At 36.7% G+C, this 72,089-nt stretch overlaps 2 protein-coding genes across 2 annotated transcripts; both read left to right on the plus strand.

Annotated features, from left to right (window-relative positions):
* The first annotated feature begins 5,554 nt into the window (after positions 1-5,554).
* LOC110634886 (glucan endo-1,3-beta-glucosidase 6) lies at positions 5,555-10,635 on the plus strand. Its single transcript, XM_021784032.2, has 2 exons — positions 5,555-6,694; positions 9,385-10,635. Exons 1-2 carry the CDS (start codon positions 6,363-6,365, stop codon positions 10,499-10,501), a joined length of 1,449 nt encoding a protein of 482 aa, XP_021639724.1. The 5' UTR covers positions 5,555-6,362; the 3' UTR covers positions 10,502-10,635.
* A 14,297-nt stretch (positions 10,636-24,932) lies between these two features.
* Positions 24,933-27,574, plus strand: LOC131176619 (uncharacterized). Its single transcript, XM_058141682.1, has 3 exons — positions 24,933-26,144; positions 26,442-26,531; positions 26,813-27,574. Exons 1-3 carry the CDS (start codon positions 24,933-24,935, stop codon positions 27,572-27,574), a joined length of 2,064 nt encoding a protein of 687 aa, XP_057997665.1.
* The last annotated feature ends 44,515 nt before the right edge of the window (positions 27,575-72,089 follow it).

Raw genomic sequence — 72,089 nt, forward strand, 5'->3', positions numbered from 1 at the left:
CACAGTTTAAAAATTACTTTAAAACCATTACTCTGATACCGCTAAACATATCACACCCTACCCCTCAGTAAGATGTAACATGGTCCCGTAGTATATCTAATGAATTACCGTACTTCGCCTACCGGTAACCCATTAAATATACTACAAGGGATTTTAAAACAATTTTCTTACTTTTTGAAGGTGGTGAGCACTTTTGATAGGAATTAAAAACTTTTATTTGAAGATAAACCACATATCAAATTTTCAATTAACTTAAAATTTTCGTAAATTTTATAAAAATTTCAGCAGAGTGCTATCTGTATTTTGAGAAAACCAAACTTAAAACCTGCAAAGAAATACACTCCCAATGTTTTTAAAATAACTACAACTCCAATACACTCATTTTCATATCCTCATTCATCACAATCAATTCAATTCACTTATCAAGCCAAACTCATCATAAAAGAAACCATCCATAATTTTTAGTTTCCAGAAGAAAGTAAATAATACATTCATTAAGGTACTAAAATTATTGTTACAACTAAATTTGCATTTCCATTACATTTCCAAAATAACATTTCAAAAATTTTATACATCTGCTCAAATAATTTACACACATATATTTACATGTATAATCAAAATTTAATATATAAGGGTATACATATAATATACCCGAGGCTAGTCACAAGCAGTCTATAAGGTGCAGCTGCAGGAATCTCACTCAACTGCTCTATCTCTACTCTCACTTGCGACAGCATACAAAGTTATCGCTAGAGTGATGAACTCAATGGTACACAACTATAATTTAAAATGTAATAATACATTGATAATAATTATACCAAAAATTTTGGAATCTCGAAACTTAACCAATTTCTAAATATCAAAATTTTCATTGCCAATAATAATAGTCACTTGTTAAATCCTTGATCAAAATTTCAATTTGTCAAATCGTAACTGAATAATAAAAATAATTCTTACAATTATGGAAATAAACAATTATTTTAACAAAATTATTTGTGTATAATCTGATATGAACCTGCCTAACTTCACCTCAAAAGCTAGCTCACAAGGAGAGGTTTGCAAACCCATATATATAACACCCAAGACCTCTCTGCAGAACTGATGTGGGACTCATCATTCCTGACCCCTTTAGACTAAACGTCCTCGTGAAGCAACCGGTGTCATGACTCGTTCACCCCGACTTCTCCCAAAGAACCTAAGGGAACCTTTATACATGGCCCACCGACTACAAAGTGAGGATCTGATACCAAATGATATGAACCTGCCTAACTCCACCTCAAAAGTTAGCTCACAAGGGGAGGTTTGCAAACCCATATATATAACACCCAAAACCTCCCAGCAGAACCGATGTGGGATGCATCACAATCTCATTTAAAATCATAATTTCTTATCAATCAAAATCCATTCTTCATCTCACTAACTATGCAAGACTACTCCGAAAGGGCCATCGTCGGGGGCGATTCTAACTCCCTATGATCGGGGAGATCAAACCGCGATTCTAACTCCCTATGGTTGGGGAGGTCGAATCATCGTGCACAGTACTCAACACACTAATGAAACTTTCGATGGGCCAATAACAAATACTTAGATCTAACCTCTAATAAGAGGAGAATCTAAGCCTGTGCACATACCATGGTATTCAAAATAAAACAAAGCTAACTCCATTGTCTCATTAACAAATGATATAGAGACGGGTAATAATCTAGTCAAGCATCTATAGTGAGATATAAAACCATATCATGCATTTCTTTGTCCTTTTTGTGGGCATAAATCACAACACAATATTAATTCAAGATCAATTCCAATATTCAATAATTTTTTTATGCTCATCACAGTCCAAAACAAAATTTTATATTTTATTCATGCAAATTGCCCGTCACAATTCAAAACATAATTTTTCTAGTCCAAAACAATAGTCAATAATTGTTGAAATAATATTTCACAAAACTAAACTCATGTTTGCTATACAAATTTCAATAATTATTGAAATAAATCCTATAATTGATAAACATAGTGCATAAGGAAAAATAAAATCATTTAATTACATAAAATATTCAAAACAAATTTAATTAAAAACTAATTGCGCACAAACCTCTTTTGTCGATTCAATTTACTTAAACTTTCGTTTCTCCTTCGAAGCTCCATTTTCAACTGAAATACATAAATTTAAAGTGCTTCAGTATTCATTTCTAATACTTAAATTTCAACAATTTCTTTGCAGACTTATCCTACTTATTACGGTTTATAAATTTCGGGTCTTTCATATTTTTATGTATAGTGGCACTATTTATGATACTATTCAAGTCAAAATGTTGACTTTTCTATACTTACTAGGTTTATTAGTTCTAATTGCACCCATATACTACATTTTGGGTGTCAATTTTATTGGCATTGATTGCCAATTCAATTCCCAAGTCTCCTAAGAGAAATTATAATTTTTCAATTTTGGTCCCTTGTATTCTACTGTTCCATTGGTCTGATTTTTTTGAGAATTTGGCTAAGTGTTTTCCATCAAAGTTGTTCCTTATTGTCTTAGCTTTAATTCTCTTTTTGAATTACTCCATTTAGAGTTTTGTAGCCCAAGTTATGCCTATTTTTCTAAGACTGGCCGGATTGGTCCAAACTCAGAATTCTGGGCACTTTCTTGCTATTGGCAGTTTTGGTGTGTTAATTGCAAGTAAGTTTTTAGATAGGTTATGGTCAAAATTTAGATTTGTTTTATCCATAAAAGTTGTAGTGCTATGTCTCAGCTTTCCATCGGTATAAGATTCAGATCATTTGGACCTTCCTAGACCAAGTCATGGTCATTTAAGTTACTACTGTTCATTTGGTCATTTTTGTACAGGACAGTGTGCCTAATTCTGGATTTGGCCTAATTGTTTACTAAGTTATGGTCATTTTTCTGGGCATTTTTCCTAAATGAAAAATGGTCCATTTTGTGTCTAGTTTCATTCCCAATTGACCTCACATCAATTAGGTTGGTAAATTTTCAGTTTTGGTCCCTGAAAGGGACCTAGGTCAAGCTGCTAGAATCTATACACTAACCAATCCGAATTACAATTTGGTTCTAACAATTCACACACACCACAAATGGTCACAATTGACCATTTCTCAACTCAAGTAAAGTCATTTGCATCCATTGACCATTTTTTATAATTTTTCTTTCAAACCCTAAGTCAAGAACCCTAATTTTTCCAAGTGTTTCAATTTATGCAATTAAGTTATCTAAACATTCTCTACACACTTAATTAGGCTTACATACATAATTAATTGAACTAAAATATTTCAATATCTCATAATCCCATGGCTGCTGAAAATTCACACCTCCCATACATCCATGATTTTCATGGTTCTTTGCATAATTTTATCACATTTAAACTTAAATTCATAAATTTAATAAGAATCTAAACTTGAAGTTGCACTTACCTCAATTTGTGAATTTCCAAAGCTTCTATTTCTCAAATTTCCTTTTCTTTTTTTCACTTTAATCTTCAAATCAAAGCTCAAGGGTAATTTTTCCTTAAGGGAGTTGTGGAATTAATGGGGATTTTAGGGTTGTGAAAGCTTAATATAAGTTTTCATGGTGGAAGAAGAAAATGAGAGAGATGAGAGAGAGATGAAGACGGCAAGAAGAAGAAGGAAGGAAGAAAAAAATGAATTTCTTTTCTTTAAAATTTTGATTGGCTCCTTTTTATGTTAAATTATCTCCCAATTTTCAAATTTTAGAAATCAAACTTTTTAATTTTTTGATTTTTCACTTCTTTTTTATTTCTTTTTCATTTACCTTTTCGATTTAAATCTACATTTTAAAATTTTCATTTCTCAGATTTTATTGGACAGTTAGGTCGTGAGTCACCTCTAGGGGTGAATTGACCAATTTGCCCCTCGTCGGTCTGATCCGATTTGTAAGTTATTCGATATTTCTTCCAGATCTCTGACCTAATTATTTGACCTGCTTAAAAATTCCTTTTCGCGATTTTCTCTTTTCTACTGTGTTCGCAATAGTCCTAAGAACTGCAGCGTCACATTTTCTAGTTTGAAATTTGAGTTAAGATTGACCTCGCAGTCATTTTCCGGAAAGGTCACCCATTGCTGAAACTCCCGACTCAATTAAATTTTCATGCTTTGTTTTTCTTCTTTATACTTAACTATTTGGCAATTACTAATTATTTGCGTTCATGGCTAATCTAGTTGTCTTAGATGTGATTCTAATCTCCTTAATTGTCCGGACTGATACCGATCACCGAAATAGTAAAATATATCAGGCTATGTAAATAGGGGTGTTACAAAGGAACATATATTTTGTATCTTTAACATGTCCAATGGTGCGAAGTATGTGACATAGTATATGGAATGTATGCAAGTCCATTATGAGTTGTTCAATGCAACTCAAATCACTATGAAGAAAATTAGTAATAGCTTTAAGTCCTTTATCAATAGTCATTTTTGAACTATTGATTGGCCACTCAAGTTATTTCATATAATACCAAAAAAATTTATAGTCTTACGCATGTGATTGAAAAAGAAATCGTACCTAATTTATAGTCTTACTTATGTGATTGAAAAAAAAAATCGTACCTTCTTGTTGTTGTAAGAGATGAAGAGTTTTTTGAGATGAAAGAACAAAAAAATAAAACAAGTTGAGAAGAAATAGGAAATGGATATATAAATAGGATAAATTTTGACAACTGTTCTTGAACTTATTTAGTTGTAACATTACAGTCCCTTAACTTAAAAATGTAACATAAAACCCCTTCACCTTTTAAATTTTACACAGTAAAATCTCTCTAACCTCCAATTATCAGTTTTTCAGTTAGATGCTGACCTGGACAGTTTCAGCATGGAGTTTAGTCAGTATTTCTCTTTTCTCTCTAAAGTCATGTGTAAATTAAATTATTTTTTTCTTTATAGACAAAATAATTTTTTATGCGTAAAGAGAATAATTTAACACTTTACATAAGAGAGAAGAGAGAAATATTGACTAAGCGTCATACAAGAACTATTTATATTAGTTTCTAACTGAAAAATCAGTAATTGAAAGTTAGAAGAATTTTACTATGTAAAATTTAAAAGTTTAAGGGATTCTATGTTACATTTTAAAGTTAAATAACTGTAATATTATAACTATATAAATTTAAAAATAATTATTAAAATTTTATCCTATATAAATAATATGTTTAACTTTTATTAATTTACTCATTCTAAAATTAATATTTAATTTTTTAAAAAAATTAAATATTAATAAAATTAAAAAATAATTTATTTATTTTAAAATATTTAAATAATATTAAAAATTAAAAAATTAATTATTAATTTTTATTAACACCGTATCAAATACACCCTAAGATTTAATAGAACACATATTGATTTGGTTGCGATTGGTTGAGATTGACGACGTCAGATACCCGTTAAGGAGAGGAAGGAGCAGACACTGCTACTAGCGTGACACTGCTGCTAGCGTGACAACTGACAAAGTCTTACTGCAATTTTATTTTTATCGAAAACTGTGCTACTGCATAGTTTAAGGGTCTCTTTCTTTGTAATTATTATTATTTGCTTGTGTAGGCTTAAGTGCCAAGAGCGCCTTTTTATGTTGGATTGGATTGGCATGTCTTTCGTTGGATAGATTCTTGAGCTTATTTATTACTCCATTTTTATTTTTATTTTATTTTTATCAGATAGTTATTACTCCACTTTTCTCTCTGATTCTTAACTTCTTTCATTACATCACTTCCTCACTTTAGCTTTCTCTCTCTTTCTTCCTCTCATCTCTTTGTATTTCTGCTTGCCATTGGCATGTATGTCTCTAGTTTTATAATATAAGAAATTTCTTATATATTATATTTAATTCTCTTTTCCACCTCTATTTTCAGGAATCCTATCTGGGATTTTGTTCTAATATTGAGCTCTGCAGCTGTGATTTCTTTACTTTATTCAATAATCCTGTTTTCCTTTTTATTTTCTCAGTTTCCGTAATCAGGTTTGACATGGGTTTGCTTCCTTTGCAATTTCTGATGTGAAAATTTAGCTCTAAGTCTCAGTTGCTTTCTTCTTCTGCTAGTTCTTGGATCAGCTCATCTCTCTTTTTTAGTTGCTTCAACTCTTCCTATTTTCATAGTTAGATTTGAGTTCCCAATTCCTGCTCTTTGGTATTAGGGATTCCCTACATTTGGTTTTAGAGCAAAAAAAAAAGGGGGAAAAAAAAACAAAAAGAAAGAAAGATTCCCTTTTTAATTTCTTGTTCCGTGTCTCTTAAATCTGTGGTCTAAAACCCATCCATACAAGTCCTGGTTTAAGATTCCAGTAAGTTTCAGTGGGATATATTGTGTAGAAGCTGGCTGGCAGATTTGAAGAAGATAAATATGGGATTGTTCTGTGTGGTTTTTGCATTAATATCATTACTTTCAGTCGTGAGTACAGTGAGTGGAATAGGTGCCAACTGGGGCACACAAGCAACCCACCCACTGCCCCCAGATACTGTGGTGAGGCTACTGAGGGACAATGGAATCCAAAAAGTTAAGCTTTTTGATGCAGATTATGATACACTGAGAGCACTTGGTAAATCTAATATTGAGGTCATGGTGGGAATCCCAAATGACATGCTTTTATCTCTGGCTACCAGTATGAAGGCTGCTGAGAAATGGGTTTCCAAAAACGTCTCCACACATATCTCCACTAATAATGTCAATATCAGGTCAGCTTTGCTCTTTTTTCTTTGGATCCTTCGATATAAAATAGGAAAGGACAAAAATATTTGATTTGATTTAATTAAATATAGTGTTTGTTAAGTGAGGCATTGCTGTACTTTGAGACTTATTGTGGTCATTAACAGTCAATTCCAACTCTCTTAGAGTAGTATGTTTAACTGCTTGAATGCAATTTATGATAATATCATTTTGACACCAGTAAATTGATTCTTGCTGTGAAGGTGACAATATGTTTTCATGTTATATACAAAACCATATGGCGGTAATCTTTGTTTTGCAAACATATTTGTAGGAGGATTTGATGTATTTTTTTGGGATCCATTTTTCTGGAAGTAGTCCTACCTTGGTTTTGGGATTGTCATGAACTGCAGCATTTTTTTTAATGTTGTTTTGACAAATATATATATATATATATATATATATATATATATATATATATTCTTTTATTTATAAATTTTTACAAAATTTTTATAACAGTAAAAAGGTAAAAAAATGAAATAATTTATTTAATATTATTAGAATTCATTTTTCCTATTTTTAGTTTATCACTCTAATTTCACTAGCTTTATAACATCTATTTTATTTTTTATATTTTTTCTTAAATTATTAAATTATGTTTTTTTAGATTTTTTTTATTTATCTATTTCAATAATAAAATAAATAATATAATATAATAAATTAATAATTATATTTTTATTTTAATAGGAAAATAAATTACAAAACATATCCTTATCGGTCGTTTTACATCTCAACGGCAACAGTTGTGCATAGTTTACCAAATAAACATAAATCTGCTAAAATCAATTATCAGCTATCGGTTATTAGCTAACTGTAACAGCTATCATTTCTCGGTTATATCTAATAGTTAAACCAAATAGGCTTTATGTTACATAAAGAAAAACCTGTCTAGATCACCCATTGATGGGCCAACCCACCCAGGCCATATATTTTGTATTGTTAAAATATAGTAATTAAATTTAAAAAAGGATTAACTGCTTGGACGGGGGAGTTGAACTTCTATACATGCTGTGGGGACATTTTCGCTATGATAAGAATGAAGTTTTTCGAGGAAAAACATGGGTACAAAGATGACTTGTTTGTGAGAAAAGTATTTTAGAGAGGTTAAAGTTTTTTAATTTTTCAAAACTTCCAAACTTCACCTTTTAACACGCCAAATTGGTAGATTGAGATACCTTACCTTCCAATGCCTTATCTTTAATTACCTTGCCTCATCTTTAGAAAATCTCCTTATACTCCCCAAAACAGAGTGTTTAGTGGAGCAAAACTTCCTTTTGGAAGTTACACTATCGCCAATAATGGCCAAAGTGTGGCCAATGGGTATATGTGCCAAAAAACTGAAAAGTCAGGCAAGTTTTTTTGGCCTAAGTGCAATACACAGTAGCTTGCAATTTGAGAGTGCTTCATTCTTGGGCTAGAGAAATCAAAACTTGGGTTCCACGCAGCAGCGAAAATTGAGGTAATTTCCTAGCAGCAAAGGGTGCTAAGTGTGCTTCAATTGGTACACAATTGGGTGAGCATTGTCCAAGCAAGGTCCTCTCTCTCTCTCTTGAATTAAGCCCTTGGATTAATTTATTGTAGAATTTTGCAATCCAGGTGCACTTAGGGCACGGTACAACAACAATAACTGTGTCTTAAATCTAAACTAGTTGGGGTTAGCTATAAAGATTTCAAACTAGGGTATGGTAAACACATGAAAATGCATTATGGTTCAGGGTTTAATCCCCAATAGTTACCAACTTTTCAATCTTTAAGCATCATCAAGATGTACTTTTATGAGGTTCAATTTGTGATGATAGGGCTAATTATTGACTTCAGTTCATACTTTGAAAGCTTCCTGACAAATGGGATTTTCCCTTTCATCTCTCAAGATTATCTATTGTCTAGCTTATCTACAAACAAAAATCTCATGGAATTATATGTTGTAGTTCTTACCTATTGTTGAATTCTTGATCTCCCCATAATTCCCCTTGCACTGATCAATTTCTTTCCTTCTATTGGAAATCACAGGCTAAAAGTCTTTCAGATTTGCATTCCAAGTTGTTCACCTCAGTTTACTCATCATCAGGCATACAACCTTTCACACTGTGAAATTTTGATCGTTCCTGACTTTACATCATTAAATTTTCAGCCATGTACATATTTTTAGCTAGTTTTTTGAACCTAGTAATAATAATGCTTATTAATAGCTCAATGTAGCACAATAGAGATCATTAATTGGCATCTTTCTTTATGTGCTTTGACCCTGCATAAAATAATATAAAAATTTACGTACTTTTCAATTATCTTTCTAGAATTCATGACTAATAATAGTCTTCATTGAGTAGTAGAATGACGGGCCTTTCTGGACAGGATTGTTTGAAAGTGTACGAACACATTTTGGCATCTTGACTTATTTATCTGTACATAGGCAAGAAGCATATATCCCAACTTTAAACTGCACATATTTTGTCTTGTTTTTAATAGAAGGGTGAGAAAACTTCAACTTCTAAATGTTTAAGAGAAAAGAGAACAGGTTCACTTGTAGCTCTTGCTGCATTCTTACTCATGCTGGATTGACTAATAAGCATATACAGGATTCTGCAATATAGTTCTTTTGTATGACTAGTGCTTTTGCATTATTTATTGGTGTAACTTGACACAATTTGTCTTTGGACAGATATGTTGCAGTTGGAAATGAACCTTTCTTGGAAACATACAATGGAAGCTTTCTTAAAACAACTTTCCCAGCACTCCAGAATGTCCAGTCTGCCCTTGTAAAGGCTGGGCTGAGCAACCAAGTAAGGGTGACTGTTCCCCTGAATGCTGATGTCTATGCGAGTTCAACTGGCCTTCCATCTGGTGGTGACTTTCGAGCTGATATCCATGATCTCATGATTACCATTGTTAAGTTCTTGAGTGACAGTGGTTCCCCCTTTACTGTGAATATCTATCCTTTCATAAGCCTTTATTCTGATTCAAACTTTCCAGTGGAGTATGCTTTCTTTGATGGCAATGCGACTCCTTTGAATGATGGTGGGACATCCTACTACAACATGTTTGATGCTAATTACGATACTCTTGTGTATGCCTTGCAAAAGAATGGATTTGCTAACTTGCCTATCATTGTTGGAGAGATTGGGTGGCCTACTGATGGAGATAGGAATGCTAACATATTTTATGCTCAGCGATTCAACCAAGGTTTTATGTCACATATTTCAGGCGGGAAAGGAACCCCAATGAGGCCTGGACCTATTGATGCATATTTATTTAGTTTGATTGATGAGGATGCTAAGAGCATTGATCCGGGGAACTTCGAACGTCACTGGGGGATATTTACATATGATGGCAGAGCCAAGTACTCCCTTAACCTTGGTACCACAAATTCAGGAGTTTTAATTGAAGCGAAAAATGTCCATTACCTGGAGCGCAAGTGGTGTGTGATGAAGTCATCAGCAAAGATTGATGACCCAAATGTAGCACCTAGTGTGAGCTATGCTTGCGGACTTGCTGACTGTACCAGCCTTGGTTATGGGACTTCCTGTGGAGGTCTGGATGCTAGGGGAAACATTTCATATGCATTGAACAGTTACTATCAGATTCAGAATCAACTTGACAGTGCATGCAAGTTTGAAAACATTTCAACAATCACCAAAAATGATCCATCAACTGGAACTTGCAGATTTGAGATAATGATTGAGCCGTATTATGGAGGTGCAGAACATACAGTAGGATGCTCTCGAAAGGCATTGGGTTTGGCTGCGGGTCTTATTCTGCTTTTGATATCAATTTTATAAATTTCAAGGCTCCTAATTTTGAGAGGTACGATTTTTCATCAAACATGGTGAAATGATAGCTAAGAAAATTTCGGAAATAATGTGAATGTGGTTGAAATTTTTTTAGCAATCCAGAAACCAGGTTATATTTTTCATTTTTCTCTTTTACACGTGCGGTTTTGGTTTACTATTGCAACCCATATTGTTGGTAATGGTAATGTTTTTCGTGCATATATAAACGGAGGCGTAAAACAGGTATTGAGCTTGAGTAGTGTTGGAATATGGCTTGTGGGAACAAATCCTGCATCTATAATATATGAAAAAAAAATTGGTTTAGGATATTTTGATTAAGTGGAGCTCAGTTTCAAGTCCAATTCAACATGAAAGCCTGTCTGTTTATTGGTCAACACTCGTGGACCAATGATTCTCAACAATGGATGTTTTATCCAACTTGCACTTTCTTCCAAACAACACTGTTTTACTTGAACCCAGAGCCAATGGCAATTCGTCAAATTCTATCCCCTATCTTAATGGGGTGGGAAAGACTGGCGGTAGAAATTGAAACAAAAAATAAGCACACTAAGACGTAGTAAAACATTATCCTTGAGAACTATTTTGCTCACTGAAAAAAATGAGAAATCGGGAAACTCTTTCCAGGATTTAACAGGTTCTCCTGGTATTTTAACTTGAAGAAACAGAACAAGCAGCAATAGTTTTTAGGGCAGCCCGATAGGAGGTTTTTATTTTTTAATGAGCAGAAAGCGGAGGTATAAAGCAAAAAGTGCAATAAATATATAGCTAGCAGTAGTAAAATTGAGCTGGGGAAAACTAAGCAGCAAATATTGGTCAAGAATAGAAAAATCCGTTTTGCAGTATAGAAAAATAAGTTCACATCGATTAAAAAAAATTAATAAAATAAGTTCAGCAACGTTAATCAAACAATCAAAAAAATTGTTGACAAACGTAAGGAAAAATAATTGGTCTCCAGGCAACGCTTAAAAATTAAAAATTTTGAATGTAATTAATTAAAAATAATTTTAACAAAGTAAAAAATTTTGTTTGCACTAAACTATTTTCCTGTGCGCATCGAAAACCAATTGATTTACACTAGAATTTTTGGCCAAATTATGTGTGCGTGAGCCTAAGGGAGAGCATTTGATCAATTCTGTTTCGAAGCAAATTGAAATTGACAAAATCGAAAAACTTATGTAAAAAATGCCAACTGAAACAAATTAAGGGAAGAGTCAAATTGAATCGAAACAATTCCAATTGATAAAACTCTAGACAAGCCAATAATCCTACAAGTGATGGAGACAAAATTAGGTCTTCAAGTTCCTGCAGCTTCCAATGACCATAATTTAATATCAATAACCCTAATTTCACCAAACCCTAAATACTCATCTTCCAATTTCAATAAATTCAATCAAATTGAACTACCTGATTCATGCATACATCTCCAACAACACTAGAAAATCATGTTTAATCAAGCCAAACCACCAAAACCGTATCATGCATAATTTTCATGCTTTCCCATGTAATTTCCCCACAATCAAACTTAATTCAATGAATATGTAACTAATTAAAGCTCTTTTTCAATAATACTTGATGAGTCCTTAGGGCCACATCTTCTAATAGTAGGTAGAGGATTAGAGGGATGCTAGGGACGAGTGGTGACAAAATTAACTGATTGCTCAGGTGCTGCTTTATCTTTTCAAATGCTTCTTGACATTGCTCATTCCACACCACTTATTAATTCCTTCTTAGCAGCTTGAAAATTGGTTCACAGGTAATTGTGAGCTTAGCTATAAACCTATTAATGTACTGTAATTTCCTTAAAAAACCTTTAACCTCTTTTCCTGCTCTCAGGGTTGGCATCTCTTGGATTGCCTTCACCTTATCTGGATCAATCTCAATCCCTTGCTTGTTGATCATATGCCCTTACAATTTGCCTAAAGTGACCCTAAACACACAGTCATGAAACAACATAGTGGCCATTCTCTGATAAGTGCACCAGTATTTTTTAGCCCAAAAGGCATGACCTTATAACAATATGTCCCCCATTTTGTGATAAAAGCTGTCTTTACTTTGTCTATCAAATCCATGAGGATCTGATTATATCCCAAAATACCATCCATGAAGGAGTACATGGCCATGTAAGCAGCGCTATCAACAAGCACATTGATGTGAGGCAATGGGAAATCATCCTTAGGAGTAGCCTTGTTTAGGTCCCTATAATCTACACACATCCAAACTTGCCCATCCTTTTTGGAGACTAGCACAATGTTGTTTAATCACTCGGGATACTCAATTACTTCAATGAAACCAGCTTCAATAAGCTTTTTCACTTCTTGAGCTATCTTTTCTTTCCATTCTGGCATACGTTGACGCTTCTTTTGTTTTACCGGCCTCATGTTAAGGTCTGTAGGGATCTTATGTTGTACAATATCTCGATCAATTTTCGGCATATCTTTATAAGACTAGGCAAATGCTTCTTAGTACTTTATTAATAAGGCTATAAATTTATCTCTTTCTTTTTGGGTTAAATCTTCAGCTAACTTAATGTCTTTAGATAAGTCCAAACAAAAATTAATCTATCAAAAGACTAAAAACTCCTAACAAAAAGCAAATTTAATACAGCAGAAAATAAGGGCATTTAAGTCCAAAAGAGAGGTGGTTATAACAACAAGGAATATTCTTTCAAAAAGGTGCCAACAGATGCATGTACATGGGTTGGATCTAGTGCATGCATGTTCACAGCTTAATGCTCCACATGACACTTGGTCACTTCCAAGCTTAATTTTCACCAAATTTAATACTTTATAATTTTCTTCATGCCATTCCAGCTTATAATCCTTGCTCCTTAAGATTTCATAAATTAAATTCTGAAGTGATTTAGCTCTAGCTCTAGCTCTAGTAATTGGACCTTGGATGAAATCCTTGCGCCGTCAACTGATAATAACCCGATCTCAAATCAATCTTGGAGAACACAATTGCATCTTCCAAGTGATCATACAAATCATCTATCCGTGGCAGAGGATATCTATTCTTTATAGTCACCTTATTCAACTGTCTATAGTCGATGCACAAAAGGAGAGTACCATCCTTCTTCTTGACAACTAATACTGGTGCTTTTCAAGGTGACACACTAGGGCAGATGAAACCCTTAACTAGCAACTCTTGTAATTGTACCTTCAACTCTTTCAACTTAATAGGTGCCATTCTATATGGAGTAATAGAGTGATGAGAATCAAGCTACATCCACGCCAAAGGATTTCATCCAAGGTCCATTTACTAGAGCTAGAGCTAAATCACTTCAGAATTTAATTTGTGAAATCTTAAGGAGCAAGGATTATAAGCTGGAATGGCATGAAGAAAATTATAAAGGATTAAATTTGGTGAAAATTAAGCTTGGAAGTGACCAGGTGTCATGTGGAGCATTAGGTTACATAGAATAACCTGTGGACATGCATGCACCAGATCCAACCCATGTACATGCATCTGCTAGCACCTTTTTGAAGGAATATTCCTTGATGTTATAACCACCTCTCTTTTTGGACTTAAATGCCCTTATTTTCTGCTGTATTAAATTTGCTTTTTGTTGGGAGTTTTTAGTCTTTTGATAGATTAATTTTTGTTTGGACTTAAAGCTCCTTACAGCTATGATGCGTCCCACATCGGTTCTGCAGGGAGGTCTTGGGTGTTATATTTATGGGTTTGCAAACCTCCCCTTGTGAGCTAGCTTTTAAGGTGGTGATGAGGAACCGGTTGCACCAATTCCACACCAAGGGCCAATAACTAGAGCAATGGCTAAGAAGCTTCAAGGCTTGGTGCATAAGCACATCACCAAGTCCAACCTCTTGCAAGTATTCGGTTTGGACTTGGAAGAGGGAAGCCAACCTTGCTGTACATTCCTTTGCATATTTGAGGAGCCAAGAGACCAAGTGGCATCCGTCCAAGTTGGCATACATGTTGCAGCCACCTCAGCAAATCCATCCTAGTTGGCATCCAATGTGGCGTCCATGTGGAGTGCCTAGGTGGCAGCACAATTGGCAGCCCATCTCCACCAACTTTTTGAAGATGTTTTTGTCCATTTTGCAAAGATTGAAAGCCATAACTTTGTCCAAGAGCTCCAGCCATGCTTCAACTATTTATAGGAAAAGCAAAGTTACTACTTTCAACTTCAAGACAAAACATCTCTTTTTAGATTGTCTCTCATTTGTAGGCTGCCAAATCTGACTTTTCTATTAATGTTTGAACTTTGTATCTATTTTTGGAGAGATTGGTGTATTAACCAAGACTTGCACATGTCCCATGGTTGTTGAAATGTCTTGGCAGAATACACCAACCCATATTAGCCTTCTTTTGTTTCATTTAGAGAACAGAATTCATATGGTAATTTTTTGAGCAAAATTGCTAGAGCTTTGCTTCAAAGTTCTTCTTAGAACTCTCTCCATTTTTCTTAGCAAATTCTTGCCTTGATTTGTTAAGTTTTATTATATGTTCAAGGTTGTGTATCAGCATAGGTGAATTGGTCTTGTTCTTGGCTGTCTTTCTTGGGAATTATATTTTCAGTTCTCCATCTTCAAGGTGAAGGGTTGAAGGTTCAAGGGAGTTTCTTGGCTTGTTTTGAAGACGGTCCTTTGGTCTTTCTTCTTAGTGGAATCAGCTACTAAGGGTAGAGACCGTATCATTTGGTATCAGAGCCTCACTCTGTATGGGTCGGTGGGCTTTGTACAAAGGTTCCCTGACGTTCTTCGGGAGAAGTCGGGGTGAGCGAGTCATGACCCTGGTAGCTTCACGAGGACGTTCAGTCTAAAAGGGTCGGGAATGATGAGTCCCACATCGGTTCTGCAGGGAGGTCTTGGGTGTTATATATATGGTGATGAGCACTCCTAGGATGCCAAGAAACACAACATCTAAATATTGGAACCAAGATCTTTAATCATCCAAACAAGGCAGAATTTCAGATTGAAAACCCAAGTGTCAATACACAAATAGTAACAAGCTAAAGCATATTGATCATCAAAATAAGACTAGCAAGGGGTTCATGCTGCTAGAATCCAAGTTCTTTCAAGAAACATGGAAGAAACATAGAAGAAACTCACAAGCTTCAGCAATGGAGTCCTCTCCCTAATACTCACACTTAAACTAGAAAAATGAAGGCTGCCCATACAATCTGAATATCTTGGGTTATATATAGCATCTCTAAAACCCTAAAAGTGTGCCAACATGGCTAAAAAGACAAAAATAAAAGGCTCCTCAATCAGATGGGGCGTTTCCATAGGGGGGGGACCATTTGGGACCACTTGCTTTATGGCGACCCTTTATGTAGTGGGGACCATAAGTTGGCGAGAACACTTTAGGTGGTAGCGACCTTCTTTTAATGTAGTGGGGACCAACAAAAGGTATCGACACATGGCAAATCCAAATAAGCGTAAGCTCCTCCAATCCACTTGGCCAAATGGTCTTGTGCCAAGTCATGCCGATGTGGCGAAGTCACGATGTGGCGCCACTTGTCAAGTCTCCCATGCCAACTTGTGTGAGAATGATCCACCTAGATTCCAACAATATGCAAGAAAGTCCAACATGGCAATTTTGATCCCCCTTGTGCTCACAATGCTCCAACACCAATGCTTGCAGCTCTCTAGCTCTGGCTCTGGTGATGGGTCCTCTAAATAATGGCATAGGCACTGGTGCTTCTTCATCATCCCCTCCTCCTTTGAAAGAATTCGTCCTCGAATTTGGTCCAAAGATCAATGCAAGGAAAGATCAAGAATGTTAAAAGAATTGCTAACACCATACTCACCGTAAATCAATCTTGTATGCAGTGTTGTTGATCCTGTCTACCACTTTGACTGGGCCATCACACCTTGGCTGTAATTTCGACTTTCTTAGGTTTGGAAACCGCTCTTTCCTTAAATGCACCCAAACAAAGTCACCTGGTTCAAACACAAGAGGCTTTCGGCCTTTATTAGCATGAGTAGCATATTGTGCATTTTTCTTTTCAATTTGTAACCTAGCTTGCTCATGCAATTTCCTAACCAAATCTGCTTTCTTTTTACCATCAAGACTATTAATATGATCAAGTAAAGGCAACAAGTCTAATGGTGTCAATGGATTAAAACCATACACAATCTGAAATGGTGAAAATCCGGTGAAGAATGCACTACTCTGTTATAAGCAAACTCAACAAAAGGAATGCAATCTTCCCAAGATTTCAAATTTTGTTTAACCATCACACATAATAAAGTAGTTAAGCTTCTATTCACTACTTCTGTTTGTCCATCGATGCAGGGATGACAAGTAGTTGAGAACAACAGTTTAGTACCTAACTTACCCCACAACACCCTCCAAAAGTGACTTAGGAACTTAACATCTCTATCACTCACTATAGTCCTAGGTATACCATGTAACCTGGCTATCTCCTTAAAGAACAAATTGGCTATGTATGTGGCATCATCTGTTTTGTGACACGGTATGAAGTGTGCCATCTTAGAAAATCTATCAACAACCACAAATATAGAATCATGACCTCTCCTAGACCTAGGCAAACCCAAAATAAAATCCATAGAAATATCAGTCCAAGGTTCCTTAGGACCAGGCAAAGTGTGTAAAGACCATTTGGCATTACTCTAGACTTTGCTTTCTTACATTCAACACACCTAGAACACATTCGATCAACATCTTTCCTCATATGTGGCCAAAAGAAGTGTTCTTGCAATATGTTTAAAGTCTTAGCAACACCAAAATGTCCCATCAAACCACCACTATGTGACTCCAAAACAAGCAAGTCTCGCATAGAGCATTTAGGCACACACAATTTATTCTCCTTAAACAAGTATCCATCATGCCTATAAAATTTCTGAAATGCACTTTTCTCACAAGCAGCATATACATTACAAAAATCTGCATCATCAACATACAATTCTTTCATGAACTCAAAACCAAGCAATTTAGCATCAAGTGTAGACAAAAGTGCATGTCTCCTAGAAAGTGCATCAGCTACAACATTCTCTTTTCCTTGCTTGTATTTAATCACATATGGAAATGACTCCAAAAATTCAATCCACTTAGCATGCCTTCTACTCAACTTATTTTGACTCTTAATATGCTTCAATGATTCATGATCTGAATGTATGACAAACTCTTTAGGCCACAAATAATGTTGCCAAGTTTCCAAGGCCCTAACTAATGCATACATCTCCTTATCATAAGTAGAGTAATTCAAGGCAGCTCCATGCAATTTCTCACTAAAATATGCTATTGGTCGTTTCTCTTGCATGAGAACTGCACCAATTCCTACACCACTTGCATCACATTCAATCTCAAAAGTCTTATCAAAATCAAGCAAACTCAATAAGGGTGCGAAACACAATCTATCTTTAAGTTCAGAAAAGGCATGTTCATGTTTCATTTTCCACTCAAATGCAACATTCTTTTTCACCAATTCATTCAAAGGAGCAATAATTATACTAAAGTTAGGCACAAATTGCCTATAGAAACTAGCCAATCCAAGGAAACTTCTAACCTCAAACACATTCTTAGGAATTTGCCAATCTCTAATGGCTTTGATTTTCTCATCATTAACCTGTACACCTTTACTACTCATAATAAAACCAAGAAAAACAACTTTATCCAAGCAAAATGAACACTTTTTTGCATTCTCATACAATTTCTCATTTCTCAACACATTAAAAATAAGTCTCAAGTGATCCAAATACTCGTCTATGTTACTACTGTAAATCAAAATGTCATCAAAATACACAACAACAAATTTTCCAATGAAATTCCTCAACACATGATTCATCAAACGCATAAAAGTGCTAGGAGCATTTGTGAGCCCAAATGGCATCACCATCCATTCATACAACCCATATTTAGTTTTGAAAGCAGTTTTCCACTCATCACCAATTTTCATTCTTATTTGGTGGTAACCACTTTTCAAATCTATCTTAGAAAACACACTTGCACCATGCAACTCATCAAGCATATCATCAAGGCGAGGGATTGGGTGTCTATACTTTCTGATGATTTTATTGATGGCTCTACAATCCACACACATGCGATAACTCCCATCCTTCTTAGGCACTAGCAACACAGGTACAGCACATGGGCTCATGCTCTCCCTAACATAGCCCTTCTCCATAAGCTCCTCCACTTGCCTTTGTAACTCCTTTGTTTCTTTAGGATTTGTTCTGTATGCTGGTCTATTCGGTATTTGTGCTCCAGGTACTAAGTCAATCTGGTGCTCAATCCCTCTGATAGGTGGCACTCCTGGAGGCAACTCATCCGGGAAGACATCTTCATATTCCTGTATAAGAGACAATGCATCACTAGGCAAATGTGAATTAAGGTCAGTAACACATAAATTAACCTCCTTGTACATAAGTACACAAAGAGGTCTTCCTGAATGTAAAGCCTCTCTAACTTCTCTTTCCTTCACATACAAACTCATTCTTTTCTCTCCACTCTCCTTTTGCCCCGAGCTTTCCTTTTTCTCATTTGTTCTCATTTTCTTTTCTTTTGTTTCTCTTTTCTCTTTCTTTTCACTCTCATCCAGCTCGGCCTCTCTAAGTTTTTCTCTCCAAGTTTCTTTCTTTTCTTTAATGGATCTAAGAATCCTCATTTGATCTTCATGCACTTGACCTGGTGTCATAGGAAGCAATGAGTATGTTCGACCTTCCTTAGTGACCGTGTACCTGTTCTTCCTACCATCATGCACAACACTTCTATCATACTGCCATGGACGGCCCAACAAAAGATGCGTAGCAACCATAGGCACAACATCACAAAGTACCTCATCATTATACTTGCCAATGGTGAATGGCACAACCACCTGTTTTGTAACCCTCAACTTCCCACAATCATTCAACCATTGCAAGCCATATGGCTTTGGATGTGTGGTAGTAGGCAAACCCAACTTGTCCACCAAGAGTGAACTAGCCACATTACAACAGCTCCCACCATCTACAATCACACTACACAACTTGTCATTCACCAAGCACCTAGTATGGAAGATGTTCTCCCTTTGCATTTCATCACCACACTCCATACTCACTTGTGCACTTAGTGTGCGCATGGTGACAAGGATATTGCCATCCATAGGTGGCTGATCTCCCTCATCGTAGCAATCATCCTCATGCTCATCAACATTATGAGATTCTTCCTCCCTTTCCTCTTCACTTTCTAACTCTCCATTTTCCCTAACAACCATCACTCTTTTATTTGGACATTGTGAGGCATAATGTCCATTTCCCAAACACTTAAAACACTTCAATTCTCTAGTCCTTGTAGGAACTCCCTTGTTCTTCTCCTCTACTTTCTCCTTTCCTTTCCACTCTTCTTTCTTGAATTTGGGAACTTCTTTCTCCACCCTTGAAGGAGCAGACCAATTCGACTTCCAATTACTCCTAGGAGCCGAATGGTTGGCTGGTGCATATCTAGCCACATTCTTCCTTTTTAGTTGCTTCTCCACTTTAAGTGCCATTTGTAGCATATCCTCCACCTCCACACAAGGTTGCAGCTCCACAATATTAGCAATTTCAGGATTTAACCCATTCAAAAAGCGAACCATTGTAGCTTCCCGATCCTCCTCAACATCAGCTCTAATCAAAGCTATCTCCATGGCCTTGTAGTATTCTTCGACACTTTTAGTACCTTGAGTGAGTTTTTGTAACCTTTGAAGCAGCTATCTGTGGTAGTAGTAAGGTGGCACAAACCTGTTTCTTAAGATTCCCTTCATTTCGTCCCATGTCTCCACGGTTCGTTGCCCATTTCTCCTCCTCCTACTCAACAACTGATCCCACCATACAATTGCATACTCTTTGAATTCTACAGCTGCTAACTTCACTTTCTTCTCTTTAGAATAATGGTGGCACTCAAAAATCAACTCCACCTGTCTCTCCCACTCCAAATAAACATATGGATTATCCTTCCCATGAAAAGGTGGAATTTGCATTTTTATACTAGCTAAATTCCCATCAACTCTCTCATCATTCCCATCTCTATCCCAATGATCACCGAACCTAAAATTTCTGCCACCCCTTCTTCCCCTAGGCCCTCTACCCCTAGGTGGTCTATACCCTCTTCCACCATAATGGTAGTTGCCATAGTCATAAGCTTCATCATACTCATCATCATTCCATTCAGCTTCTTCATACGCTTCATTCCTATGTTCTGCCCGAAATCTACCTTCATTTCTATTCTGATTTCCCACATTTGCTCCCCCATCATTCCTCCTATTTCTATCTTCTCTGTCCCTTCTCATCTCTTCCACAAACCTGGTCATCTCATTTCTCATTCCCCTCAATACATCCAATTCATCTCTAAAGTCAGTCATTTGCACATTCATCCTTTCAAAGCTTTGTGCTACAGATTCTTTAAAAATCCGATCATCAGGAAACTCCCTTTTTTCTTCATTACCTCCACTACTACCACTTGTCTCTTGTAATTGAGACATGATTTGGCTGCAAGAAAACGAAGTTAGTAGAAATGGCTCACCCTCTCAAGTGTTTAGCTCAAGTGTTTTCGCACAAATTTCAGGCTCTTACCCTCTTTTGGCACTCACACACTCTTGCCTTTTACCACTCAAGAGTTTGCTTCCCTTGTTCCTTTGGGAACTAAAATTCACAAACAAGCACAAATACTTGCTAATTTTATCAAAATAATCAACAAACGAAACTGGAAGAAACGAAATTGCAATAACCAGAGAGTGTGACACTAGAGCCAAAGAAATGGAAGACGCCAAAGTAGAACGAAATGGTATGATTTTTGAAAACTGTATGAGAGACAACCCAACAGAATGATATCAAACTCAAACTTCCAATTTCATAGCCAACTTTGCACAAATACCAGCAGTTCACACAATTAACCAAAAATATGCAACAATTTTGGTTCACCACACAAACGAATATATTTTAATCTGAAATTTGGTAGACATAGGCATCCCAATACTGACTAACTACTGGTCAAATTTCAGGAGTTTCTGGATGGGTTTACAAGGTGAACAAAATTTGACTAGGTCTGCCGCAAAATTTTGGTTCGGTAGGCAAACAATGTCACAACACCCTGAAAATTGACACGAAAGCTACTGAAATGGAGTATAGTCAGCCTGTAAAGTTTGGGAGTTTTCTGGGTTGGTTTGGTGTGTTAACTAAATTTGATCGGGTTTGCCGCAAAATTTGGTTCGATATGCAAACAGTGAAATTTTCACATCAAATATGGCATGTGAGGTGTCTAGTAATACCCAAAGATATTGGTAGATTATCAGGCTCAAATTCAATGTTTAACTTCACAATTCACAATTTCATCACTTATGTCAGCTTGCCAATTTTTCAGCACAACACAACTCAGCTTACAATCCAATCTCCCTTTTTTTTTTTTTTTTTTCCTTTTATACTGATGCAAAGGATAAAAATTGCATAATCAACTACCGATACCACTCAAGTACTTTGGCAATCCAAATCAAGGTCTACCCAATTTAACATACTCAGACTTGATATCATATAACTCAAGAGGCAAATAGCTAGTGTCAAAGATAGGTTTCAGCTTGATTAACTCTAATCCTACAGACAAACTCAAGGAAAACAAGATGAACAAGAGATTTAATCTAAGATTAAGCAAAATCCTACACTAAAAATAACACTGCCAAGTTTCAGCCAGCAAGAGTTCAAACAAAAAAAAAAAAAAGAAGAAAAATCAGTACCCTACAATGCAAATTTGATTTGGCTACAAAGAACAAGGTACTAGATGAAGAAACTAATAGATATCTAAAGGTCCTACAATGGCTAACTATTATAGATAACCAAACAGAAAAGAAAAGTAGTTTTAATGGATAAATACCTTGTTAGATGCCAAGGCTCTGATACCAAAATGATGAGCACTCCTAGGATGCCAAGAAACACAACATCTAAATATTGGAACCAAGATCTTTAATCATCCAAACAAGGCAGAATTTCAGATTGAAAACCCAAGTGTCAATACACAAATAGTAACAAGCTAAAGCATATTGATCATCAAAATAAGACTAGCAAGGGGTTCATACTGCTAGAATCCAAGTTCTTTCAAGAAACATGAAAGAAACATAGAAGAAACTCACAAGCTTCAGCAATGGAGTCCTCTCCCTAATACTCACACTTAAACTAGAAAAATGAAGGCTGCCCATACAATCTGAATATCTTGGGTTATATATAGCATCTCTAAAACCCTAAAAGTGTGCCAACATGGCTAAAAAGACAAAAATAAAAGGCTCCTCACTCAGATGGGCGTTTCCATAGGGGACCATTTGGGACCACTTGCTTTATGCGGCACTTTATGTAGTGGCGACCATAAGTTGGCAGCAACACTTTAGGTGGTAGCAGCCTTTTTTTAATGTAGTGGGGACCAACAAAAGGTATCAGCACATGGCAAATCCAAATAAGCGTAAGAAGCTCCTCCAATCCACTTGGCCAAATGGTCTTGTGCCAAGTCATGCTGATGTGGCGAAGTCACGCTGATGTGGCACCACTTGTCAAGTCTCCCATGCCAACTTGTGTGAGAATGATCCACCTAGATTCCAACAATATGCAAGAAAGTCCAACATGGCAATTTTGATCCCCCTTGTGCTCACAATGCTCCAACACCAATGCTTGCAGCTCTCTAGCTCTGGCTCTGGTGATGGGTCCTCTAAATAATGGCATAGGCACTGGTGCTTCTTCATCATATGGGTTTGCAAACCTCCCCTTGTGAGCTAGCTTTCTAGGTGGAGTTAGGCAGGTTCATATCATTTGGTATCAGAGCTTAGGCTCTCTTTAAAACAGGTTGGTCGTCCATTTTGTTGTGTTCTTGTTTTCTCCTTTCTCCTTTTTTATCTTCCTTGTGTTTCAGCCTTGAAGGTTGTTCAAGTCCTTGTGTTTTCTGGTGTTTGTAAGAAAATCTGAACATATTCAGGGCTTAGTAGTGAGTTTACACTCAATACTACTAATCTTAGGGTATATTAGAGGCTTTCTTGCATCTGTCCTTGTTTCCCTAGTTTTGTCACATTTGTGTTGTTTCCTACCTTAAGTCTTTTCCTCACAACCTGGTTATTTGCATCTTTGTGTCTTGTGAAGTGTGTTGTTGAAGTGTTTAGTGTTGGATGTATCTGTTGTGTGGTTACATGATAAAAAAAAAAGAACAAAAAGAAAGAAGAAAAAAAAAAAAGGTGCTAAAGTGTATGTTTGAGTGTGCTAATATTGTAAGTTCAATATTTGTATTTAGTGGCTGTTTTGGGGGAGGTACAACCAAACCAACCCAGAAAATTCTAAAACTTCATTGGGGTGCTTTGTAGACGAAATTAAGCATAGAAATCAAATTTGGTGCAAATATTCTACCGTTTACTTGGTGAACCAAATTTAGCACCTATTAGGCCAATTTGGAGTCCAAAACTTCAAGGTGCTTTCTGGAACCTCTAGACTTGATTTTTCCTACTAAAACTATCTCTTCTTGCTGCTCTTAAAACAGTTTTACAAAATTCCAACTTTGCCTTTTTCGGGGAGAGGCAAAAGTAGCAAGCTAATTTCGACTCCTATTTCACTTCATTGCTCTAGAGCTTGGTGTCTTCATTTCTTGCTTCAAGTGTCATAACAAACACTTATTCCACACGTTTTGCTTGAGTTTGTGCTTGAACATGTATTAAATCTTGATTTAAACTTGCTGGAATTGCATTAGTTCTGACAAGAACTTGGTAAGCAAGCTTGAGTGGAAAAAGGCATCTAGTGGCAAGTACTCCAAGAGGGCAAAAGCCTATAAACTGAGTACAAACACTTGAGTGACCAAACATTGAGTAAAATTGTGAGGTTGTTTTCTGTTTTACTAACTTTTTGTGCAGCTGTTAAAAATGTCACAAGAACAAACTAGTGGACTTAATATGGATAATCCTTTTCACCAACAAGCACTTGTTCAACATTTGGAAAGAATTGGTAGACAATTGAGCAACCTAGCTGACCGAATTGAAAGAATTGAGCAGAATAGTGGGAATGATAGACAAAACACAAATGAGGGGCAGAATAGGGCTATGGGATCTAGAGTGAACAATGCACCACCTGCAGATGATTGGGGGGATGAAAATGATGATGATTCTGATGAAGAGGATGACCAGCACTCTGCTGCACATGATGACCACTGTAGACCGAGAGGGATGAGAGGTAATAGGGGTGGAAGAGGTGGAGGCAGAAACTTGAGAAGAGGTAATATGGAGGAAGCAAGAGGGAGAGGAAGAGTGGATGGTAACATTAGTGGGATCAAAATGAAAATTCCACCATTCCAAGGCAAAGCCAATCCGGATGCAAATTTGGAGTGGGAGAGCTAGGTGGATCTCATTTTTGATTGTCACAATTATAGTGAGGAAAAGAAGGTAAAGCTTGCAGTAGTTGAGTTTACAGATTATGCCATAGTTTGGTGGGATCAATTGCTCACTAAAAGAAGGAGAAATGGGATGAGGGGTGTTGAAACTTGGGATGAGATGAAGCAAATCATGAGGGACAGATTTGTACCTCAACATTACTATAGGGAGTTGCACCAAAGGTTGCAAGGGCTGGTGCAAGGAAACAAAAGTGTGGAAGAATATTTCAAGGAGATGGAGATGGCTATGATAAGAGCCAATGTAGAGGAGGATAGGGAAGCCACTATGGTTAGGTTCCTAAAGGGGCTGAATTTTGATATTGCCAACATAGTGGAGCTACAACACTATGTAGAGCTTGATGACATGTTAAATATGGCAATCAAGATAGAAAAACAACTAAAGAAGAAGAAAGCATTCAAGATGGGTGTAGGTATGAATTCGAGCAACAATGCTCCATGGAAACCGAATTGGAAGAAGGGTGAAACTTATGATTCCAAGGCTGTTTCTAAGGAAAAGAAAGAGGAGACTAGGGGTGGAGAAAAGCCTAGTGTGACTGAGAAAGGCAAGGGACAGAATACCTCTACTGGAAGAACTAGGGATATCCAATGTTTTAGGTGCCTAGGGAAGGGACATTATGCATCTCAATGTCCTAACAAGAGGGTGATGGTGATGAGGCAGAATGGGGAGATCGAATCAGAAGATGATGATGTTGATGATGATGATGCTAGTGAGAGTATGCCTCCTTTGGAGGAAGCTAGTGATGTAGAGCATGCCGTCGGAGGTAATATTCTGGTGGTTAGGCGTGCACTAAGTGCACAAGCAAAGGAAGAAGAGGGAGATGCACTACAAAGGGAAAATATTTTCCACACTAGATGCTTGGTGAATGGTAAAACTTGTAGCATGATTGTAGATAGTGGTAGTTGTGTGAATGTTGCCAGCACACTCATGGTTGCGAAGCTTGGCATGCGCACCATGAAGCATCCTAGACCATACAAGTTGCAATGGCTGAATGAATGTGGGGAAATTAAGGTGAACAAGCAAGTGATGTTGGCTTTTTCTATTGGAAGGTATAAGGATGAGGTGTTGTGTGATGTGGTGCCAATGCATGCTGGACATATTTTGCTAGGGAGACCATGGCAATATGATAGGAAGGTAGTGCATGATGGATTTAGGAATAGGTACTCCTTTGATCATGATGGACGAAGGGTTACTTTAGCAGCATTATCACCCGCACAATCTTTTGAAGATCAATTAAGGATAAAACAAACCATGAATGAGCAACAACAAAGAGAGGCCGAGCTAAGAGTGCAAAAAGAGAAAGAAAGAAAAGAAAGAGAGGAAAAAGTAAGAGGGAAAAATGAGGAAGAGAAAGAGAAGAGAGAAAATTCCAAAAGAGCGAAACCAAAAGGAAAGGGCTCGGGGCAAAAGGAGAGTTGTGAGAAGAGTGGAGAGAATAAAGTCAGTTTGCTAGCAAAAGCCAAGGATGTGAGGACTGCATATTTTTCTAGTATGCCAATGGCTTTGCTAATTTGTAAGGGAGCTTACAACAATGTTTCTAACCTTAACCAATCCATTCCTAGTTGTGCTTTGCCCTTGTTGCAGGAGTTTGAGGATGTCTTCCCTGAAGAAATACCTAATGGGCTACCACCCATTAGAGGCATAGAGCACCAAATAGTTTTTGTGCCTGGAGCTGTAATCCCAAATAGGCCATCCTATAGGACCAATCCGAAAGAGGCTAAGGAACTTCAAAGACAGTGGAGGAGCTTCTAGCAAAAGGCCATGTTAGGGAGAGCATGAGCCCATGTGCCGTACCTGTTCTTTTGGTGCCAAAAAAAGATGGGAGCATGCGCATGTGTGTGGATTGTAGAGCAATCAACAAAATCACTGTAAAGTATAGACATCCCATACCTAGACTTGATGATATGCTTGATGAGTTGCATGGTGCATGCATATTTTCTAAAATTGACTTAAAGAGTGGTTATCACCAAATTCGCATGAAATTAGGAGATGAATGGAAAACTACCTTTAAGACTCAATATGGACTATATGAATGGTTAGTCATGCCATTTGGTTTGACCAATGCACCTAGTACATTTATGAGGCTTATGAACCATGTGTTGCGTGCTTTCCTAGGAAAATTTGTTATAGTGTATTTTGATGATATCCTAGTATATAGCCAAAATATGCATGATCATTTGCTGCACTTGAGACAAGTCTTTGAAGTGTTGAGAAAAGAGCACTTGTATGCCAATCTTAAGAAATGCACTTTCTGTATGGACAAAGTTATTTTCTTAGGATTTGTGGTGAGTGGCAAGGGAATTGAGGTTGATGAGGACAAGGTAAGAGCCATTAGAGAGTGGCCTACACCTAAGTCGGTGAGTGATGTGAGGAGCTTCCATGGGTTGGTTAGTTTTTATAGGAGATTTGTAAAGGACTTCAGTACCATAGCCTCACCCTTGAATGAAGTTGTAAAAAAGAATGTGGGCTTCAAGTGGGGGGAAGAACAAGAGCATGCATTTAATTCACTCAAGGAGAAATTGTGTTCTGCACCTTTACTTGCTTTACCTGATTTTTCTAAAACTTTTGAGATTGAATGTGATGCCACTGGAGTGGGTATTGGAGCTGTTTTAAAGCAGGAAAGGAGACCAATTGCCTACTTCAGTGAGAAGCTAAGTGGGGCTACATTGAACTACTCCACTTATGACAAAGATGTATGCTCTGGTGCGTGCATTTGAGACTTGGCAACACTACTTGTGGCCGAAGGAGTTTGTCATTCATAGTGACCATGAGTCACTCAAGTACTTAAAGGGGCAGAACAAGCTCAACAAGCGCCATGCCAAGTGGAGTGAATTCATTGAAGGTTTCCCATATGTGATTCAATACAAGCAAGGCAAAGAGAATGTGGTGGCTGATGCACTTTCAAGGAGGTACACTTTACTTTCCATGCTTGATGCTAGACTTTTAGGCTTCGAACATGTGAAAGAAATGTATGCTAATGATGATGACTTTGGGAAAGTGTTTGCCTTTTGTGAACATGCTGCATATGATAAATTCTATAGGCATAATGGTTTCTTGTTTAGGGAAAATAAATTATGTGTGCCTAAATGCTCAATTAAAGAGTTGCTTGTTAAAGAATCACAAGCTGGTGGTTTAATGGGACATTTTGGGGTTGCAAATACCTTAGAAATTTTAAAGGAACATTTTTATTGGCCACACATGAAGAGGGATGTAGAGAAAGTGTGTGCTAGATGTGTGACTTGCGTGAAGGCAAAGTCCAAAGTAAGGCCGCATGGTTTATACATGCCATTGAGTGTTCCTAGTGAACCTTGGGTAGATTTATCCATGGATTTCATTTTGGGTTTACCTAGGACAAAGAAAGGCCATGATAGTATTTTTGTTGTTGCTGATCGTTTTTCCAAAATGGCTCTGATGAGAATCAAGCTACATCCACAACAAAGGATTTCATCCAAGGTCCAATTACTAGGGCTAGAGCTAAATCACTTCAGAATTTAATTTGTGAAATCATAAGGAGCAAGGATTATAAGCTATAATGGCATGAAGAAAAATGTAAATGATTAAATTTGGTGAAAATTATGCTTAGAAGTGACCAGGTGTCATGTGGAGCATTAGATTACATGGAATAACCTGTGGACATGCATGCACCAGATCCAACCCATGCACATGTATCTGCTGTCACCTTTTTTCAAGGAATATTCCATCTGTTATAACCACTTCTCTTTTGGACTTAAATGCCCTTATTTGCAGCTGCATTAAATTTACTTTTTGTAAGGAGTTTTTAGTCTTTTGATAGATTAATTTTTGTTTGGACTTAAAGCTCCCTACAGCTATTACAAAAGTAGGGATATTTTTGTCTTTAGCTTTGAAGCCAAGAGGCTATAAATACAAGTGTAATGAGAGAGTGGAGGACACACTTGAATATTAATGAGAGATTGTTTATGCTCCTCTAGTGAGTAAATTGGCTGTTGCCTTTGTTCTTGTGAAGCTCATTAACTTGCTGAGATTCTATCTTGCAAGGTTTAATGTGCATAATATTCTTGGTTTATTCATTCTCCATATGAATTAGGTCAAGAATCCCATTTCTGATTTTGTCTTTGAATTACACAACAATCTTATTGTGCTGGTTCAAAGATTCAAATTCATACATCTTGATTTGGTGCTATCCATATTGTTCATTTAATTCTTGAATGTGGGTTTTCAAGTTACCAATTACTTGAAGGTTCACATCAGTTTTGGTATCAGAGCAAAGGGACGTCCAAACAAGGTAGATTCTCTATTTGCTTTTTATTCTTTGTGTTTCTTACCTTCTTCATATTTGCTGTTTGGCTCTTGGGGTTTAGTTGGACCTGTTTGTTTAAAAATTTGTTTTGTTGGGTTTGTCTTAGGGTTTTGGGTTAATCAAGCTAAAGCGATTATTCTAGCCATCCATTTTGCTTCATTCATTTTGATATTAAGCATGAGAGATTATCTGGTTCATTGAGTTCGACTTACCAATTTGGCCTGAAACTGTACCAGCATTATTTGGGTGTGTTTAAGACGTTGGGTGTAAATTTTGGGGGTTGTTTGATATCGTTTGCCTACTGAACCAAAATTTTGCGGCAGACCCGATCAAATTATGTTCACATAGCAAATAGACCCAGAAATTCTTGAAAATTTACAAGGTCTTTATACCCCATATCAGTAGTTCCCATATTAAATTTCAGCTTAAAATTCATCCATTTGTGTGGGGAACCAAAATTTTGCGGCAGACCCGATCAAATTAAGTTCACATAGCAAATCATCCCTGAAATTTCTGAAAATTTACAGGCCATTTGTGCCACATTTGAGCTATTCTCAAATTAAATTTCAGCTCAAAATTTAATCGTTTGTGTGGGGAACCAAAATTTTGCGGCAGACACGATTATATTTGATTTACATAGTAAGTCTGTCAAGAAAAGCGTGAAATTCTTGCAGCAATTAGTCAGTATTGGGTTGCATTTGCCTACTCAATTTCAGATCAAAATACACTCATTTGCTTGGTGATCCTAAATTTATGCAATTCTTGGTGTATTGTGTGAACTGCTGGTAATTGTGATAAGTTGGTGGCAAACTTGGATATTTAAGCTTAATATCTCTACTTTAGGTTGTCTCTTTTCCAGCTTACTACTCTTTTATTTTGGTGTCTTCTTTCTTGATTCCTATTGCATTACATTTCCATACTTGAGCTTTTCTTTTCTTGACTTCTTGAATCACATTATTATTTTCTTGATTACTCGTTTTGATCCGTCACGTTCAAGAATTTTATTGTGTGTTAAATTTTTGTGGGTACAGTCTTGGTTTGAGTTACTTGAGTTTGATAAGAACTTGTGGACATAGCCAAGAGAGGTAAAAGGCACAGAGTGGTGAGTTCATAAGAGGGAAAAAGCCTTGTTGAGTTAAACACGAGTGGAGTGTCCTCTGTTGAGTGTAAACACGTAAGGGAGTGAGTGAGGTGTTTTCTTTGCACTAACCATTTTCTTGCAGGTCTGAAAACATGTCTAGAAGGGGTGATGGTAGTGAGGGGGAAGGTGAAAATCCATTCTACATGCAGGCTGTCAGACAACAATTTGACAGAATGAATGTTGTGTGCAGTGAAATCATAGATAGGTTGGAAAGATTGGAGCAAAGAGATAGGCAAAATGAGAGAAGGCCAAATAGGAGGGATCTTGTACCTCCAGTAGTTGAATCTGATGAAGTTGCGGTTGATAACTATGATTTTGAGGTTGAATGACCTAGGAGGGGTAGATATGAGAGAAGAGCTGAAGATAGGAGGAATGGGGATAGGAGGATAGGAAGAGAGGAAAGAGAGAGGAATAGGGTAGATGACAATATCAAAAGTATTAAAATGAGCATCCCTTCTTTCCAAGGGAAAAATGATCCGGATGTGTATCTTGAATGGGAAAGGAAGGTAGAAGCTGTGTTTGATTGTCATCACTATTCAGAGGAAAAGAAAGTAAAGTTAGCAGCAGTAGAATTTACTGATTATGCTTTGGTATGGTGGGATCAAGTGTTGATTAGTAGAAGGAGAAATTATGAGCAATCAATTGCAACCTGGGGTGAGATGAAAACTATAATGAGGAAGAGATTTGTTCCTAGTCATTACTATAGAGAGCTACATCAGAGGTTACAAAAATTGACTCAAGGTTCTAAAAGTGTTGAAGATTATCATAAAGAAATGGAAATTGCTATGATTAGAGCAAATGTGGAGGAGGATAGAGAAGCCACCATGGCTAGATTCTTGAATGGGCTAAACAAGGAGATTGCTCATATTGTTGAGTTACATCACTATGTTGAGTTGGAGGATATGATCCACATGGCTATGAAGGTAGAAAGGCAACTTAAAAGCAAGTCAAAATTTGGAGGAAATGCAGGTACTTCTTCATCTTGGAAGTCTAACTGGAAGAAGGAGGATAGGGAAAAGGCTTTTAGCAACTATAAGAAAAATGAGGATAAGGATAAGGAAAAGAAGGCGGAGAAGAAATTTGTAGAAAGTAAAGGAAAGGAGGTTGCAACTACTACCCGAAGTAGAGACGTGAAGTGTTTTAGGTGTTTGGGCAGTGGACACATAGCTTCTCAATGCCCTAACAAGAGAGTCATGGTCATGAGAGAAAATGGTGAGATAGAAACAGAGGAGGAAATTGTGAGTGATTCCACATCTTCAGGGGAGGAGGATGCAGAGGTAGAATATGTTGCTGAAGGAAGTGCTCTAGTGATTGTGAGAGCATTAAATACTCAAGTAAAGGAGGATGTTGGTGATGAATTGCAAAGAGAAACAATTTTTCATACAAAGTGTCTTATCCAAGACAAAGCTTGTAGTGTCATCATTGATGGGGGAAGTTGTGCCAATGTTGCTAGTACTATTTTGGTGCAGAGATTAAGGTTGAGGACTTCGAAACACCCTAGACCCTATAAATTGCAGTGGTTGAATGAATGTGGTGAGGTGAAAGTAACAAAACGAGTATTGATTTCCTTTGCAATAGGAAAGTATCAAGATGAGGTTATGTGTGACGTGGTTCCAATGCAAGCTGGCCATTTATTACTTGGCCGCCATGGCAATTTGATAGAAAGGTGATCCACGATGGGTATAAAAATAGGTATTCTTTTAAAATGAATGGAAGGAAAATCATTTTGGCACCTATGACACCAAAACAGATTTATGAAGACCAAACAAGGCTTAAGCAAGCAATGGGTGAGGAAAAATCAAGAGTGGCCCAAAAGAGAGCAGAGAAGAAAAGAAGGAGTAAAAAGAAATTGAGTGAAAATTTTGTGAGTGAGCAAGACAAGGGTGGCTGTGAGGAAAGAAAAGAGAGTAAAGAAAACATTCCAAGAGTGCTTGAAAAAGGTGAATCTTCGGCGCAAAAGGAGAGCTGTGCGGAAAGAGGGGAGAGAAAATTAAGCTTGTATGCTAAAGGAAGAGATGTGAGGAATGCCATGTTTGCCAACAAGCAAATGTTATTAATTGTGTTTAAGGACTCTTGTTTATCCACATCTGACCTTGACCCCAATTTGCCTAGTGTTGTTGTCTCCCTTTTGCAGGAATATGAGGATGTACTACCTGAGGAGATGCCAGCTGGACTACCACCTATTCGAGGATTGAGCACCAGATTGATTTTGTACTGGAGCGATTATTCCCAACCGTCCAGCCTATAGAATGAAACCTGAAGAAACCAAAGAATTACAAAGGCAAGTTGAGGAATTGCTAGCTAAGGGATATGTGAGAGAAAGTATGAGCCCTTGTGCTGTACCCGTCCTTTTGGTACCAAAGAAAGATGGCACATAGCGCATGTGTGTGGATTGTAGGGCAGTAAACAAAATCACTGTAAAGTATCGCTATCCTATACCTAGATTGGATGATATATTGGATGAACTTTGTGGTGCTTGTGTTTTTACCAAAATTGACTTGAAAAGCGGATATCATCAAATTCGCATGAAAGTAGGTGATGAATGGAAGACTGCATTTAAAACAAAACATGGACTATATGAGTGGTTAGTGATGCCTTTTGGGCTAACTAATGCTCCTAGCACTTTTATGAGATTGATGAATCATGTGTTGCGTGCTTTTATTGGAAAATTTGTTGTTGTTTATTTTGATGATATATTGGTTTACAGTAGAGGCATGAATGAACATATGCATCATTTAACGGCTGTATTCGATGTGTTAAGAAAGGAAAAATTATATGCTAACTTGAAGAAATGTTCATTTTGCATGGAAAAGGTTGTCGTTTTAGGATTTGTGATTAGTGCTAATGGTGTTGAAGTTGATGATGAAAAAATTAGAGCTATTAGAGACTGGCCCATTCCAAAGACTGCATCTGAAGTACGTAGTTTTCATGGACTAGCTAGTTTCTATAGAAGATTTATTAAGAATTTCAGTACCATTGCAGCACCATTGAATGATCTTGTCAAAAAGAATGTTAATTTTGTTTGGGAACAGAAACAAGATGATGCTTTTCACAAAATTAAAGAGATGTTATGTTCCGCTCCTGTGTTGGCTTTACCTGATTTTTCTAAAACTTTTGAGATTGAGTGTGACGCATCAGGAATAGGTATTGGAGCCGTTTTAATGCAAGAAAAGAGACCAATAGCATACTTTAGTGAGAAGCAAAATGGAGCAGCTTTAAACTATTCTACATATGACAAGGAGTTGTATGCATTGGTACGTGCCTTGGAAACATGGCAACATTACCTTTGGCCAAAGCAATTTGTCATCCACACAGATCATGAGTCATTGAAGCATATCAAGGGGCAAAATAAGTTCAGTAGGCGTCATGCAAAATGGGTTGAGTTCCTTGAGACCTTCACATATGTGATTCAATACAAACATGGGAAAGAAAATGTGGTGGCTGATGCCTTATCTCGAAGGTATAACCTTCTTGCCCTTCTTGATGCAAAGTTATTAGGATTCGAATATGTGAAAGAATTATATGCTGAAGATGATGACTTTGCTAGAGTGTATGCAGCTTGTGAAAAGAATGCTTTTGAGAAGTTTTATAGGCATGATGGATATTTGTTTAGAGAAAATAGATTGTGCGTGCCTAAGAGTTCCATGCGTGAATTACTTGTGAATGAGTCTCATGCTGGTGGATTAATGGGTCATTTTGGTGTTGCCAAAACTTTAGATGTATTGAAGGAACATTTTTACTGGCCGAATATGAAAAGAGATGTTGAAAGAGTATGTGCTAGGTGCATTGTGTGTGCTAAGGCTAAATCTAGAGTTTTGCCACAAGGTTTGTATGCACCTTTGCCTACCCCTAGTGATCCTTGGGTTCATTTGTCTATGGATTTTGTGTTGGGATTACCAAGGTCTAAACAAGGCCATGATTCAATTTTTGTTGTTGTTGACAGGTTTTCAAAAATGGCACATTTTATTCCATGCCATAAAACTGATGATGCTACAAATGTTGCAAATTTATTTTTTAGAGATATTGTTAGGTTGCATGGCATACCTAAGAGTTTAGTTAGTGATAGGGATGTTAAATTCCTTAGTCACTTTTGGAAGGTTTTGTGGGGAAAATTGGGCACCAAGTTGTTATTTTCCACCACTTGTCACCCACAAACCGATGGTCAAACTGAAGTAGTAAATAGGACACTAACTACTCTTTTGCGTGCTGTGGTTAAGCAAAATTTGAAGTCATGGGAAGATTGCATTCCACTTGTTGAATTTGCATACAATAGAAATGTGCATTCTTCTACTAGCTATTCTCCATTTGAAATTGTGTATGGTTTCAATCCTTCAACTCCTTTGGATCTTTTACCTTTGCCTGTGAACGAGCTTGCTAGTTTAGATGGAAAAAGAAAAGCAGAATTGGTGAAGAAAATCCATGAACAAGCCAAGCTTCAAATTGAAAAGAACAATGAAAAATATGCTAGTCAAGCCAATAAAGGAAGGAAGAAAGTCACATTTCAACCTGGAGATTGGGTATGGGTTCACTTGCGCAAAGAAAGGTTTCCCTCTCGAAGGAAATCAAAATTACAACCAAGATGTGATGGACCTTTCCAAGTGCTGACCAAAATTAATGATAACGCTTACAAAATAAACCTGCCCGGTGAGTATAATGTCAGTGCCACCTTCAATGTTGCTGATTTATCTCCTTGTGTTGATGCAGGAACAGATTCGAGGACGAATCCTTTTGAAGCGGAGGGGAATGATGAGAATCAAGCTACATCCACAACAAAGGATTTCATCCAAGGTCCAATTACTAGGGCTAGAGCTAAATCACTTCAGAATTTAATTTGTGAAATCATAAGGAGCAAGGATTATAAGCTGGAATGGCATGAAGAAAAATGTAAAGGATTAAATTTGGTGAAAATTATGCTTAGAAGTGACCAGGTGTCATGTGGAGCATTAGATTACATGGAATAACCTGTGGACATGCATGCACCAGATCCAACCCATGCACATGTATCTGCTGGCACCTTTTTTCAAGGAATATTCCATCTGTTATAACCACTTCTCTTTTGGACTTAAATGCCCTTATTTGCTGCTGCATTAAATTTACTTTTTGTAAGGAGTTTTTAGTCTTTTGATAGATTAATTTTTGTTTGGACTTAAAGCTCCCTACAGCTGTTACAAAAGTAGGGATATTTTTGTGATAAGCACCCAAATGAACATTGCCTAAGGATGCAGACCTCTAATGGAACCCAAGGATCATCAACACCAAAACAAGTTTTCTTTGAACAAAATAAGATGCAATCTCTATGGAAAAAGAAGCACCATAATATATATTTCAAAGAGGAACAGATCAAGTGTCAACACAATAACCCAACTTGTGGGAGATTACATTGATCATCAAGTAAAATAGGCAAGTGATCAAGTTGCCTAAGTTCTAGTTCTTCCAGAAACTAGCAAGAAGGAAGACTCAAACTCTCCCCAAGGGAGGCTCTCATGTACAGCAGCAATGAAAAACTGAAGGAAGAAGATGGTATTCTCTTCCTTATAAACCTAGGGTTACAGAAACATAAGCTAAATTTGTTTAGACAAAAGTTACAAATAATTGTGCTATGTTGGCTATCCTAACAAGAATAGAAAGTGCATTAATTATAAAGACAAAAGATGGCAGCAGCATTTATTGCAAAAGGGCAAAAGGTGGCAGCAATTAATCCCTCTTTGTGGCAGAATATTGGGGCCCACTTGGTCAAAAAGTAGCTCTCTTTAATTCAAATGAACCAATGAGCTCCCTCCACGTGGCATGAACCCTACAAGCACCTAGGTGGCTGCCAAGTGGACTCCAGGGTGGCATGAGGCATGTCCAAAGTGGCTTGTGACGTGGTAGATGACGTGGCAATGGAATCTGACGTGGCTGGTGACGTGGCAATGGAAGCTCCAACTTGGCACATGGTGATCCACTTATATTCTTGGAGCAAGCAAGCTAGGTCTTCCTTATGCAGCTCCCCTCCTAAGCCGAAAATCCTTTTATGGTCCATGAGCATGCTTTGAAGTTGCTTAGCTCTCGCCCTAGTGATTGCCCCTTTGAAGGGTGGTGGTGCTCCTTGATGATCCTCATCATTTTGTCTTTAGCTTTGAAGCCAAGAGGCTATAAATACAAGTGTAATGAGAGAGTGGAGGACACACTTGAATATTAATGAGAGATTGTTTCTGCTCCTCTAGTGAGTAAATTGGCTGTTGCCTTTGTTCTTGTGAAGCTCATTAACTTGCTGAGATTCTATCTTGCAAGGTTTAATGTGCATAATATTCTTGGTTTATTCATTCTCCATATGAATTAGGTCAAGAATCCCATTTCTGATATTTTCTTTGAATTACACAACAATCTGATTGTGCTGGTTCAAAGATTCAAATTCATACATCTTGATTTGGTGCTTTCCATATTGTTCATTTAATTCTTGAATGTGGGTTTTCAAGTTACCAATTACTTGAAGGTTCACATCAGTTTCCAAAACTGAGCTGTAGGGAGCTTTAAGTCCAAACAAAAATTAATCTATCAAAAGACTAAAAACTCCTTATAAAAAGTAAATTTAATGCAGCAGCAAATAAGGGCATTTAAGTCCAAAAGAGAAGTGGTTATAACAGATGGAATATTCCTTGAAAAAAGGTGCCAGCAGATACATGTGCATGGGTTGGATCTGGTGCATGCATGTCCACAGGTTATTCCATGTAATCTAATGCTCCACATGACACCTGGTCACTTCTAAGCATAATTTTCACCAAATTTAATCCTTTACATTTTTCTTCATGCCATTCCAGCTTATAATCCTTGCTCCTTATGATTTCACAAATTAAATTCTGAAGTGATTTAGCTCTAGCCCTAGTAATTGGACCTTGGATGAAATCCTTTGTTGTGGATGTAGCTTGATTCTCATCAGGCTCATTTCATACCATGTCACAAGACTGATGATGCATCTTACATTGCTTCTTTGTTCTTTAGGGAGATAGTTAGATTGCATGGCATTCCTAGAACAATTGTTAGTGATAGGGATGTGAAATTTCTAAGCCATTTTTGGAAAGTCCTGTGGGGAAAATTAGGAACCAAACTTTGTTTCTCCACCACTTGCCATCCACAAACGGATGGGCAAACAGAAGTTGTCAATAGAACCGTGGGCACTCTTCTACGTGGAATGATTAAACAAAACTTGAAAGCTTGGGAGGAGTGCATACCATTCATAGAATTTGCATACAACAGGTCTATGCATTCATCTACTGGTTATTCACCATTTGAACTTGTATATGGTTTTAACCCACTAACTCCTTTAGATTTGTTGCCTTTGCCTACTAATGAGCTTGCTAGTTTAGATGGCAAAAGGAAAGCTGAAATGGTGAAACAAATGCATCAAAAAGCAAAGCAACAAATGGAGAAAGTGAATGAGAGAAGGGCAGCCCAAGCTAACAAGGGGAGAAAGAAGATGGTGTTCCAACCTGGTGATCTTGTATGGGTTCACTTGAGAAAGGAGAGGTTTCCTACACAAAGGAAATCAAAACTTCGGCCTAGGAGTGATGGGCCTTTTGAAGTGCTAGAGAGAATTAATGACAATGCATACAAGATAAACCTTCCAGGTGAGTATGGTGTAAGTGCTACATTTAATGTGACTGATCTTGCTCCTTTCTATGCATATGATGACAATTCGAGGACGAATTCTTTCGAAGAGGGAGAGGATGATGAGGAACCGGTTGCACCAATTCCACACCAAGGGCCAATAACTAGAGCAATGGCTAAGAAGCTTCAAAGCTTGGTGCATAAGCACATCACCAAGTCCAACCTCTTGTAAGTATTCAGTTTGGACTTGGAAGAGGGAAGCCAACCTTGTTGTACATTCCTTTGCATATTTGAGGAGCCAAGAGACCAAGTGACATCCGTCTAAGTTGGCATACATGCGGCAGCCACCTCAGCAAGTCCATCCTAGTTGGCGTCCAATGTGGCATCTAGGTGGAGTGCCTAGGTGGCAGCACAATTGGCAGCCTATCTCCACCAACTTTTTGAAGATGCTTTTGACCATTTTGCAAAGATTGGAAGCCATAACTTTGTCCAAGAGCTCCAACCATAAGCAAAGTTACTACTTTCAGCTTCAAGACAAAACATCTATTTTCAGATTGTCTCTCATTTGTAGCCTGCCAAATCTGACATTTCTATTAATGTTTGAACTTTGTATTTATTTTTGGGAGAGATTGGTGTATTAACCATGACTTGCACATGTCCCATGGCTATTGAAATGTCTTGGCAGAATACACCAACCCATATTAGCCTTCTTTTGTTTCATTTAGAGAACAGAATTCATATGGTAATTTTTTGAGCAAAATTGCTGGAGCTTTGCTTCAAAGTTCTTCTTAGAACTCTCTCCATTTTTCTTAGCAAATTCTTGCCTTGATTTGTTAAGTTTTATTATATGTTCAAGGTTGTTCATCAGCATAGGTGAATTGGTCTTGTTCTTGGCTGTCTTTCTTGGGAATTATATTTTCAGTTCTCCATCTTCAAGGTGAAGGGTTGAAGGTTCAAGGGAGTTTCTTGGCTTGTTTTGAAGATGGTCCTTTGGTCTTTCTTCTTAGTGGAATCAACTACTAAGGGTAGAGACCGTATCAAGTGGAGTTAAGCAGGTTCATATTTCCCGACCCCTTTAGACTGAACGTCCTCGTGAAGCAATCAGGGTCATGACTCGTTCACCCCGACTTCTCCAGAAGAACGTCAGGGAACATTTGTACATAGCCCACCCACCCATACAGAGTGAGGCTCTGATACCAAATGATATGAACCTGCCTAACTCCACCTTAAAAGCTAGATCACAAGGGGAGGTTTGCAAACCCATATATATAACACCCAATACCTCACTGCAGAACCAATGTGGGACGCATCATTAAATGATATGAACCTGCCTAACTCCACCTCAAAAGCTAGCTCACAAGGGGAGGTTTGCAAACCCATATATATAACACCCAAGACCTCCCTGCAGAACCGATGTGGGACGCATCATTCCCGACCCCTTTAGACTGAACGTCCTCGTGAAGCAACCGGGGTCATGACTCGTTCACCCCGACTTCTCCCGAAGAACGTCAGGGAACCTTTGTACATGGCCCACCGACCCATACAGAGTGAGGCTCTGATACCAAATGATATGAACCTGCCTAACTCCACCTCAAAAGCTAGCTCACAAGGGGAGGTTTGCAAACCCATATACATAACACCCAAGACCTCCCTGCAGAACCGATGTGGGACGCATCAAGCTGTTACTAAAGTAGGCATTTTTTTGTCTTTAGCTTTGAAGCCAAGAAACTATAAATACAAGTGTAATGAGAGAGTGGAGGACACACTTTGAATATTAATGAAACATTATTTTTGCTCCATTAGTGAGTAAATTGGCTATTGCATTTGTTCTTGTGAAGCTCATTAACTTGCTGAGATTTCTATCTTGCAAGGTTTAATGTGCATAATATTCTTGGTTATTCATTCTCCATATGAATTAGGTCAAGAATCTCATTTCTGATATTTTCTTTGAATTACACAGCAATCTGATTGTGCTGGTTCAAAGAATCAAATTCATACATCTTAATTTGGTGCTTTCCATAGTTCCTCTAATTCATGAATGTGGGTTTTCAAGTTACCAATTACTTGAGGGTTCACATCAGTTTTGGTATCAGAGCAAAGGGACGTCCAAACAAGGTAGATTCTCTATTTGCTTCTTATTCTTTGTGTTTGTTACCTTTTTCATATTTGCTGTTTGGCTCTAGTTCGATATTTGTTTCTTCTTCTTCATCTTGCATCTGGTTCTTTCTTGCTAAAACTTGTTTTGCTTCTTATTGTGTTTCTATTATTCATATTTTTGTCCATTGTATGCTTGACCGAAATTGGCTCTTGGGGTTTAGTATGACCTGTTTGTTTAAAAATTTGTTTTGTTGAGTTTGTCTTAGGGTTTTGGATTAATCAAGCCAAAGCCATTATTCTAGCTATCCATCTTGCTTCCTTCATTTTAATATCAAGCATGAGAGATTATTTGGGTCATTGAGTTCGACTTACCTATTTGGCCTGAAACTGTACCAGCATTATTTGGGTGTGTTTAAGACGTTGGGTGTAAATTTTGGGGGTTGTTTGATATTGTTTGCCTGCTGAACCAAAATTTTGCGGCAGACCCGATCAAATTAAGTTCACATAGCAAATAGATCCAGAAATTCCTGAAAATTTACAGGATATTTATAACCCACTTCAGTAGTTCCCAAATTAAATTTCAGCTTAAAATTCGACCATTTGTGTAGGGAACCAAAATTTTGAGGCAGAATTGATCAAAATAAGTTCACATAGCAAATATATCCAGAAATTTCTGAAAATTTACCGATCCCATTTTGGTAGTTCCCAAATTAAATTTCAGCTTAAAATTCATCCGTTTGTGTGGGGAACCAAAATTTTGCGGCAGACACGATCAAATTAAGTTCACATAGCAAATCAGCCCGGAAATTCCTGAAAATTTACAGGTTGTTTTTGCCACATTTGAGCTGTTCTCAAATTAAAACTCAGCTCAAAATTTAACAATTTGTGTGGGGAACAAAAATTTTGCGGCAGACACGATTAAATTTGGTTTACAAGGTAAACTTATCAAGAAAAGCCTGAAATTCTAGCAGCAATTAGTTAGTATTGGGTTGCATTTGCCTACTCAATTTCAGATCAAAATACACTCGTTTGCTTGGTGATCCTAAATTTATGCAATTTTTGGTGTATTGTGTGAACTGCTGGTAATTGTGATAAGTTGGTGGCAAACTTGGATATTTAAGCTTGATATTTCTACTTTAGGTTGTCTCTTTTCCAGCTTACTACTCTTTTATTTTGGTGTCTTCTTTTTTGATTCCTTATTGCATTATATTTCCATACTTGAGCTTTTCTTTTCTTGACTTCTTGACTCACATTGTTGCTTTTTTGATTTCTCGTTTTGATCCGTCACGTTCAAGAATTTTATTGTGTGTTAAATTTTTGTGAGTACAGTCTTGGTTTGAGTTACTTGAGTTTGATAAGAACTTGTGGACATAGCCAAGAGAGGTAAACGGCACAGAGTGGTGAGTTCATATCTGGGGAAAAGCCTTGTTGAGTTAAACACGAGTGGAGTGTCCCCTGTTGAGTGTAAACAAGTAAGGGAGTGAGTGAGGTGTTTTCTTTACACTAACCATTTTCTTGCAAGTCTGAAAACATGTTTAGAAGGGGTGATGTTAGTGAGGGGGAAGGTGAAAATCCATTCTATATGCAGATTGTCAGACAATAATTTGAAAGAATGAATGTTTTGTGTAATGGAATCATAGATAGGTTGGAAAGATTGGAGCATAGAGATAGGAAAAATGAGAGAAGGCCAAATCGGAGGGATCTTGTACCTCCAGTAGTTGAATCTAATGAAGATGAGGTTGATAACTATGATTTTGAGGTTGAAAGGCCTAGGAGGGGTAGGTATGAGACAAGAGCTGAAGATGGGAGGAATGGGGATAGGAGGATAAGAAGAGAGGAAAGAGAGAGGAATAGGGTAGATGACAATATCAAAAGTATTAAAATGAGCATCCCTTCTTTCCAAGGAAAAAATGATGATGTGAACCTTCAAGTAATTGGTAACTTGAAAACCCACATTCAAGAATTAAAGGAACAATATGGAAAGCACCAAATCAAGATGTATGAATTTGATTCTTTGAACCAGCACAATCAGATTGCTGTGTAATTCAAAGAAAATATCAGAAATGGGATTCTTGACGTAATTCATATGGAGAATGAATAAACCAAGAAGATTATACACATTAAACCTTGCAAGATAGAAATCTCAGCAAGTTAATGAGCTTCACAAGAACAAAGGCAACAGCCAATTTACTCACTAATGGAGCAGAAACAATCTTTCATTAATATTCAAAGTGTGTCCTCCACTCTCTCATTACACTTGTATTTATAGTCTCTTGGCTCCAAAGCTAAAGACAAAAATATCCCTACTTTAATAACAGCTGCAAAGAGCTTTAAGTCCAAACAAAAATTAATCTATCAAAAGACTAAAAACTCCTTACAAAAAGTAAATTTAATACAGCAGCAAATAAGGGCATTTAAGTCCAAAAGAGAGGTGGTTATAACAGCAAGGAATATTCTTTCAAAAAGGTGCCAGCAGATGCATGTACATGGGTTGGATTTGGTACATGCATGTCCACAGTTCATTCCATGTAACCTAATGCTCCACATGACACTTGGTTACTTCTAAGCTTAATTTTCACCAAATTTAATCCTTTATAATTTTCTTCATGCCATTCCAACTTATAATCCTTACTCCTTAAGATTTCACAAATTAAATTGTGAAGTGATTTAACTCTAGCTCTAGTAATTGGACCTTGAATGAAATCTTTTGGCGTGGATGTAGCTTGATTCTCATCATTCCCCTCCGCTTCAAAAGGATTCGTCCTCGAATCTGTTCCTCCAAATTTGTGGCGTGCACCACTCCCTATAGTGAATGGGCACCACTACCATACTTCAAAGCTCTCTTCATCTTCAATTGTTTTTCTACTTTAATGGCTATGTGCACCAACTCAATCAAATTAGTGTAAGAGTGCAACTCAACAACATGTGCAATCTCTATGTTAAGACCAGCTAGGAAACGTGCCATAGTAGCCTCTGGAGGTTCATCTAATTGTGCCCTTGCTAAGGCTATCTCCATTGCCTTATAGTACTCCTCTACACTCTTCCCTCCTTGTGCCATCCTTTGCAACCTTTGGTGGAGTTCCCTAAAGTAGTGTTGGGGAACAAATCTCTCCCTCATTGCTTCTTTCATAGCCTCCCAAGAAGCAATGGGTCTAAGAGCTAAAGTCCTTCTCCTAACCATCAACTGGTCCCACCACACTATAGCATACTCCTTAAACTCTACAGCTGCAAGCTTCACCTTCTTTTCTTCACTATAGTTATGACACTCAAAAATTAGCTCAACTTGCCTTTCCCATTCCATGTAAGCATCCGGATTCTCCTTCCCATGAAAGGGAGGAATTTTCATCTTAATACTGCCCACATTAGTGTCTACCCTCTCTTCTGGTCCCCCATATCCATAATCACCATATCTATACTCCCCAAATCTAGGCAACCTACCTCCTCTTCTACCTCTAGCTCCCCTGGCCCTAGGTGGCCTATAACCCCTACCACCATAGTTATAGTTCCCAACCTCAAATTCTTCTTCTATTGCTTCCTCAAACTCTTCCTCAACATGCAATTCACCCTCAAGGTTCTCCACCCTTGGTTCCCCTATATTTCTCACTTCTTGCCTTCTGTCCCTAGCATCATCTCTACCCCTTGCTCTCTCTTCCCTATCCCTTCTCATCTCCTCCAAAATCCTATTCATGTCATCCCTCAACGTATTCATGCACAAGGTCAACATCTCAAATTGTGCAGCCACAGCGTCCCTATACATAGCTTCATCAACTAGGACTCTCTCCCCACTACTACCAGTTTCATTTGACATGATTTTGAGCTGCAAGAAAACAAGTTAGTAGGAAATGACTAACCCTCTCTAGGTGTTTCACACAAACAGGTGGCTTTTACCCTCTAATGCACTCACACCCTCAAGCCTTTTACCACTCACTTCTTCTTGCTTGGTTCCCTTGGAACTAAGATACCAATGGCAATTCAAAAACTCACAAATTTTAAACAAAATGATCAAGAACGACAAGGAACAAGACGTGACACAAGAACAAGCAATGTGACACTGGGGTCAAAATAAGATATAGACACCAAATGAACAGTTAGTAAACTGGAATGAAGACAACCTAATGAAATGATATCAAGATCAAATATCAAATTTCATAATCAATGCAGCACAGATACTAGCAGTTCACATAATTTACCAAAAATATGCTCCAATTTTGGTTCACCACACAAACGACTCTATTTTGATCTGAAATTTGGTACATGCTGGAAACCCAATACGGACTAACTACTAGTAAAATTTCAGGAGCTTCTGAGGGGTTTTACTATGTAAACTAAATTTAACCAGGTCTCCCGCAAAATTTTGGTTCAGCAAGAGAACAGTGTCAAACGACCCCCAAAATTGACATCAGAACTACTGAAATGGGGTATAAATAGCCTATAAATTTTCAGAGTTTTCTGAATTGCTTTCTTATGCCAACTAAGTTTGGACAGCTTTGCAGCAAAATTTTGGTTTGCTAGGCAAACAATGTCAAACAACTCCGAAAATTGACACAGGAACTAGTGAAATGAGGTATAAAGAGCCTATAAATTTTCAGAGTTTTCTGAGTTGGTTTGATATGTGAACTAAAAATAGTCCAGTTTCTCCGCAAAATTTGGTTCAATAGGCAAATAGTGGTATTTTCACCCCAAATTTGGTATGAAGCACAATAATTATACCCAAATGATTCTGGTGATATTTCAAAGCCAAATTCAAGCTTTAACCCCACGTTTCTATAATTTCCACCAATTCAACAATGGTAAGAAATCACAATTTCCAGCTCAAACACCACAAACTCCAATAGTGTAGTAGATATATCATCAAAATTACACTGCTAACAGTTACTAATCATGTCAATTCCCAATTTCAGTCATCAACTCATCAATCTCTGATAAATCAAAATTAGTTACTAATCATGTCAAAATTAGCTAGCACAAAGATGGTATAAGCTAGAATATAGATTAAACCCTAATACAAAACTGGAATCAAAGACATATCTAAAAAAACTTCTCTAAAACCCTAGATGAAGATTTCAGCAGCAAGTATTAGAAACAAAAATGAAAAGCATGGAAGATGAAGAAAAAGAAAAACCCTAGAAATGCCCTCTTTGGCAGAATGCCTTAGAAGCTTAAACCAAACAGAAAAATCAACTAAAGGAAGATAAGGAATGAAGGACACTTACTTGATTTGATGCCCTAATGCTCTGATACCAATATGATAAGCACCCAAATGAACATTGCCTAAGGATGCAGACCTCTAATGGAACCCAAGGATCATCAACACCAAAACAAGTTTTCCTTGAACAAAATAAGATGCAATCTCTATGGAAAAAGAAGCACCAGAATATATATTTCAAAGAGGAACAGATCAAGTGTCAACACAATAACCCAACTTGTGGGAGATTACATTGATCATCAAGTAAAATAGGCAAGTGATCAAGTTGCCTAAGTTCTAGTTCTTCCAGAAACTAGCAAGAAAGAAGACTCAAACTCTCTCCAAGGGAGGCTCTCATGTACAGCAGCAATGAAAAACTGAAGGAAGAAGATGGTATTCTCTTCCTTATAAACCTAGGGTTACAGAAACATAAGCTAAATTTGTTTAGACAAAAGTTACAAATAATTGTGCTATGTTGGCTATCCTAACAAGAATAGAAAGTGCATTAATTATAAAGACAAAAGATGGCAGCAGCATTTATTGCAAAAGGGCAAAAGGTGGCAGCAATTAATCCCTCTTTGTGGCAGAATATTGGGGCCCACTTTGTCAAAAAGTAGATCTCTTTAATTCAAATGAACCAATGAGCTCCCTCCACGTGGCATGAACCCTACAAACACCTAGGTGGCTGCCAAGTGGACTCCAGGGTGGCATGAGGCATGTCCAAAGTGGCTGGTGACGTGGTCGATGACGTGGCAATGGAAGCTCCAACTTGGCACATGGTGATCCACTTAGATTCTTGGAGCAAGCAAGCTAGGTCTTCCTTATGCAGCTCCCCTCCTAAGCCAAAAATCCTTTTATGGTCGATGAGCATGCTTTGAAGTTGCTTAGCTCTCGCCTTAGTGATTGCCCCTTTGAAGGGTGGTGGTGCTCCTTGATGATCCTCATCATGGTCTATATCCTCTTCCACCATAATGGTAGTTGCTATAGTCATAAGCTTCATCATACTCATCATCATTCCATTCAGCTTCTTCATACCCTTCATTACTATGTTCTGCTCGAAATCTACCTTCATTTCTATTCTGATTTCCCACATTTGTTCCCCCATCATTCCTCCTATTTCTATCTTCTCTGTCCCTTCTCATCTCTTCCATAAACCTGGTCATTTCATTTCTCATTCCCCTCAATACATCCAATTCATCTCTAAAGTCATTCATTTGCAAATTCATCCTTTCAAATCTTTGTGCTACGGATTCTTTAAAAACTCGATCATCAAGAAACTCCCCTTTTTCTTCATTACCTCCACTACTACCACTTGTCTCTTGGAATTGAGACATGATTTGGCTACAAGAAAACGAAGTTAGTAGAAATGGCTCACCTGTCAAGTGTTTAGCTCAAGTGTTTTTGATGAGAATTAAGCTACATCCACACCAAATGATTTCATCCAAGGTCCAATTACTAGAGCTAGAGCTAAATCACTTCAGAATTTAATTTGTAAAATCATAAGGAGTAAGGATTATAAGCTGGAATGGCATGAAGAAAATTATAAAGAATTAAATTTGGTGAAAATTATGCTTAGAAGTGACCAGGTGTCATGTGGAGCATTGGGTTACATGGAATAACCTGTGGACATGCATGCACCAGATCCAACCCACGTACATGCATCTGCTGGCACCTTTTTCAAGGAATATTCCATCTGTTATGACCACCTCTCTTTTGGACTTAAATGCCCTTATTTGCTACTGTATTAAATTTACTTTTTGTAAGGAGTTTTTAGTCTTTTGATAGATTAATTTTTCTTTGGTTTTAAAGCTCCTTTCAGCTGTTATTAAAGTAGGGATATTTTTGTCTTTAGCTTTGAAGCCAAGAGGCTATAAATACAAGTGTAATGAGAGACTGGAGGACACACTTTGAATATTAATGAAAGATTGTTTCTGCTCCTTTAGTGAGTAAATTGGCTGTTGCCTTTGTTCTTGTGAAACTCATTAACTTGCTGAGATTTCTATCTTGCAAGGTTTAATGTGCATAATATTCTTGGTTTATTCATTCTCCATATGAATTAGGCAAGAATCCAATTTCTGATATTTTCTTTGAATTACAAAATCTTGATTTGGTGCTATACATATTGTTCATTTAATTCTTGAATGTGGGTTTTCAAGTTACCAATTGCTTGAAGGTTCACATCAGTTTTGGTATCAGAGCAAAGGGACGTCCAAAGCCATCATTCTAGCTATCCATCTTGCTTCCTTCATTTTGATATCAAGCATGAGAGATTATTTGGTTCATTGAGTTCGACTTTCCAATTTGGCCTGAAACTGTACCAGCACTATTTGGGTATGTTTAAAATGTTGGGTGTAAATTTTGGGGATTGTTTGATATTGTTTGCCTGTTGAACCAAAATTTTGCGGTAGACTCGATCAAATCAAGTTCACAGAGCAAATAGACCCAAAAATTCTTGAAAATATACAGGGTGTTTATACCCTATTTCAGTAGTTTCCAAATTAAATTTCAGATTAAAATTCGTCCGTTTGTGTGGGGAACCAAAATTTTAGGGCAGAAAAGATTAAAATAAGTTCACATAGTAAATATACCCAGAAATTTCTGAAAATTTTCCAGGTGTTTATACCCCATATCAGTAGTTCCTAAATTAAATTTCAGCTTAAACTTCGTCCGTTTGTGTGGGGAACCAAAATTTTGCAGCAGACACGATCAAATTAAGTTCACATAGTAAATTAGCCCAGAAATTCCTGAAAATTTACAGGTTGTTTGTGCCACATTTGAGCTATTCTCAAATTAAATTTCAGCTCAAAATTTAATCGTTTGTGTGGGGAACCAAAATTTTGCGGCAGACACGATTACATTTGATTTACATAGTAAGTCTGTCAAGAAAAGCCTGAAATTCTAGCAGCATTTAGTCAGTATTGGGTTGCATTTGCCTACTCAATTTCAGATCAAAATACACTCGTTTGCTTGGTGATCCCAAATTTATGCAATTCTTGGTGTATTGTGTGAACTGCTGGTAATTGTGATAAGTTGGTGGCAAACTTGGATATTTAAGCTTGATATCACTTCTTTAGGTTGTCACTTTTCCAGCTTATTACTCTTTTATTTTGGTGTCTTCTTTCTTGATTCCTTATTGCATTACATTTCCATACTTTAGCTTTTCTTTTCTTGATTTCTTGAGTCACATTATTGCTTTTTTTTTTACTCGTTTTGATCCGTCACGTTCAAGAATTTTATTGTGTTTTAAATTTTTGTGAGTACAGTCTTGGTTTGAGTTACTTCAGTTTGATAAGAACTTGTGGACATAGCCAAGAGAGCTAAAAGGCACAGAGTGGTGAGTTCATAGGAGGGGAAAAGCCTTGTTGAGTTAAACACGAGTGGAGTGTCCCCTGTTGAGTGTCAACACGTAAGGGAGTGAGTGAGGTGTTTTCTTTACACTAACCATTTTCTTGCTGGCCTGAAAACATGTCTAGAAGGGGTCATGGTAGTGAGGGGGATGGTGAAAATCCATTCTACATGCAGGCTGTCAGGAACAACTAATGAATTTAAGATGTCCTGATTTATCTCACTTTAAATGGTATAAAGATACCTTCTTCACCCTTATTTTCACTAGGGAAGATAACCAATATGATTTCTGGAAAGAAAATTTTCTTTCTGGATCACCCTCGTTATTTGCTGAACGAGTCAAAAAACAAATTAGGGATAAAAATGAAGGAGCCCTACCATACAATCACTATTCCTACGGAGAGCTAGCCTCTGAAGTAGTCTCAGCAGGAATAGCATTGTGCAATGAATTAAAAATTCATAGGCAGTTACAAAAAGAAAAACTCACCAGTAAAAGAATACTCGGTGATTTCTGTGAACAATTAGGTTTACCTCCAGTAACTTTTCCTTATAAAAGGAAAGTTAAAAAGGGGGGGAAGAGGAGAGAAAAGGGTCAAAAAAGTCAAAAATGGTTTAAACAATATCCTAAACAGGATAAGAGAAAAACTTTACACAAAACCCTTCCAAAAAAGAAAACAGTAACATCTTCTAAAAGGAAAAAACAAGAAACTAATGTAGTTTGTTATAAATGTGGAAAAACCAGTCACTACGCTAATAAGTGTAGAGTTAAACAACAAATACAAGCCTTATCGATAGACGAAAATCTAAAAGAATCATTAATCAAAATACTCTTAAATGAGTCCGAACCAAAAGATTTAGAGGTAAATGCCATAGATTATACTTCAGAAGAATCTTCTACTGAGTCTGATAAACAATCAGAATGCTATGGAAAATGTGATTACTATAAATCACTATGTACCTTAAATGGTCTCTGTGTATTAACAAAAGAACAAAATATGTTTCTAGATCTAATAGATAAAATCGAAGATCAAGAAGAAAGGAGAAAAAGATTAGAAGAATACTTGAATGTATTTAAGGATAAAAGTCCTTTAGAAAAGAAAATTGAAGAAAAAAAAACCCCGTATGATGTCAAAGAAATAATGGAAAGAATTAAGACGGCTAAAATGCCAAGAGAACCAACCATAAAAGAGTTAAGACAAGAAATAAATTCAGTTAAAACTGAATTACAATTTCTTAAAGAAAGGATAATCTTATTAGAAATTAAAAATGAATCTCCATTAATAATGGAAGAAGCTGAAAAAGAAGAAGAACCAGTAGAGATTAACAGTCTCCAGTATATCAATAGAATAGATCGAGTTATAACTCATAAATGGCATACTAAGATTACAATAATTGTACAAACTACTTATTTAGTACTATAGCCTTAATAGATTCAGGAGCAGATATTTGCTGTATAAATGAGAGATTAGTGCCGTCAAAATACTTCTCTAAAACAGTAGAAGAATTACATACAGTAAAGATTACTAAAATGTCTCAGAAATACAAACTGTCTGACATACTGTCAGAACCAAGGAATATGATTTGAAATCCCATTTATCTTGGTAAAAGGGTTATCTCACCCTGTTATTTTAGGAAACCCATTTCTGCATATGTTATATCCAATAAAATCTATAATAGAAAAGGGAATAGTTTCTGAAGTTGAAGGAAAAGAGATTATTTTTGAATTTATCTCTTTACCAATAGAAAGAGAAATTGATGTGCTTAAAAGTAACATCAAAAGTAAAGGAAGATAAAAGAATTACAAGAAGAAATGACTAATAGTATTTGTGCAGAAATACCAAACGCCTTCTGGGCTAGAAAAAGCCATGTGGTTAAATTACCATATGAGCCTGACTTTGATGAAAAAATGATACCAACCAAAGCCCGGCCCATTGCCATGGGTCCAAGACATTTAGAAATCTGTAAAAAGGAAATTGCTGACCTCGAGTCAAAAGGGCTTATTAGAAAAAGTCAAAGCCCATGGAGTTGTCAAGCCTTTTATGTAGAAAATGCTGCTGAACTAGAAAGAGGAGTCCCGAGACTAGTCATCAATTATAAGCCTTTAAATAAGGCCCTTAGATGGATAAGATATCCCTTGCCTAATAAAAAAGATCTGTTAAACAGACTCTATGAGGCCCAAATCTTTTCAAAATTTGATATGAAGTTTGGATACTGGCAGATCCAGATAACTGAAGAAGATAGGTATAAAACTGCCTTTACAGTACCATTTGGGCATCCCATTTGGGCTTAAAAATGCCCCGTCAGAATTTCAAAAAATTATGAACGAAATATTCAATGCTTATTCGGCATTTTCAATTGTCTATATTGATGATGTCCTTATTTTCTCCAGGACAATAGATCAACACTTCAAACACTTAAATGTGTTTATGAAAATTGTCAAGAAAAAATGTTTAGTAGTCTCAGCCAAAAAGATAAAACTCTTTCAGGCTAAAATTAGGTTTTTAGGACATAATATTGAACAAGGATCTATTATTCCTATAGATCGAGCTAATGAATTCGCCAGCAAATTTCTTGATGAAAACTTCCTTTGAATCTCTAATTTGAATTTCATAAAATCCTGAAAATTTTTTATTGCACCTTTATCCTGGTACCATTTGTATTCTTTTAAGAACTTTTGCTGTTGTTCTAGTTTGAAAGTCATTTGAAACCATTTTTCAAATGGGCTTTCTTCAGTGGTTAGGGCCATAATCCTTTTAGGTTGCTGGGTCCTAACACTCTCTCTTTCATAACCCATGTCTGAAGGTGTTGGGCTTTCTGGCCTTTTAAGGCTTACTGTTTCTGTTGGGCTTGCAACTGTGCTTTCTGGGCCATATATAGGCTGAGCTATTTGTTCTTCAGTTCTATGGATTCCAATAGAGCTGAATCTATCTAGGTCTATTCCTGATAAGGATGTCCTAGGTCTTATAGGTTCTGAAACTACTGTTCTTCCTGAAGACGAGTTTCTGGACCTATTTCTAGCAAAGGATATTGCTACAGTTCCATTGTTTGTTTCAATAATGGACTCCACATCTTCATTTTCTTCCTTTTTAGGAGGAATGGCTTCTTCTAAAATCCAATTGTCAGGTAAATTAACCTGTTCCCAAGCAATTGATTTAGGGACCACTAGGTTTCCTTTCTGCAAGTCTGTGACAAAAAAAGTGGTGGTTCCTTTTGGGGTAATCAATTTAGTGGTGTCTTCCCTAAGGTTAGGGACTACGGTATTCATGGCTTTGCAATGAATCCTATAAATAAGGATTATATTTTTAGATCCTGGCAACATGTTATATCCTTGAGTTTGTATATCTAAGGATAAAGCTTGCATAAGAGTCCGAGGAAAACAAAAAATCAAAAAATAAAAATAAAGAAATATTATTAGTGTCTAATATAGATAATGAATTAAATAATTGGAATCTACCTCCAATTTCGTCAAAATTAATATATAAGTCTACTAATAGTTTTAGATATAGGTCAGACTATATAGTTAAAACTGTAGAACAAGCCACTCCTATCCATGAAGGATTAAGTTCTCGGAGTCTGTTTTCAAAAGAACTCTTAAAAGAGCACCAAAAAACCTATCAATTCCTACACATAGGAATGATACAAGTTGCTTTAAAACCTGCAACGAGATTAGGCTTAAACACCTCAGCCTTAGTTTGTGTCAGAGACAAAAGACATAAGGACTTCAATGATTCCTTATTAGGAATTATAGAATCATCTCTTTGTGATGGCCCGATATATTTTTCGTGTTATCCCAATTTTACAATTTCAATTGAGGATCCAAACATTATGCAAGCTTTATCCTTAGATATACAAACTCAAGGATATAACATGTTGCCAGGATCTAAAAATATAATCCTTATTTATAGGATTCATTACAAAGCCATGAATACCGTAGTCCCTAACCTTAGGGAAGACACCACTAAATTGATTACCCCAAAAGGAACCACCACTTTTTTTGTCACAGACTTGCAGAAAGGAAACCTAGTGGTCCCTAAATCAATTGCTTGGGAACAGGTTAATTTACCTGACAATTGGATTTTAGAAGAAGCCATTCCTCCTAAAAAGGAAGAAAATGAAGATGTGGAGTCCATTATTGAAACAAACAATGGAACTGTAGCAATATCCTTTGCTAGAAATAGGTCCAGAAACTCGTCTTCAGGAAGAACAGTAGTTTCAGAACCTATAAGACCTAGGACATCCTTATCAGGAATAGACCTAGATAGATTCAGCTCTATTGGAATCCATAGAACTGAAGAACAAATAGCTCAGCCTATATATGGCCCAAAAAGCACAGTTGCAAGCCCAACAGAAACAGTAAGCCTTAAAAGGCCAGAAAGCCCAACACCTTCAGACATGGGTTATGAAAGAGAGAGTGTTAGGACCCAGCAACCTAAAAGGATTATGGCCCTAACCACTGAAGAAAGCCCATTTGAAAAATGGTTTCAAATGACTTTCAAACTAGAACAACAGCAAAAGTTCTTAAAAGAATACAAATGGTACCAGGATAAAGGTGGAATAAAAAATTTTCAGGATTTTATGAAATTCAGATTAGAGATTCAAAGGAAGACTTTCCCCGACTTTGAAGATCAACAGTTCTTAGTCACCCTAGAATCTGCCTATAAGAATTTCATAACTCCTAAAGGAAAAACCTTAAGAGGCGTCCATCCACCATTAACAGAGATATCTTATAAGGTATCAGACAATCAGGAATTTGAGTGTTCTCCATTCTCTAGATCAGATAAGCAGGGTAATTATGCCAACCTTAGCTTATACACAATAGGTCAACAATTGACCAGAGTAGAAACACAACTTCAAACCTTTAAATCAAGGGAATACAGGCCAGAAAAGGGAGAGACCTCTAAATCAACACTGGAGAAAAAGGTTTTATTTAAACCTGTAGAAACAGATAAGACCCCTATTAAATTGGGAGGAAACTCAGAAATAGTAGATGAACTAACTAAAAGGTTAGCAGAATTAGGATTGGAAGCTAAGGATTCTAAAAAGAAAACCATAGCACCTTTAACTAAGTCCCTAAACATTCAAGAAGAATTGGAACAAAGGTTGAAAGCTTTAAACATTGCTTCTTTAAGTCAAGGACAAGAAGAAACTGATACTGAGTCTGCTGATTCTTCTAATACAGAAGAACAGATTAACTCTCTAGAAGTCATGTTTAAGGAACCTGAACCTCTAGAAGTAAATAGGTTAGTATACCCTAAACCTAGGGCAACAATCGAAATGAAGCCTTATTATTCCAGGCCTTCATAGATGGATTATCTGAATATCAGATTAAAAATGCTATCCATTTTATGACCATGTATGCGTTTGCTGCTAAATCAAAAGGAAATAGTGAGCAGCAAATAGTCCACGCAATTACATGTGGATTCACAGGCCAACTTAAAGGTTGGTGGGATTTTTCCTTAACTGAGGAAGGAAAAAGGCAAATCTATGATGCTGTTAAAACATAACAATCAGCAACAGGTCAAACTCAAGTACCGGACTGTGTATACACCTTGTTGTGTACAATAGGATTACACTTTGTAGGCACTATGAGTATGTACCTAGATAGGTCCCAGGAACAACTAATGAATCTTAGATGTCCCGATCTATCTCATTTCAAATGGTATAAAGACACCTTCTTTTCCCTTATTTTCATTAGGGAAGATAATCAATATGATTTCTGGAAGGAAAATTTTCTTTCTGGATTACCCTCGTTATTTGCTGAACGAGTCAAGAAACAAATTAGGGATAAACATGATGGTACCCTACCTTACAATCAGTATACCTTTGGTGAATTAGCGTCAGAAGTAGTTACTGCAGGGTTAACACTGTGTAATGAATTAAGACTTCAGCGCCAATTACACAAAGAACGAATCACGGGTAAAAGAATACTCGGTGATTTCTGTGAACAGTATGGTTTACCACCAGTAACTTTCCCTCATAAAGGAAAAGTTAAAAAACTGGGGAGAGAGAGTAAGAGAAGGTTTAAAAAACACAAAACCTTTTACCCTCGACAGGAAAAACGGTATAAAAGTACTGTTAAGAGTAAACCTGGAACATCTTCTAAAAGGAAGAAAAAAGTAACAAAAGAGACTAATGTAGTCTGTTACAAATGTGGAAAAACTGGTCACTACGCTAATAAGTGTAGAGTTAAACAACAAATTCAAGCATTAGAAATTAATGACAATCTTAAAGATTCATTAATTAAAATCCTCTTAAACGAGTCTGATTCAGAAAAGGATTTAGAAATTAATGCGTTAGATTATACTTCTGAAGAATCCTCTACTGAGTTAGAACCAGAACCAGAAAAAATCTGTGATGGAAAATGTGATTATTACAAATCACTCTGTACCTTAAATGGTTTATGTGTCTTAACAAAAGAACAAAACTTGATGTTAGATAAAATAGAAGATCAAGGAGAAAAAAGAGAAAAATTAGAAGAATATTTAAACCTAGTCAAGGATAAAAGTCCTCTAGAAAGAAAAATAGAAGAAAGATCGAATCCATATGAACTTAAAGAAGTTATGGAAAGAATGAAGAAGGCTAAAATGCCAAGAGAACCAACTCTACAAGAGTTAAGGAAAGAAGTAAATTCGATTAAATTCGAAATACAATTCTTAAGAGAAAAAATAGTCTTACTAGAAGCAAGACAGGAATTTCCCTTAATAGTGGAAACAACAGAAGAAAAGAAAGAACAAGAACCTGTAGAAATAAATAGTCTTCAGTATGTCAATCGTATAGATAGAGTAATCACTCATAAATGGCATACCAAGGTTACAATCATTGTTCAAAAGGAGTACTTATTTAGTACTGTAGCCTTAATAGATTCAGGTGCAGATTTATGCTGTATAGACGAAGGACTTGTACCCTCAAAATACTTCTCTAAAACAGTAGAAAAATTACATACAGCAGATAGTTCTAAAATGGACATTAAATACAAATTATCAGATACGGTAGTTTGTAATCAGGGAATATGTTTCGAAATACCATTTATAATGGTCAAAGGATTATCTCATCCAGTAATCCTAGGGAACCCATTCCTTCACATGTTATACCCAATTAAGTCAATTACTGAGAAGGGAATAACAACAGAAATAGATGGGAGAGAGATTATTTTTGAATTTATCTCCTTACCCATTGAAAGAGAAATTGATTTGCTTAAAAGCAATATCAAAAATAAAGAAAATTTTATTTATTCTCTTAAAAGAGAAATAGATTACAAAACAATATCAGAAAAGGTTAATGAACCTTTGATACAAGAAAAAATAAAACAACTTCAAAATGAGATGACTAATAGCATCTGTGCAGAAGTACCCAATGCCTTTTGGGATAGAAAAAGCCATGTGGTTAATCTACCATATGAGCCCAGTTTTGATGAAGTATATATTCCTACTAAAGCCCAGCCCATTGCTATGGGTCCAAGACATTTGGAGATCTGTAAAAAAGAAATTGCTGACCTCGAGTCAAAAGGGCTAATTAGAAAAAGTCAAAGCCCATGGAGTTGTCCAGCGTTTTATGTTGAAAATGCTGCTGAACTAGAAAGAGGAGTCCCAAGACTAGTCATCAATTATAAGCCTTTAAATAAGGCCCTTAGATGGATCAGATATCCATTGCCTAATAAAAGAGATCTATTAAATAGGCTCTTTGAGGCCCAAATCTTTTCAAAATTCGATATGAAGTCTGGATACTGGCAAATCCAGATAGCTGAAGAAGACAGGTATAAAACTGCCTTTACTGTGCCATTTGGACATTACGAATGGAACGTAATGCCCTTTGGGCTTAAAAATGCCCCATCAGAATTTCAAAAAATTATGAATGAAATATTCAATGCTTATTCAGCATTCTCAATTGTTTACATTGATGATGTCCTTATTTTTTCTAGGACAATTGATCAACATTTCAAACACTTAAATGTGTTTATGAAAATTGTCAAAAGAAATGGCTTGGTAGTCTCAGCCAGAAAGATTAAACTCTTTCAGACTAATATTAGATTTCTTGGCCACAATATAAAACAAGGATCAATTATTCCTATTGATCGAGCCATTGAATTCGCCAGTAAATTTCCTGATGAAATAAAAGACAAAACCCAACTTCAAAGGTTTTTAGGAAGCCTAAACTATGTCTCAGACTTCTATAAAGACCTGGCCCATGATGCAAAGCCTTTATTCCAAAGACTTAGAAAAAACCCAAGCCCATGGACCAAAGAGCACACTTTATCTGTTAAACGGATAAAACAAAGGGTTAAGACCCTTCCCTATCTGGCAATACCAAATCCGTCTGCCTTAAAGGTAGTGGAAACTGACGCATCTGATATCGGGTACGGAGGCATCTTAAAACAAAAACTAGATGACAAAGAAACCCTAGTCAGATTTACCAGTGGTATTTGGACAGGACCTAGAGTTAATTACTCTACGGTTAAAAAAGAGATCTTATCCATAGTTCTCTGTGTACAAAAGTTCGAGTCTGATTTATTGAATCAGAAATTCCTTATAAGGGTTGACTGTAAAAGTGCAAAAGAAATATTACTCAAAGATGTTAAAAACATCGCATCTAAACAGATATTTGCAAGATGGCAGGCTATTTTGTCTGTATTTGATTTTGATATTGAGTTTATTAAAGGAGAAACTAACTCATTGCCTGATTTCTTGACACGTGATTCCTTACAGGACATGAGTTCAAAGGCCTCAGTAATTCCGTCAAAACGGACACACGAGGTATCTCCACCTCCGTCTAAAATGATGTACAAACTCAGAAACGACGCTTATGAAATCAGTGTCGAAGCAAACAATGCAAAAGAGGTTATTTACCCCTACATTCCTGTTAGCTACTGTTTCCTTATGCCAATGGACAAGAAACACAAGGATTTGAAGCCTTATGAGGCAGCAAGTTTTTACACAGAACATCACACAGTGAATCCTTATTTACCAAAGGATTACACTTATTATCAAGCAATTCTAGTAGAAACCGACTCAGTGGTTTTCTCTCCTACAGAAAGGTCCGCTAATGAGTGGGCATTCAGCAAGTTCATCATCAAAAGGGTTATATCCTACGATGATTGGGGAGATTCACTCTTTAAACAAAAGGAGTTGAATTTCGGTAAACCCAGGTACTTTAATTATTTTGATTATATGATTGCCTGGACTGGTGCCTTAATTTATGAAAATAGGCAGCGTAAGTTTAGCTGGTTCATACAGTTCCAGTTAGACAAAGAATCATGGGAATTTCCCTCATGGTTCTATGAATGGTTCTTTAACTGGGGATTATATCCCATTGCTTTACCTAATAAGGTTCGGACTGTTTATGAGCAGTTTACCGATTCAAACAAATCCTTAAAGGATTCAAGATTACTATTTACTATCCTCTACAAAATACCATGGATAGTCAGATGGGATTATATTATCTCAAAAAAGAAAATGAAAAGATTCGGTGAATTCTCAATCGAACACGTACCCTGGTTAACCAGAAGAGTCCTAATCAAATGGTGGGATAAATGTGATTTTTTTGAGCCACCCTCTATCTATTCTGCCAAAGGACTTATCACTCTGGCTAAAAAGCCATCACTACCAAGTCCATCAGTCTCTTCAGGTCTGTCAGATCTTTTCAAGGACCTACTCAAGTCAGTGCCGAAAGAAGAATTGCGCCGACAACTTTTTAGCGCACTTCAAGAAGACGACAAAGAAGCCAGCTCAAAAGCATCCACTTCAAAAGTAAAAGATGCTGCAGAGTGCTCTAAGTCTCATCAAAAGGACGACAGCGACAGCGACGATGACATGGAAGTCCAATACTGGGAAGACAGCCAGGACCCATATGCGCTGTAAAGAAGTCAAAAGATTCCTGCTAGCTATAAAAGTAGCTTCTGCCAACTCCACCTTATCTTGTCTGCCACTTAAAGTGACGCATGCCATGACGATCAAAGATTCCTTCTAACTTGTATAAGAAGGCCTCCCGACTTGCTTATGAAGCAGAATGTAACTTAGGCAATAAGTTGTAAAAAAGAGTGTGTTTTTCTCTCAATTTGTTTTCTCTGCTTTGCTACTGTTTTGTTCAAAAGTATTCTTGTGTGTTCGTTTGTGATCATAAATAAAGTTTTATGAGTTCTTCTTCAATCCCTTCTCTTGAATCTGCCTTAAACAAAGTATCTAGTGAAATAGATGTTTTAATAGATCAAGCTAAAAAATTAAATAAAGAATCAGAATCTAAATTCCGTGACATAGTGGATTTGCTTGGTCAACCTTCTGGTAAGTTTGATTACAAAGTATACTATTCACCACCACCATCAGCAAGCATCCCTGTATCCTCCATTAAACCTACTGGTTGGAATAGCTCTGTAAGTATTACTATTCATATTACTGTTTAATATTTGTTTTATTAGAAGCACTGTAAGCATCATAACTGTTTAAGTATGCTCTGTACTTGCCCTTAAAGGGATCCTGTACATCAGAAACTGTTCATGTTTACTATTTATGTCCACATATATTAATCGTCTTTTATTCTACTTACGAACTCTTGATTTGACTAATAGACGTGAAGTAGAACTGTTTAGACAAGCATTAGTAGAAAACGGTACTGATTTATATAATTATCATGTTGAAACTCATAATGAATTGTGTGATTGTAGAGAGCATCAGCGTCTGTTAAATTTGTTTAATATTATAATTAGATTTTTAGATTTTTTACTCAATAATAATAATTTTTAATTTTATTAAATATTTCCCATCATTAAGCAAGTAGGTAGTATATCGGCTGGAAACTACTAACCGCTTGAGCCCTTCATTGGTGGAAGGTAGAGCAATCTGTAGCCACAACGCCACGTACTACTGAAGTAGTTTATCTATAATCCTGAGAGTCCAGTATATAGAAATAGGTTTGAATATAATCAAGCACATAAAGAGTCTAGAGTGTCTAAAAGCAATTTAGAAATAATATTAGGAGCAGTCTGTCTAGCTGCCATAATAGGGATATTAATTTTCTGTTTAAAAAGAAAAAATTAAAAGCGATCCTTGCGTCGAAGTATCCGGCGTTTTCATTGGTATCAGAGCCAAGTTGGTAAATAGTTTGGTCAAAACTTCTAGTGAAACCCCAAGTCGCGTATCCGTCAGCCGTTTAGCCGCAGTCAGGCGTTTTAGGCATTTGGAGTAAGTCGTTGACAGTGATCTAGAACCTATGGACAAATTATTCTCTCGCTTGCCTGATAGCTCTAGAAGCGCTAGATTCGAGTCCGAGGAAAACAAAAAATCAAAAAATAAAAATAAAGAAATATTATTAGTGTCTAATATAGATAATGAATTAAATAATTGGAATCTACCTCCAATTTCGTCAAAATTAATATATAAGTCTACTAATAGTTTTAGATATAGGTCAGACTATATAGTTAAAACTGTAGAACAAGCCACTCCTATCCATGAAGGATTAAGTTCTCGGAGTCTGTTTTCAAAAGAACTCTTAAAAGAGCACCAAAAAACCTATCAATTCCTACACATAGGAATGATACAAGTTGCTTTAAAACCTGCAACGAGATTAGTCTTAAACACCTCAGCCTTAGTTTGTGTCAGAGACAAAAGACATAAGGACTTCAATGATTCCTTATTAGGAATTATAGAATCATCTCTTTGTGATGGCCCATATATTTTTCGTGTTATCCCAATTTTACAATTTCAATTGAGGATCCAAACATTATGCAAGCTTTATCCTTAGATATACAAACTCAAGGATATAACATGTTGCCAGGATCTAAAAATATAATCCTTATTTATAGGATTCATTACAAAGCCATGAATACCGTAGTCCCTAACCTTAGGGAAGACACCACTAAATTGATTACCCCAAAAGGAACCACCACTTTTTTTGTCACAGACTTGCAGAAAGGAAACCTAGTGGTCCCTAAATCAATTGCTTGGGAACAGGTTAATTTACCTGACAATTGGATTTTAGAAGAAGCCATTCCTCCTAAAAAGGAAGAAAATGAAGATGTGGAGTCCATTATTGAAACAAACAATGGCACGGTAGCAATATCCTTTTCTAGAAATAGGTCCAGAATCTCGTCTTCAGGAAGAACAGTAGTTTCAGAACCTATAAGACCTAGGACATCCTTATCAGGAATAGACCTAGATAGATTCAGCTCTATTAGAATCCATAGAACTGAAGAACAAATAGCTCAGCCCATATATGGTCCAGAAAGTACTACTTCAAGCCCAAAAGAAACAGTAAGCCTTAAAAGGCCAGAAAGCCCAACACCTTCAGACATGGGCTATGACAGAGAAAGCGTTAGGACCCAACAGCCTAAAAGGATAATGGCCCTAACTACAGAAGAAAGCCCATTTGAAAAATGGTTTCAAATGACTTTCAATCTGGATCAACAGCAAAAGTTCTTAAAAGAATACAAATGGTATCAAGATAAAGGTGGAATAAAAAATTTTCAGGATTTTATGAAATTTAGGTTAGAAATTCAAAGGAAGACTTTTCCAGACTTTGAAGATCAACAGTTCTTAGTCACCTTAGAATCTGCCTATAGGAATTTCATAACTCCTAAGGGAAAAACCTTAAGAGGCGTCCATCCACCATTAACAGAGATATCTTATAAGGCATCAGACAATCAGGAATTTGAGTGTTCTCCATTCTCTAGATCAGATAAGCAGGGTAATTATGCCAACCTTAGCTTATACACAATAGGTCAACAATTGACCAGAGTAGAAACACAACTTCAAACCTTTAAATCAAGGGAATACAGGCCAGAAAAGGGAGAGACCTCTAAATCAACACTGGAGAAAAAGGTTTTATTTAAACCTGTAGAAACAGATAAGACCCCTATTAAATTGGGAGGAAACTCAGAAATAGTAGATGAACTAACTAAAAGGTTAGCAGAATTAGGACTGGAAGCTAAGGATTCTAAAAAGAAAACCATAGCACCTTTAACTAAGTCCCTAAACATTCAAGAAGAATTGGAACAAAGGTTGAAAGCTTTAAACATTGCTTCTTTAAGTCAAGGACAAGAAGAAACTGATACTGAGTCAGCATTTAGTTAGTATTGGGTTGCATTTGCCTACTCAATTTCAGATCAAAATACACTCGTTTGCTTGGTGGTCCCAAATTTATGCAATTCTTGGTGTATTGTGTGAACTGCTGGTAATTGTGATAAGTTGGTGGCAAACTTGGATATTTAAGCTTGATATCACTTCTTTAGGTTGTCACTTTTCCAGCTTATTACTATTTTATTTTGGTGTCTTCTTTCTTGATTCCTTATTGCATTACATTTCCATACTTGAGCTTTTCTTTTCTTGATTGTATGAGTCACATTATTGCTTTTTTTTTTACTCGTTTTGATCCGTCACGTTCAAGAATTTTATTGTGTTTTAAATTTTTGTGAGTACAGTCTTGGTTTGAGTTACTTCAGTTTGATAAGAACTTGTGGACATAGCCAAGAGAGCTAAAAGGCACAGAGTGGTGAGTTCATAGGAGGGGAAAAGGCTTGTTGAGTTAAACACGAGTGGAGTGTCCCCTGTTGAGTGTCAACACGTAAGGGAGTGAGTGAGGTGTTTTCTTTACACTAACCATTTTCTTGCAGGCCTGAAAACATGTCTAGAAGGGGTCATGGTAGTGAGGGGGAAGGTGAAAATCCATTCTACTTGCAGGCTGTCAGGAACAACTAATGAATTTAAGATGTCCTGATTTATCTCACTTTAAATGGTATAAAGATACCTTCTTCACCCTTATTTTCACTAGGGAAGATAACCAATATGATTTCTGGAAAGAAAAATTTCTTTCTGGATCACCCTCGTTATTTGCTGAACGAGTCAAAAAACAAATTAGGGATAAAAATGAAGGAGCCCTACCATACAATCACTATTCCTACGGAGAGCTAGCCTCTGAAGTAGTCTCAGCAGGAATAGCATTGTGCAATGAATTAAAAATTCATAGGCAGTTACAAAAAGAAAAACTCACCAGTAAAAGAATACTCGGTGATTTCTGTGAACAATTAGGTTTACCTCCAGTAACTTTTCCTTATAAAAGGAAAGTTAAAAAGGGGGGGAAGAGGAGAGAAAAGGGTCAAAAAAGTCAAAAATGGTTTAAACAATATCCTAAACAGGATAAGAGAAAAACTTTACACAAAACCCTTCCAAAAAAGAAAACAGTAACATCTTCTAAAAGGAAAAAACAAGAAACTAATGTAGTTTGTTATAAATGTGGAAAAACCAGTCACTACGCTAATAAGTGTAGAGTTAAACAACAAATACAAGCCTTATCGATAGACGAAAATCTAAAAGAATCATTAATCAAAATACTCTTAAATGAGTCCGAACCAAAAGATTTAGAGGTAAATGCCATAGATTATACTTCAGAAGAATCTTCTACTGAGTCTGATAAACAATCAGAATGCTATGGAAAATGTGATTACTATAAATCACTATGTACCTTAAATGGTCTCTGTGTATTAACAAAAGAACAAAATATGTTTCTAGATCTAATAGATAAAATCGAAGATCAAGAAGAAAGGAGAAAAAGATTAGAAGAATACTTGAATGTATTTAAGGATAAAAGTCCTTTAGAAAAGAAAATTGAAGAAAAAAAAACCCCGTATGATGTCAAAGAAATAATGGAAAGAATTAAGACGGCTAAAATGCCAAGAGAACCAACCATAAAAGAGTTAAGACAAGAAATAAATTCAGTTAAAACTGAATTACAATTTCTTAAAGAAAGGATAATCTTATTAGAAATTAAAAATGAATCTCCATTAATAATGGAAGAAGCTGAAAAAGAAGAAGAACCAGTAGAGATTAACAGTCTCCAGTATATCAATAGAATAGATCGAGTTATAACTCATAAATGGCATACTAAGATTACAATAATTGTACAAACTACTTATTTAGTACTATAGCCTTAATAGATTCAGGAGCAGATATTTGCTGTATAAATGAGAGATTAGTGCCGTCAAAATACTTCTCTAAAACAGTAGAAGAATTACATACAGCCGACAGTACTAAAATGTCTGTAAAATACAAACTGTCTGATACAGCTGTCTGTAACCAAGGAATATGATTTGAAATCCCATTTATCTTGGTAAAAGGGTTATCTCACCCTGTTATTTTAGGAAACCCATTTCTGCATATGTTATATCCAATAAAATCTATAATAGAAAAGGGAATAGTTTCTGAAGTTGAAGGAAAAGAGATTATTTTTGAATTTATCTCTTTACCAATAGAAAGAGAAATTGATGTGCTTAAAAGTAACATCAAAAGTAAAGGAAGATAAAAGAATTACAAGAAGAAATGACTAATAGTATTTGTGCAGAAATACCAAACGCCTTCTGGGCTAGAAAAAGCCATGTGGTTAAATTACCATATGAGCCTGACTTTGATGAAAAAATGATACCAACCAAAGCCCGGCCCATTGCCATGGGTCCAAGACATTTAGAAATCAGTAAAAAGGAAATTGCTGACCTCGAGTCAAAAGGGCTTATTAGAAAAAGTCAAAGCCCATGGAGTTGTCAAGCCTTTTATGTAGAAAATGCTGCTGAACTAGAAAGAGGAGTCCCGAGACTAGTCATCAATTATAAGCCTTTAAATAAGGCCCTTAGATGGATAAGATATCCCTTGCCTAATAAAAAAGATCTGTTAAACAGACTCTATGAGGCCCAAATCTTTTCAAAATTTGATATGAAGTTTGGATACTGGCAGATCCAGATAGCTGAAGAAGATAGGTATAAAACTGCCTTTACAGTACCATTTGGGCATTACGAGTGGAATGTGATGCCATTTGGGCTTAAAAATGCCCCGTCAGAATTTCAAAAAATTATGAACGAAATATTCAATGCTTATTCAGCATTTTCAATTGTCTATATTGATGATGTCCTTATTTTCTCCAGGACAATAGATCAACACTTCAAACACTTAAATGTGTTTATGAAAATTGTCAAGAAAAATGGTTTAGTAGTCTCAGCCAAAAAGATAAAACTCTTTCAGGCTAAAATTAGGTTTTTAGGACATAATATTGAACAAGGATCTATTATTCCTATAGATCGAGCTAATGAATTCGCCAGCAAATTTCCTGATGAAATAAAAGACAAAACCCAATTACAAAGGTTCTTAGGTAGTCTTAATTATGTTGCTGACTTTTATGAAAGCTTAGCACAAGACGCCAACTACTATTCCAGAGACTAAAATAGAATGCAGCACCCTGGACCCCAGAACAGACCTCATCTGTTAAACGGATAAAACAAAAGGTCAAATCACTTCCCTGTCTGGCAATTCCGCATCCACAAGCCTTAAAGGTGGTATCAGAGTCCGGTTAGGTAGTAGAATGGTCATTAGTTCTAGTGAAACCCCAAGTGGTGTATCCTTCAGCCGTTGAAGCCGTGAGTAGGCGTTTAGGCATCAGGAGTAACATCGTTGACAATGATCTAGAACAAATGGACAAAATATTTCCTAGCTTATCTGGTAGCTCAAGAAGAGCTAGGTTTGAAGACAAAGAGAATAAGAAATTAAAAAATTAAAATAAAGAAATATTATTACTATCTAATATAGAAAATAGGATAAATAATTGGAAACTTCCTCCTATCTCATCGAGTCTTATATATAAGTCTAATAACAGTTTTAATTTTAAGTCAGATTATGTCATTAAAACTGTAGAACAAGCCACTCCTATCCATGAACGATTAAGTTCTAGGAGTTTATTTTCAAAAGAACTTTTAACAGAACATTAGAAGAAATACTCTTTCCTACATAAGGAATGATACAAGTTGCTCTAAAACTAGCAACTAGACTAGGTTTAAACACCTCAGCTTTAATCTATGTCAGAGATAAAAGACATAAGAATTTCAATGATTCCTTATTAGGAATAGTAGAATCATCTCTCTGTGATGGCCCGATATATTTTTCGTGCTATCCCAATTTTACCATATCGGTAAAAGATCCGCATGTTATGCAAGCTCTATCTTTAGATATCAAAACCTCAGGGTATGATATGTTACCAGGATCTGAAAATATCATCCTTATATATAGGATTCATTACAAAGCAATGAACACTGACGAGAATCAAGCTACATCCACGACAAAGGATTTCATCCAAGGTCCAATTACTAGAGCTAGAGCTAAATCACTTCATAATTTAATTTGCGAAATCATAAGGAGTAAGGATTATAAGCTGGAATGGCATGAAGAAAAAAATAAAGGATTAAATTTGGTGAAAATTATGCTTAGAAGTGACCAGGTGTCATGTGGAGCATTAGATTACATGGAATAACCTGTGGACATGCATGCACCAGATCCAACCCATGTACATATATATCTGCTGGCACCTTTTTCAAGGAATATTCCTTGTTGTTATAACCACCTCTCTTTTGGACTTAAATGCCCTTATTTGCTGTTGTATTAAATTCACTTTTTGTTAGGAGTTTTTAGTCTTTTGATAGATTAATTTTTGTTTGGACTTAAAGCCCCTTACAGCTGTTACTAAAGTAGGGATATTTTTGTCTTTAGCTTTGAAGCCAAGAGGCTATAAATACAAGTGTAATGAGAGGGTGGAAGACACACTTTGAATATTAATGAGAGATTGTTTCTGCTCCTTTAGTGAGTAAATTGGCTGTTGCCTTTGTTCTTGTGAAGCTCATTAACTTGCTGAGATTCTATCTTGCAAGGTTTAATGTGCATAATATTCTTGGTTTATTCATTCTCCATATGAATTTGGTCAAGAATCTCATTTCTGATATTTTCTTTGAATTACACAACAATCTGATTGTGCTGGTTCAAAGATTCAAATTGATACATCTTGATTTGGTGCTTTCCATATTGTTCATTTAATTCTTGAATATGGGTTTTCAAGTTACCAATTACTTGAAGGTTCACATCAGTTTTGGTATCAGAGCAAAGGGACGTCCAAACAAGGTAGATTCTCTATTTGCTTCTTATTCTTTTTGTTTGTTACCTTTTTCATATTTGCTGTTTGGCTTTAGTTCCATATTTGTTTTTTCTTCTTCATCTTGCATCTGGTTCTTTCTTGCTAAACCTTATTTTGCTTCTTATTGTGTTTCTGTTATTCATATTTTTATTCATTGTATGCTTGACCGAAATTGGCTCTTGGGGTTTAGTATGACTTGTTTGTTTAAAAATTTGTTTTGTTGAGTTTGTCTTAGGGTTTTGGGTTAATCATATGACTTGTTTGTTTAAAAATTATTTGGGTGTGTTTAAGACGTTGGGTGTAAATTTTGGGGGTTGTTTGATATTGTTTGCCTACTGAACCAAAATTTTGCGGCAGATACGATCAAATTAAGTTCACATAGCAAATAGGCCCAGAAATGCCTGAAAATTTACAGGGTGTTTATACCCCACTTCAGTAGTTCCCAAATTAAATTGGAGTTTAAAATTCAACCGTTTGTGTGGGGAACCAAAATTTTGCGGCAGAGTCGATCAAAATAAGTTCACATAGCAAATATACCCAGAAATTTCTGAAAATTTACCGAGTGTTTATACCCCATATCAGTAGTTCCCAAATTAAATTTCAGCTTAAAATCCATCCGTTTGTGTGGGGAACCAAAATTTTGCGGCAGACCCGATCAAATTAGTTCACATAGAAAATCAACCCAGAAATTACTGAAAATTTACAGGCTGTTTGTGCCACATTTGAGCTATTCTCAAATTACATTTCAGCTCAAAATTTAATCGTTTGTGTGGGGAACCAAAATTTTGCGGCAGACGGGATTACATTTGATTTACATAGTAAGTCTGTAAATCCTCTCGAAGTTTATCAACCATTTTAGGCGGTGGTGGCGAGACCTCATGGGTTCGCTTTGAAGGAGTTATTCATGCTTTTGAACTCATGTCCTATAAGAACTTGTGGACATAGCCAAGAGAGGTAAAAGGCACAGAGTTCCATGCGTGAATTACTTGTGAATGAGTCTCATGCTGGTGGATTAATGGGTCATTTTGGTGTTGCCAAAACTTTAGATGTATTGAAGGAACATTTTTCTTGGCCGAATATGAAAAGAGATGTTGAAAGAGTATGTGCTAGGTGCATTGTGTGTGCTAAGGCTAAATCTAGAGTTTTGCCACAAGGTTTGTATACACCTTTGCCTACCCCTAGTGATCCTTGGGTTCATTTGTCTATGGATTTTGTGTTGGGATTACCTAGGTCTAAACAAGGCCATGATTCAATTTTTGTTGTTGTTGACAGGTTTTCAAAAATGGCACATTTTATTCCATGCCATAAAACTGATGATGCTACAAATGTTGCAAATTTATTTTTTAGAGATATTGTTAGGTTGCATGGCATACCTATGAGTTTAGTTAGTGATAGGGATGTTAAATTCCTTAGTCACTTTTGGAAGGTTTTGTGGGGAAAATTGGGCACCACTTATTTTCCACCACTTGTCACCCACAAACCGATGGTCAAACTGAAGTAGTAAATAGGACACTAACTACTCTTTTGCGTGCTGTGGTTAAGAAAAATTTGAAGTCATGGGAAGATTGCATTCCACTTGTTGAATTTGCATACAATAGAAATGTGCATTCTTCTACTGGCTATTCTCCATTTGAAATTGTGTATGGTTTCAATCCTTCAACTCCTTTGGATCTTTTACCTTTGCCTGTGAACGAGCTTGCTAGTTTAGATGGAAAAAGAAAAGCAGAATTGGTGAAGAAAATCCATGAACAAGCCAAGCTTCAAATTGAAAAGAACAACGAAAAATATGCTAGTCAAGCCAACAAAGGAAGGAAGAAAGTCACATTTCAACCTGGAGATTGGGTATGGGTTCACTTGCGCAAAGAAAGGTTTCCCTCCGGAAGGAAATCAAAATTACAACCAAAATGTGATAGACCTTTCCAAGTGCTGACCAAAATTAATGATAACGCTTACAAAATAAACCTGCCCAGTGAGTATAATGTCAGTGCCACCTTCAATGTTGCTGATTTATCTCCTTGTGTTGATGCAGGAACAGATTCGAGGATGAATCATTTTGAAGCGGAGGGGAATGATGAGAATCAAGCTACATCCACGACAAAGGATTTCATCCAAGGTCCAATTACTAGAGCTAGAGCTAAATCACTTCAGAATTTAATTTTTGAAATCATAAGGAGCAAGGATTATAAGCTGGAATGGCATGAAGAAAAATGTAAAGGATAAAATTTGGTGAAAATTATGCTTAGAAGTGACCAGGTGTCATGTGGAGCATTAGATTACATGGAATAACTTGTGGACATGCATGCACCAGATCCAACCCATGTACATGTATCTGCTGGCACATTTTTCAAGGAATATTCCATCTGTTATAACCCCTCTCTTTTGGACTTAAATGCCCTTATTTGCTGCTATATTAAATTTACTTTTTGTAAGGAGTTTTTAGTCTTTTGATATATTAATTTTTGTTTGGACTTAAAGCTCCTTACAGCTGTTACTAAAGTAGGGATATTTTTGTCTTTAGCTTTGAAGCCAAGAGGCTATAAATACAAGTGTAATGAGAGAGTGGAGGACACACTTTTGAGTATTAATGAGAGATTGTTTCTTCTCCTTTAGTGAGTAAATTGGCTGTTGCCTTTGTTCTTGTGAAGCTCATTAACTTGCTGAGATTTTATCTTGCAAAGTTTAATGTGCATAATATTCTTGGTTTATTCATTCTCCATATGAATTAGGTCAAGAATCCCATTTCTGATATTTTCTTTGAATTACACAACAATCTGATTGTGCTGGTTCAAAGATTCAAATTCATACATCTTGATTTGGTGCTTTCCATATAATATTCATTTAATTCTTGAATGTGGGTTTTCAAGTTACCAATTACTTGAAGGTTCACATCATGGGTGGTAGCCCATTATGTATTTCTTCAGGGAAGACATTCTCAAACTCCTGCAACAAGGGCAAAGCACAACTAGGAATGGATTGGTTAAGGTTAGAAACATTGGTGTAAGCTCCCTTACAAATTAGCAAAGCCATTGGCATACTAGAAAAATATGCAGTCCTCACATCCTTGGCTTTTGCTAGCAAACTGACTTTATTCTCTCCACTCTTCTCACAACTCTTCTTTTGCCCCAAGCCCTTTCCTTTTGGTTTCGCTCTTTTGGAATTTTCTCTCTTCTCTTTCTCTTCCTCATTTTTCCCTCTTACTTTTTCCTCTCTTTCTTTTCTTTCTTTCTCTTTTTGCACTCTTAGCTCGGCGTCTCTTTGTTGTTGCTCATTCATGGTCTGTTTTATCCTTAATTGATCTTCAAAAGCTTGTGCGGGTGATAATGCTGCCAAGGTAACCCTTTGTCCATCATGATCAAAGGAGTACCTATTCCTAAATCCATCATGCACTACCTTCCTATCATATTGCCATGGTCTCCCTAGCAAAATATGTCCAGCATGCATTGGCACCACATCACACAACACCTCATCCTTATACCTTCCAATAGAAAAAGCCAACATCACTTGCTTGTTCACCTTAATTTCCCCACATTCATTTAGCCATTGCAACTTGTATGGTCTAGGATGCTTCATGGTGCGCATGCCAAGCTTCGCAACCATGAGTGTGCTGGCAACATTCACACAACTACCACTATCTACAATCATGCTACAAGTTTTGCCATTCACCAAGCATCTAGTGTGGAAAATATTTTCCCTTTGTAGTGCATCTCCCTCTTCTTCCTTTGCTTGTGCACTTAGTGCACGCCTAACCACCAGAATATTACCTCCCACGGCATGCTCTACATCACTTGCTTCCTCCAAAGGAGGCATACTCTCACTAGCATCATCATCATCAACATCATCATCTTCTGATTCGATCTCCCCATTCTGCCTCATCACCATCACCCTCTTGTTAGGACATTGAGATGCATAATGTCCCTTCCCTAGGCACCTAAAACATTAGATATCCCTAGTTCTTCCACTAGAGGTATTCTGTCCCTTGCCTTTCTCAGTCACACTAGGCTTTTCTCCACCCCTAGTCTCCTCTTTCTTTTCCTTAGAAACAGCCTTGGAATCATAAGTTTCGCCCTTCTTCCAATTCGGTTTCCATGGAGCATTGTTGCTCGAATTCATACCTACAACCATCTTGAATGCTTTCTTCTTCTTTAGTTGTTTTTCTATCTTGATTGCCATATTTAACATGTCATCAAGCTCTACATAGTGTTGTAGCTCCACTATGTTGGCAATATCAAGATTCACTCCCTTTAGGAACCTAGCCATAGTGGCTTCCCTATCCTCCTCTACATTAGCTCTTATCATAGCCATCTCCATCTCCTTGAAATATTCTTCCACACTTTTGTTTCCTTGCACCAGCCCTTGCAACCTTTGGTGCAACTCCCTATAGTAATGTTGAGGTACAAATCTGTCCCTCATGATTTGCTTCATCTCATCCCAAGTTTCAACACCCCTCATCCCATTTCTCCTTCTTTTAGTGAGCAATTGATCCCACCAAACTATGGCATAATCTGTAAACTCAACTACTACAAGTTTCACCTTCTTTTCCTCACTATAATTGTGACAATAAAAAATGAGATCCACCTTCCTCTCCCACTCCAAATATGCATTCGGATTGGCTTTGCCTTGGAATGGTGGAATTTTCATTTTGATCCCACTAATGTTACCATCCACTCTCCCTCTCCCTCTTGCTTCCTCCATATTACATCTTCTCAAGTTTCTGCCTCCACCTCTTCCACCCCTATTACCTCTCATCCCTCTCGGTCTATAGTGGTCATCATGTGCAGCAGAGTGCTGGTCATCCTCTTCATCAGAATCATCATCATTTTCATCCCCCCAATCATCTGTAGGTGGTGCATTGTTCACTCTAGATCCCCTAGCCCTATTCTGCCCTTCATTTATGTTTTGTCTACCATTCCCACTATTCTGCTCAATTCTTTCAATTCGGTCAGCTAGGTTGCTCAATTGTCTACCAATTCTTTCCAAATGTTGAACAAGTGCTTGTTGGTAAAAAGGATTATCCATATTAAGTCCACTAGTTTATTCTTGTGACATTTTTAACACCTACACAAAAAAGTTAGTAAAACAGAAAACAACCTCACAAATTCACTCAATTTTTGGTCACTCAAGTGTTTGTACTCAGTTTATAGGCTTTTACCCTCCTGGAGTTCTTGCCACTCAATGCCTTTTTCCACTCAAGCTTGCTTACCAAGTTCTTGTCAGAACTAGTGCAATTCCAGCAAGTTTAAATCAAGTTCTAATATATGTTCAAGCACAAACTCAAGCAAAACGTGTGGAATAAGGGTTTGTTATGACACTTGAACCAAGAAATGAAGACACCAAGCTCTAGAGCAATCAAGTGAAATAGGAGTCGAATTAGCTTGCTATTTTTGTAAAACTGTTTTAAGAGCAGCAACAAGACATAGTTTTAGTAGGGAAAATCAATTCTAGAGGTTCCAGAAAGCACCTTGAAGTTTTGGACTCCAAATTGGCCTAATAGGTGCTAAATTTGGTTCACCAAGTAAACGGTAGAATTTTTACACCAAATTTGATTGCTAAGCTTAATTTCGTCTACAAAGCACCCCTATGAGGTTTTAGAATTTTCTGGGTTGGTTTGGTTTTACCTCCCCCAAAACAACCACCAAATAGAAATGTTGAACTTACAATATTCCAGCTCTCAAA

Source organism: Hevea brasiliensis, unplaced genomic scaffold, assembly GCF_030052815.1.
Source record: "Hevea brasiliensis isolate MT/VB/25A 57/8 unplaced genomic scaffold, ASM3005281v1 Scaf188, whole genome shotgun sequence".
Lineage (NCBI taxonomy): Eukaryota > Viridiplantae > Streptophyta > Magnoliopsida > Malpighiales > Euphorbiaceae > Hevea > Hevea brasiliensis.

Coding starts and splice junctions, on each gene's coding strand:
- LOC110634886 (XM_021784032.2), top strand. CDS start 6,363: ATGGGATTGTTCTGTGTGGTTTTTGCATTAATATCATTACTTTCAGTC. Junction 6,695..9,384: donor ACTAATAATGTCAATATCAG/GTCAGCTTTGCT, acceptor GTCTTTGGACAG/ATATGTTGCAGTTGGAAATG.
- LOC131176619 (XM_058141682.1), top strand. CDS start 24,933: ATGAGGGGTGTTGAAACTTGGGATGAGATGAAGCAAATCATGAGGGAC. Junction 26,145..26,441: donor AAAGAGAGGCCGAGCTAAGA/GTGCAAAAAGAG, acceptor CCCTTGTTGCAG/GAGTTTGAGGATGTCTTCCC. Junction 26,532..26,812: donor TAGTTTTTGTGCCTGGAGCT/GTAATCCCAAAT, acceptor ATTGACTTAAAG/AGTGGTTATCACCAAATTCG.